The sequence below is a fragment of the Herpailurus yagouaroundi genome, unplaced genomic scaffold (assembly GCF_014898765.1).
Source record: "Herpailurus yagouaroundi ecotype Mexico unplaced genomic scaffold, PumYag 28, whole genome shotgun sequence".
NCBI classification, from domain to species: Eukaryota; Metazoa; Chordata; class Mammalia; order Carnivora; family Felidae; genus Herpailurus; species Herpailurus yagouaroundi.
In genome coordinates this window covers 108,740,744-108,812,832 of record NW_024412376.1, presented here as the reverse complement: position 1 = coordinate 108,812,832, position 72,089 = coordinate 108,740,744, and the positions used below count along the sequence as shown (strand labels likewise).

At 38.6% G+C, this 72,089-nt stretch overlaps 3 protein-coding genes across 11 annotated transcripts in view; all 3 read left to right on the top strand.

The window, feature by feature from the left end:
• The window catches only part of AFP (alpha-fetoprotein), a 20,341-nt gene extending 17,470 nt beyond the window's left edge, over nt 1-2,871 (top strand). The window contains exons 13-15 of the mRNA XM_040481413.1: nt 649-781; nt 2,321-2,375; nt 2,724-2,871. Of these exons, the coding sequence (XP_040337347.1) occupies nt 649-781; nt 2,321-2,365 (178 nt within the window). The 3' untranslated portion in view covers nt 2,366-2,375; nt 2,724-2,871. The remainder of the gene's footprint in view (nt 1-648; nt 782-2,320; nt 2,376-2,723) is intronic.
• A 9,953-nt stretch (nt 2,872-12,824) lies between these two features.
• AFM (afamin) lies at nt 12,825-35,933 on the top strand. The gene is made up of 15 exons (XM_040481401.1): nt 12,825-12,958; nt 16,310-16,358; nt 16,884-17,016; nt 17,718-17,929; nt 18,729-18,861; nt 19,466-19,563; nt 20,334-20,463; nt 23,044-23,258; nt 26,936-27,068; nt 30,017-30,114; nt 31,367-31,499; nt 32,277-32,500; nt 33,347-33,479; nt 34,635-34,696; nt 35,766-35,933. Exons 1-14 carry the CDS (start codon nt 12,871-12,873, stop codon nt 34,659-34,661), a joined length of 1,806 nt encoding a protein of 601 aa, XP_040337335.1. The 5' UTR covers nt 12,825-12,870; the 3' UTR covers nt 34,662-34,696; nt 35,766-35,933.
• Nucleotides 35,934-44,452: 8,519 nt separating this feature from the next.
• LOC121034498 (alpha-fetoprotein-like) overlaps nt 44,453-72,089 on the top strand; it is a 53,267-nt gene continuing 25,630 nt past the window's right edge. For 7 of the 9 annotated variants that reach the window (XR_005792477.1, XR_005792472.1, XR_005792475.1 and 4 more), the window contains exons 1-9: nt 44,453-44,554; nt 45,695-45,746; nt 45,887-46,028; nt 47,364-47,575; nt 57,796-57,928; nt 61,410-61,507; nt 63,005-63,134; nt 69,900-70,114; nt 71,645-71,777. Coding sequence is in view for 6 of the 9 variants with exons in the window: in XM_040481391.1 (XP_040337325.1) it covers nt 44,470-44,554; nt 45,695-45,746; nt 45,887-46,028; nt 47,364-47,575; nt 57,796-57,928; nt 61,410-61,507; nt 63,005-63,134; nt 69,900-70,114; nt 71,645-71,777 (1,200 nt within the window). In the remaining 3 variants the exon portion in view is untranslated. The remainder of the gene's footprint in view (nt 44,555-45,694; nt 45,747-45,886; nt 46,029-47,363; nt 47,576-57,795; nt 57,929-61,409; nt 61,508-63,004; nt 63,135-69,899; nt 70,115-71,644; nt 71,778-72,089) is intronic. The other 2 variants (XM_040481369.1, XM_040481380.1) reach the window with 2 other exon arrangements.

Sequence of the window (72,089 nt, the reverse complement as noted above, 5' to 3'; positions counted from 1 at the left end):
CTGAGCCAGAATGAAGAGTGGGTTGCTTAATCAACCGAGCCACCCAGGTGCTCCTACTCACTTGCTTTGTAAATTGTCTTCCTGAATTTTGGGAAACCTGTCCTTCCCTTTTTTGCTGTCACAATCTGTGTCATGCTTCAAAGTACAGTAAGAATGCTGCCTCCTCTGGCAAGTCTTCCCTAGTCCCCGGTCAACATTGGTTCCAACATGAAAGTGCTGCTAAATGAGTAGTGCAGGTGATTGGTGGGACCGATGCTCAGGTATGGGTGTGGTAATTATGAATGGCAGGAGCTTGGAACTCTGGGTCTTTGAGTATTGATAGGATATACGTTAGACTGCAGAACTGGAAGCATATTCCAGGCAAGTAAGAAAAAGACTGTATCTTACTACATATCAGTATGGTGGCACTATAAAATCATGTTTCATCAATCATCTGCACAAATCCAGACTAGTGGGATATCTACCCATTTCTAGCCTCAGTATTTCTGATGAAGGCGTTAGACAGAGTGCATGTTGTAAATCTGGTGATGGGTTGATGGAGTGAGGATTTAGGGGGAGGGTTGCTAGGACTCTCAAGACTCTGCTAGGAAGTCTTTAGAAAAATACCTTTGCATAACAGATTTCTCTTTTATTTTGTTTAAATTATAGATTTCTCATTAACCTTGTGAAGCAAAAGCCTCAAATAACAGAAGAACAACTTGAGGCTGTCATTGCAGATTTCTCTGGTCTACTGGAAAAGTGCTGCCAAGGCCAAGAGCAGGAAGCCTGCTTTGCAGAAGAGGTATGTGAAGCTCATTTTCACACTCAAAATACTTGGGATGGAGTTTTCTGTAATGAAAAACAGAAAGAATATTCCACTCATCTAAAACTTTAAAATAATGCCAGAGAGATTTAAATGTATTTAGAAATAGGTTGAAGGAATTTATGACATTTAAGAAATAATCAGTTTTCTCACTAGTATTAGAATGAAGCATAATTTTAGAATATGTTAAGAAAATTAGTAAATTCAACTTATTTCCTGATAGAGGGAACTATAAACTGAATATATAATTAATTGATGATAATTTAGACAGTTTCTGGCCTAGAACTGATCGCTTCAGCTAAATGGAGTAAAAGGACTTAACAGCAAGTTAATTGTGCAAACAAGATATAGGGGGAAATTTCTTTTTTTTTTAATATATGAAATTTATTGTTAAATTGGTTTCCATACGACACCCAGTGCTCATCCCAAAAGGTGCCCTCCTCAATACCCATCCCCCACCCTCCCCTCCCTCCCACCCGCCATCAACCCTCATGGGGGAATATTTCTTTTTTTTTTGTTAAAAAACAATTTTTTTTTCCAACGTTTATTTATTTATTTGGGACAGAGAGAGACAGAGCATGAACGGGGGAGGGGCAGAGAGAGAGGGAGACACAGAATCGGAAACAGGCTCCAGGCTCCGAGCCATCAGCCCAGAGCCTGACGCAGGGCTCGAACTCCCGGACCACGAGATCGTGACCTGGCTGAAGTCGGACGCTTAACCGACTGCGCCACCCAGGCACCCCGGGGGAATATTTCTAAAAAATATTTTTGAACTCATTTAGGATCATGCCTTTGTATATCAACAGACTAGTAATTAGGAATTATCTTAAACTTATTATTTAATAATTTTAAATGGGTTTGTAATTGCCTACATTTTATAGGCCTTTAGTTTAGGTTACTAAATATATTTGAATATAGCATCATTATAATTTTGAAAGATATTTTATAATTCAGCCTTTTTGCCAGGTGTACACTTATCAATATGTGTCTGTGCTTTTAGTAGAGAGGGTGGAACACAGATAACCAAATCAGATAAAACAAAACTGATAAAATAGTTTTGATGTAAACCTTTTCTGATGAACATGATACAAAAAGATAAATGTCGCTTGATATGGGAAGACATTCATTTAGATGTAGAGAACATTAACACGTAGCAGCTATACTTTCTCTGCAGACCTTCCAATTTCTATGACTGATTTGTGGAGGAAGGTGAGGGGTGTGGTGGGGCTTGGTAACAATTTGGAGATTGGTGTAGGAGAACAAGCTATGTCTACTATTGGTACAAGTGGATTTTTGTGTTCTCTGGCTTCCATGGTCCCAGCTTGCTAGCATCAGAGGTGTACTTGAAATTTGAAAACAAGTAAGCGTGCAAGTCAATCTTGGCTCAGGTTATGATCTCACGGTTCATGAGTTTGAGCCCCATGTGAGTTCACCCCTAGATGGTGGAGAGTTAATGGCAATAATGGCAGAGCCATCCATCTCTTCATCTGATGATTCTTATTTGCTTTTAATTTTCAGGGTCCAAAACTGATTTCAAAAACCCGTGCTGCCTTGGGAGTTTAAATTACTGCAGGTAACAGAAAATTCAGACAAGGATAAATCTAATGGTCATTCTCCCAAAATATTGATCCATAGCAAAATACATCCTGAGACCTACCATTAAAATGCTTTTTTTTAAAAAAATAAATGCAATTTAATACAGAGTTTATTTTAGAAATGCTGGAACAAAATTGTGTCCACAATGTTTAATCAGTGACTCAACAAACTCAAAATTCTCTTAGGTTTTTTCTAAGGTTTCAGAGAATGCCATCAGAAGATCTTCCCATCTATTTAGTTCTTCCCTGATGCAAAATAATAGAACCAGTTACCTGCTGCACCATTCACTTAATTAGTACTTAACATATTTTTGTTTGTATTACAGGGGGAAGAAGAAGACAAAATAAGTCTTCATGGTTTGGTGTGCATCTTTTCCTTTAATTCTAACTGAGATAGTGCTTTTTGTGAATTAATGAAATAACGACTTTATTATGAGATTTCTCTGTCATATAAATAAAATATCTTCAAATGTTTCCTTTTTCCTAGCCTGCTTATTTATGAAAGTTTATAAATGATTTTAAAAAACAATTATGTATACCACTGTCTGAAGCAGATTCTGATAAAAAAGCGGTGAGTCTTGGTTGTTGTAGGAGATTGAAACAACTCAAGGGTGGATTTACAACACTGAAGGCTATGGGGTGCCTGGGTGGCTCAGTCAGTTAAGCATCCGACTCTTGATCTTGGCTCAGGTCATGATCTCATGGGTTCGTGGGTTTGTGCTCTAGGTTGTTAGCACTCCCCATCCTCCCTCTCTCTCTGCCCACACTCCCTCCCTCCCTCCCTCTCTCTCTCTCTCTCTTTCTCTCTCTCTCAAAATAAATAAATAAATGAACATTAAAAAAAATGAAGGCTAGATTACTTGGTGCCCTAAAAAGTGTTCAAGTTAAGCCCTGTGTTGCTGCCAGGAACTATTGTTCATTAAATGAACACTTAAGTATTCTAACAGATACACTGGAAATGAAAAAAGAAATTCTTATGTTTTTAGGGGACCCATCCAGGATGATGCTACTCAAAATTTAACATCTACTTTTTTCTCCCAATGCTGTTCAGTTCTCTATTCATAGACATTTAAAAATGCAAGTGTTTATTGTAGTTATTTTGATTGAATATAATTAATATTTTTAACAGTTGATTTTTCCTTATTTCACAAGTATTTATTGAGCACTCACTAGGTACCAGGTCCCGTTCTGGGTGCAGTCACTGTCCTCCAGTAGAGAAGGACACAACTAATAGCAATGCAACAAGATTATGGACACTATAGAGGTGGCAACAAATTATGGAGTGAGTCAATGGGTAGATGAAGCCTATTCTGACTGGGGGAAAGGTTCACCCTGAAAGAGGCAGACATTAAAGAAGAGCCTGAGGGGCGCCTGGGTGGCGCAGTCGGTTAGGCGTCCGACTTCAGCCAGGTCACGATCTCGCGGTCCGTGAGTTCGAGCCCCGCGTCGGGCTCTGGGCTGATGGCTCAGAGCCTGGAGCCTGTTTCCGATTCTGTGTCTCCCTCTCTCTCTGCCCCTCCCCCGTTCATGCTCTGTCTCTCTCTGTCCCAAAAATAAATAAAAAAACGTTGAAAAAAAAATTAAAAAAAAAAAAAGAGCCTGAGAAGATGAGTGGACATTCATTAGTTCAAGTAAAGAAATCCAATTCATTAAAGAGGAAAACATAGCCTATGACAAAACATGATGAATGGCTTGGGGGTGTACAGGGTGAGTAGGGAGGGTATAGATACAGAAGATGAAGCCAGATATAAAAACTATGAAGAATTGAGCAGGTTCTCATGAGTTTTATTCCAAAGGGTGTGGACAATATCTTATAACAGAATACCAAAGTGAGATCTGAGCAGAGAAGAGTCATCATGGTTAGTTTTTAGGAGGATAACTCATGAGATAAGGAGTATGGGAGTGTGCTCAGGGGAAAGCAGAGGGGCAAGATCAGCAAGTGATGCAAAAAGATCAGCCCACCAGTAGGGGGCCTGTTTATCATATTAGCTTTGAATAGAAATCTAAAAATTACATTCATGCTTTGCCCTCTGCTCCAGGGCAAAACAATTGCTCCAGAGCAATAAAATGAGCTTTCAGGTCTAACTCAGTTGTTTTGCACTTTACATTTTTTTCTTCAATTCTGTTGTAACATCTGGGGACCTTGTCTGATTTTGGTGTAATTCTAAAAGGTAACACAGAGATCACAATAAGATAAAATAGAATTCAGTATAAAAGCATTAAATGGTAAAAAACATTTTTTATTATTAAGAGGAAAGTTTAATGAAGATGAAACTATTAGTAAAATCTATGAGTCAAATGACATTTCCCTGATATATATAAAGAACAAAAATGATCGGAAACACAAGGACAGAGTATCACAAATATAATAGTACATTGGAAATGTTAGAGCATTTCTACTTTGAAAAAACAAGTTAGGCAAACATTAAAGTGGAAGCTTCTCTAGTCCAGTTTATGGATGACTTCCATACTGAAATCCAGTGGTCAATTCTCAGTCCTTAGCTTACCTGGATTCTCTCAGCACAGTTGACACAATCGATCACTCCTTTCTCATTGAAACATTTTCCCATTTGGCATTTACATTTTCCTCCAACGTTACTGGCTGTATCTCCTTGGTCTTCACTGCATTTTCCGCAACTCTTTAACCTCTAAATGTTGGAGTGTCTCAGAGCAGCTTTACCTGAATCTAAATTCGCTCTCCAGGGGATCTCATCTGGACTTAGCTCACTGATACCATTTAGGAGTTGACAACACATATTTATATCCCCACCCTGGATTTCTCCCTTAAGCTCCAGGCTCCCATGTCAGTTTCTCTCTGACATATTCACGTTGATAATGCAGACACAATTCAAACATAGCACTTCCAAACTGAACTCTGTGCTGCCCCAACTTGTGTCTCCCTCTGTCTTGTCCATCCTTCTTGTTGCTCAAACCAGAAGACTTAGAGCCATCTATGGCTTCTCTCTTCCATATCACCCCTACATTCAACCAATGAGCAAAGCCTGTTGGTTCTATTTCAGAGGATACCCAGAAGACGACTCTTTCTCCATACCCTTAGTACAGGTCGCAATAATACCACACATGGATTATTGCATTATCTTCCTAATTGGTCTCCTTCAAGTACCCTTGCCCCATCCCCAGCTCTGGTTTCAACCTAGTAATTGAAATCATCCTTTACATCTAAGTACATTACACCACTTTTCCACTTAAAACCTCTAATGGCTTCCCATCTTGCTCAGAGTAAAAATCAGTCTGTGCAATGACCCTACATGATGATACCTTTCTGTCCTCTTCTCTTGCCTCTTTTCCATTGGATTTTTTTCCATAGGCACAATGGCCTCTTTGCTATTCTTCAAATTACCAATTAATTTCTTGCCCAGAGTTTTGCCCTTGTGATTCTTCTTGCTTGGAAAACTGCCCTCAGATATGTGGGGCTCACTCAATCACCCCCTTATGCTTCTATTCATTATCATCTGCTTGATGGTGTCTTCCTTGACTGACCTATTTTATTTTTATTTATTTCTTTTTTTAATATGAAATTTATTGCCAAATTGGTTTCCATACAACACCCAGTGCTCATCCCAACAGGTACCCTCCTCAATACCTATCACTCACCCTCCCCTCCCTCCCACCCCCCCATCAACCCTCAATTTGTTCTCAGTTTTTAAGAGTCTCTTGTGTTTTGGCTCCCTCCCTCTCTAACCTTTTTTTTTTCTTTCCCCTCCCCCATGGTTTTCTGTTAAGTTTCTCAGGATCCACATAGGAGTGAAAACATATAGTATCTGTCTTTCTCTGTATGAGTTATTTCACTTAGCATGACGCTCTCCAGTTCCATCCATGTTGCTACAAAGGGCCATATTTCATTCTTTCTCATTGCCACGTAGTATTCCATTGTGTATATAAACCACAATTTCTTTTTCCATTCATCAGTTGATGGACATTTAGGCTCTTTCTATAATTTGGCTTTTGTTGAAAGTGCTTCTATAAACATTGGGGTACAAGTGCCCCTATGCATCAGCAGTCCTGTATCCCTTGGGTAAATTCCTAGCAGTACTATTGCTGGGTCATAGGGTAGATCTATTTTAAATTTTTTGAGGAACCTCCACACTGTTTCAGAGCGGCTGCACCAGTTTGCACTCCCACCAACAGTGCAAGAGGGTTCCCGTTTCTCCACATCCTCGCCAGCATCTATAGTCTCCTGATTTGTTCATTTTAGCTACTCTGACTGGCGTGAGGTGGTGTCTGAGTATGGTTTTGACCCCGAATAGCCAAAGTAATTTTGAAGAAGAAGACCAAAGCAGGAGGCATCACAATCCCAGACTTTAGCCTCTACTAAAAAGCTGTCATCATCAAGACAGCACGGTATTGGCACAAAAACAGACACATAGACCAATGGAATAGAATAGAAACCCCAGAATTAGACCCACAAAAGTATGGCCAACTAATCTTTGACAAAGCAGGATGGAACATCCAATGGAAAAAAGACAGACTCTTTAACAAATGGTGCTGGGAGAACTGGACAGCAACATGCAGAAGGTTGAAACTAGACCACTTTCTCACACCATTCACAAAAATAAACTCAAAATGGATAAAGGACCTGAATGTGAGACAGGAAACCATCAAAACCCTAGAGAAGAAAGCAGGAAAAAACCTCTCTGACCTTAGCCGCAGCAATTTCTTACTTGACACATCCCCAAAGGCAAGGGAATTAAAAGCAAAAATGAACTATTGGGACCTCATGAAGATAAAAAGCTTCTGCACAGCAAAGGAAACAATCAACAAAACTAAAAGGCAACCAACAGAATGGGAAAAGATATTTGCAAATGGCATATCGGACAAAGAGCTAGTATCCAAAATCTACAAAGAACTCCCCAAACTCCACACCCGAAAAACAAATAATCCAGTGAAGAAATGGGCAGAAAACACGAATAGACACTTCTCTAAAGAAGACATCCGGATGGCCAACAGGCACATGAAAAGATGCTCAACATCACTCCTCATCAGGGAAATACAAATCAAAACCACACTCAGACTTACCTATTTTAAATTGTATCCCTTTACCCATGTTCCACACCACTTATCACCATCTGATATACACTAGATTTTACTTGTTTATTTTCTGTCTATCCCCCTCTTGTAAGCCCCTGAGGAGAGGGATTTTTGTCTGTTTTGTTCACTTCTGTTATCCTCAGTATACAGAACGGTGCCTAGAAAATAATAAGCATTCTATAAATATTCCTTGGATATGTGGGTGAATCTCACATGTCACAGGCTATATTTTTATTATAAGGTGGTGAACAAGAGAGGTTGCTAGCTTCATCTTCTCCAAGTCACATCAGAAAGAGGGAGAAACATAGATCTTTACATAAAAATTTACATAAAAATATGAGAAACCTCTGAGGAAGTTAAAGACTCTTAAGATCTGGTGTGTGGGGGAGCACCTGGGTGGTTCAGTCAGTTGAGCATCTGACTCTTGATTTTGGCTCAGGTCATGATCTCATGGTCGTGGGATTGAGCCTTGTGTTGGGCTCCATGCTGGGCATGGAGCCTGGTTAGGATTCTCTCCCTCCCTCATGGGCACACTTTCTTTCCCTCTCTCTCTCAAAACAAACAAAAACAAACAAACAAACAACAAGAACAACAACAAAAACAAAAAAAAGAAAAGAAAAGAAGAAAAAAGATATGGTGTGAGTGGTAGTCCAAGGTAGCTATCTTTCATGAGAGTTTATAGGTATTGGGAGGGATAGATTGTATTTATTTATTTATTCTTCATATTTTTATTTAAATTCCAGTTAGTTCACATACAGTGTAATATTAGTTTCAGGTGTAGAATTCAGTGATTCAACACTTACATACAACACCTGGTACTCATCACAGCAAGTGCACTCCTTAATTCCCATCACCTATTTAACTCATCCCCCATCCACCTCCCCTCTGGTAGCCATCAGTTTGTTCTTTATAGTTAAGAATCTGTTTCTTGGTTTGCCTCTCTTTCTTTCCCCTTTGTTCATTTGTTTTGTTTCGTAAATTCCACTTATGAGTGAAATCATAAGGTATTAATCTTTCTCTGATGGACTTATTTTGCTTAGCAGAATACTCTTTAGTTCCATCTATGTTATTGCAAATGGAAGGATTTCATTCTTTTTTATGATGAGTAATATATATATTGGATATTTATATGTATAAATATGTATTTATAATACATAATAGGTACATATAAATATTTATATGTATAAAAATATATACATCTTCTTTATCCATTCATCAGACAAGGACATTTGGGCTCTTCCCATATTTTGGTTATTGTTGATAATGCTGCTATAAACTTCAGGGTGCATGTGTTTTTTTGAATTAGTATTTTTGTATCCTTCGGGTAAATACCTGGTAGTGCAATTGCTGGATCATAGGGTAGTTCTATTTTTAACTTTTTGAGGAATCTCTATACTGTTTTCCAGGGTTGCTGCACCAGTTTGCATTCCCACCAAGAGTGTAAGAAGGTTCAGGGAGGATAGATTTTAACTCGTGCTTTTGTCTGTACACTAAATTGCAAAGAAGTCTCGCTTGCCTCATCGCCATAGATCAGAAGCAGTAACCCAGACTGCCTGTTGTCCATAGCAGAATATCAAGATAGGCCTAAATTCCTGTTGGGATGACAAACTGTTGAAAGCAGGTGAGCATAGGCCAGTCTGAATTAGAGATAAGGGAGATTCCAGAAAATTGCTTGATAGTATGGAATTATATTGGTAATGGATAATAATAAGATCTCTGGAAATACCAAAATGCTCATGAGCTAAATAATATACTTCTAAAGAACTCATGAATAAAAGAAGGAACTAAAAGGGAATTTAAAAATATTTTGAGGGGCCATCTTGGTGGCTCAGTTGGTTGAATGTCCAACTCTTGATTTTGGCTCAGGTCATGATCCCAGAGTTGTGGAACTGAGTCCTATTTTAGGCTCTGTGCTGAGTGTGGAGCCTGCTTAAGATTCTCGCTTTCTCTTTCTCTCTCTCTTCTGCTCCTCTCCCTGCTAGTGACTCTTTCTCACTCTCTGAAAATAATAATTAAAAAAATATTTTGAACTGAGTGAAAATACACAGCATATCAGAATTTGTGGGATGCCAGTAAAACAGTGCTTAAAGGAAATTTATAGCATGAAAGGTACTCTGTTTTATAATTTGTAGCACTCTGTTATCTTCAGGTAACATATATTAGAAAAAAGGAAGATCTCAAACAGTGAACCCAGCTTCCACCTTCAGAAACTTAAAAAAAAAAAAAAAGAGCAAATTAAAACAAAGTAGGTTGAAGAAAGGAAATAATAGAGATCAAAGCAGAAATCAACAAAATAGAAAACAGAAAAAAAAAAACAATAGATAAAAATAAATGAAACCTCATGTTGGTTCTTTGAGGAGACCAATAATATTGATAAACTTCCCACCTGACTTATCAGGGAAAAAAAAGAGAAAAGACAAATTACCAGTATCAGGAATGAGAGAGGAGAGAGACATCACCTTAGCTACTGAAATGCTAAGGGGCTAGTTTGAAAAATATTTTGCCAATAAATTAAATAACTTAAAGGAAATGGGAAAATACCTTGAAAGAATAGATAATCTGATTATTGTTTATCTATGAAAGCAATGGAAATATAGTTAAGGTCATTCCCACAAAGAAAACTTCAGGCTGATGTTCATTGAAGTCTACTAAACATTTAAGGAAGAAATAATACTTATTTTACACAAACTGCTCCGGAAAATTAGAGAAAGAGATTATTTTCCAGTTTAGCCCATGAAGCCAGCATCACCCTGATACCTTCTTTCTGCCATATGAGATCTCATACCAGCAGAAAACAGAAGTCTGTGGCCCACAAGTGACTGCTTTCACCAGAACCCGACCCCACTGGTACCTTGTCATAGACCCCAGCCTCCTGAACTGTGAGAAATAAAATGCTGTTGTTTATGACCCACCCAGTTTATGGTATTTTGTTATAATAGTCCAAACTGACTAGACATTATTCTTTCTACTCTAGTCTCCCCTTTTCCCTTTCTCCTATAAATAATAGCTTTTCTTACTTCTCAGTTTAATCATTCTGTTCTTTATTTTTAATATCTCAGCAAATATGTATATAAATATATTCCTATTATACCACTCTATCTTTATTCCATAAGAGGTTACCCATTCCATATACTGTTCTCTACCTTGCCTTTTTCACTTGAAAACATAGTCTTGGCAATCACTCCATATTACGCATATTTTTTCCTCAATGTTTTTAAATAATTTCATAGAATGTCTTTGTGTGGATATGCTATAGTTTATTAACCGACCTTCTATTGGTGGCCATTTGAATCCTTTCCAATCTTTTGCTATTACAAATAGTGCCACAATGAATAGCCCAGTGCTTCAGTCACTTAGAAATATTGGCCGTGTATTTTTAGGGTAAGTACCTATTAGAAAATTTGTTGGCTCAGGGGACAAATGCGTATGTTTTTAGATATTGCCAAATTCTCTTCCATAAATATTGTGCCACCAATCTGCGTTCCCACCAGCCATGGATGACAAGAACTATTTCCCCCACAGTTTTACCCTCACAGTGAGCTGTCAGACTTACAGATTTTTGCCAATCATATAGGTGAGAAATGCTGCTGTGGTCTTTAGATGTGCATTTCTCTTATTAGGAGAACCTCTTTTTTTATGTTTAGAACCCATTAGTTTTTTTTTCTCCTTGTGTACTCTTTGCTTAGATCACTTTATTATGTTTTTATTAGATTTTGGTCTTTTTTTTCCTCCTCAAATTTCCAGAGCTCTTTGTATGATATAGATTGCAGCTATCTTTTATCAGGTTTTCCTCTGTGTTTTTGACTTTGCCTAGAGTATTTTTCCATGAGAAGTCTTTAACATCTCTTTATGTAGTTGATTTTATAACTGTTTCTGGATTTTGTACTGTAGTTAGAAAAAATGTTCCCACTTTACTTGTGTTTCTTCGAGTACTTTTATGTTTGTTTTTCCTTTTTGCATTTGGATGTCTGCCCTATTTGGAATTCTCCTAGTGTATGGATAGCTATTTGAATCTGATGTATGTTTATCTCTCTTGATTGTCCATAACACACTCCTCCTTCTCTCTTTCTCCCTCTGTCTCTCCGTCTCTTTCTGTCTCTCTCTCCTCTCTTCCTCCCAGTCTTTTTTTCTCTTTCTCTCTCTCCCTTTCTTTTGGTTTAATAGGTCTGTTCACGTTAGCACTTTCTACACATAACATAAACAATTTTAGATTCTACTCTTTCTCCAAGTATTTTGTAGTAAATATTTCCCGTTATTATATATTCCTTATATTCATTAGTTATAAAGGCCAAGGGTAACCTGCAGAGTGATTAGCTCACCATTTAGTGTTACTATGGTGTTACAAACAGTGATGCTTTGCTGCCAACTACATTTATTAGTTGGCATTCTTTTGTAGAGAAGAGCTTTTCCTTTCCTTACTTTTGTTTTAATTTTGTATTGGTAGAGATCCATAAATTCTTATTAAAGAATGTGATGGGTGATAATGCATTGCTGTCATCATTTATGTTGTCAAATTGTCTCATTGTCTTCTACCTTTTTTGCACTTGATCCCGTCTATTTTTGAGCACTTCCTCAGTTGCTGGCACCATGTTCTCAGCTCATCTTATGCTTTTCATGTCCCAGCCCTGAAACTATTCATTTCTCTAAGAAGCCCAGGATCCTTGTAGTAGAAAAGAGTGTTTAGAACCCCCAAATGTGGGCACTAAATGCCTTTGCTACTTGGTTGCTGGCCCTTTTAGTGGACATAAAAAAAATAGATTTCCTGTTTATCATATACTTACAAATATTTCCATATTTAAGGGCCATGCTTTCAGTATAGATTCCCAGAATTTGGGTGATTGGCTCAAATAGTATGAATATTTTTAAGACTATTGATCCTTATTATACACTCATTTTCCAAAAGCCTTGATTATATGAAACTTTTTTTTTACTATATGTTTACCTGAATTAGACATCTTAATTGTTTTTTTCTAATTATGTCAGGAGTATAAAAATATACTTTAAAAAATTTAACTTCCTCTGATTTCCAGTGAAACTTAGCATCTTTCTAGTTGTGCTTTTTCTTTAGTAAATTATTTATTCTAGTCCTTTTTCCTTTAGCATTTGCAATGTTTCAAGACTTTTTTTTTTTTTTTCCTTTGGTTGTCTATTTGATTAGGTATTGTGCATACTTAACCTGTGGACTTTTTTTTCTAACTCAATAGATTTTTCCAGTAAAACACAGAGATAATTTTTCCTAGTTAATAATTAGCAAAAAAATCTGCAGTGTGATCAAATAAAAATCAAACGTGAGGTATATGAGAAATAGGTTAAACAGGTTACTTTTTTACCAATAGTGTCAAAGAATAATATAAAAACTTGATCTTCCTCAGTTACATTACTTTCTTTTGTGAATGTGATTTCTAAAAAAAAAAAAAAAAGAAAATGAAACAGTTAAAACTTACAGGTTTTGTTATTTTCTTGTTCTTTTTGACTGAATCCCTAACCCTGTCCACAAAGCCTCAAGATGTAGGTAAGAAATTTACTTGTATCTTAGCTAAGGAATAACTAGTTGGGATAATTTCTTATTTTCTTACCTTGTTTCATTTCCATTTAATTAATTTTTCACCCTTCCGGCCCGCCGCCCCCCGCCATGAGTTTATATGTACTGGTCAGATATCCTGAACTAACTTTCCCAGATTTTGTATTTTTGTGGCCATATTACCCAATTTTTAGACAGAGATGGTAGTTATCACACTCGGGAAATGGACACCAGCTTTATGGCAGTATAGAAAGTGTTGCTGAAATATGTAATTTGGATTTGAAAATATTAGTATTGCTTGAAAACGTATATCATGTATGGTAAGAGTGGAACATCAAGTATGAATTGGGATTTTTCAATAATCTTTGGGTGTCCAACATATCTCCCAACTAGGTGATAAACACCTTTAGGGCATGCAGAACACAGCTTCTTCCAACTAACTGTACAGTTTATAAATATCCTCAAGTCTGTACATACCCATAAACCTGGCCAACACAGTGTCAGTTTGCAGGGAAGGGTGACATACTTTTTCTCCCCAAAGGGGAAACATTTTGAACTTCATTTCTTGAGAAAATGTGTCTTTTTAAATCCCTGGGGCAAGGAGAAAGGACTTTTTTGTAACTTGCACAAGGGTGCCAGAAGCATTGCATTGGCCCTGAAAAATGTGGATTGTGTCTTACTTTCATCCCCCCTACATACTGTAGGGGGGGACGAGACCAGTCACAGGATTGAAGAATGGTCATTCCTGAGTTTGTCTCCTTTGCTCTTTTTAAAGACTTCTTCAAAAATCCTGTTGATTTCTGTCTCTTCAATATCTTCTTCAATATCTTTTGCATCGACGTTCTCTTTTGCATTTCTATTACTCTTAACAAAATTCATGTCTTGGTAATTTCTCAACAGAACAATTAAAAAAGTTTTTAATGGGCTCGTGGGTCTTGCTTTTTGTGTGTTGTATCCATTCATTCTTCCATCCATCTAATTTACAAATAGTTCTTGTCACTTTCTATTTGTCAGGTACCGTGTCTATTTCTAATTCCCTGAACATTATATATACTACTACATGGCTGGTATGTCTTAACATATAGAAATGATCATATTAAGCGATACTTCATTGTGGTTTTGATTTGCATTTCCCTGATGATTAGTGATGTTGAACTTCTTTTTGTATGTCTGTTGGCCACTTCTATGTCTTCTTTCCAAAAATGTCTATTCAGATCCTCTTCCCCTTTTTTTTTTACTTGGATTGAGTTTTGTTTGTTTGTTTGTTTGCTTTTTGGTATTGAGTTGTTTAAGTTCTTTATATATTTTGGATAGTAACTCCTTACTGAATATAATATTTGCAAATATTTTCTCCCGTTCAGTAAGTTGCTGTTTATCTTATTGATGGTTTGTGTCTCTGTGGGTCTTTGGTGGTTGCATATAAATTAGACAAAAAATAACAAGTGTTGGTGAGGATGTGGAGAAAAATGAACACTTGTGCACTGTTGGTGGGAATATAAAATGGTGCAGCCACTGTGGAAAACAGTATGGGGGTTCCTCAAAAAATTAAAACTAGAAGTGCCATGAACCAGTAATGCCTCTACTGGGTATTTACCCAATGAAAATGACAACACTTATTTGAAGGATATGTACCCCTATGTTTATTGCAGCATTATTTGCAATAGCCAACATATAAAAGCAATCCAAGTGTCCATCAATAAATGAATGTATAAAGAAGATGTGGTATAAATACATACAACAGAATGTTACTCAGCCATAAAAAAAATTAATAAGATCTCGCCGTTTGTGACAGCATGGATGGACCTAGAGGGTATTATGCTTTGTGAAATTAGTCAGACTGAGAAAGACAAATACCATATGATTTCACTTATATGTAGAATCTAAAATAGAAAACAAACAAACAAGCAGAAAACCCAGACCCTAAATACAGAAAACAAACTGGTGGTTGTCAAAGGGAAGGTGGGTGAAATAAATAAATGGGATTAAGAAGTGCAAACTTCCAGTTATAAAGTAAATAAATACGTCATGGAGATGACAAGCACAACATAAGGAATACAGTCACTAATATTGCAATAATGTTTTATGGGTGACAGATGGTGACTACATTTATTGTGGTAAACGTTGAGTAGTATATAGAATTGTCTAATCAGTATGCTGTACAACTGAAACGAATACAGCACTGTATGTTAATTATACCTCAATTTAAAAAAAGAATAATCACATTACTATTCTATATAAACATTTTTAACGGATCTTCATAGCTTCTAATTGAAGCCCAAACTCCTAGGCTTTATATGCAAGACCTCCAAAATATGGATCCAAGTCCTTTCTATCGTAGTTTTTGTTCTTGATGACCCACTCTTTCATGAAAGTAAATTAATTTACTTTCCCCACATATATCTCAAAATCTCTTATCTTTGTAATTTTACTCATCATTTTCTCCACACAGAGAGAAGAGCGTCCTCATTTCACTGCTATGTGCATTTTTTCAGACTCAACTCACATGCCACTCTTCCTATAATCCTTTTCTGGTGCATTTCTGGTGCATTTTTTCAGACTCAACTCATATGCCACTCTTCCTATAATCCTTTCCTGGTTTCTCACCCAGGGATCATAAAGCATTCTTGTCATATACTTACCCACATTACTTTAGAATATCATGTACATTCTAAACTGGATTATAGTCATGTTCGTAAGTCACGTGCACAGTGAGTACTTAGAAACCTGAGGTCCAGGGGAGATGTCTTAATTATTACTGATTGCCTCATAGTGTCCAGCACAATACCTTGCAAAAGTAAGGCCTCTATAAAAATAGGCTATGTGGACAAATATAAGTGTGTTCCTTGGGAGGGAATCGATGATTTTAGATTGGTTCAGAGATGATCTAAATATCTGTGTCTTGCTAGCATTATAAACTATATTAACTACTAGCACACTATGATATCTTTTGTTAGGCCCTGTGGAAGCATTACATCACATATCATTTAACCTTCATATGACTCTTCTAGTCATACATGATAGACACTTAGCATGGACATGGTGCTTGGATTTGGCATTTGTGGCTGAGGAGCCGTCAATGGCAAATCCGAAGTCTGGACCCAGATTTGAAATTATGTCAAGTCAATTCAACTTAATGGATATGTCTGGAGTACGTAGTAAGCTGTGATAAAGATCTCATATTTGGTTCATATGACTTTTCTCCTTCTTGTGAAGTATGCCAAATTATTTTCTACAATGAGTTTTCCCTTTTATACTTTATAAATTTAGATATCATGCAGTTTTTTGGTGGGAAAATGTTTAAATACCAGGATACATAATAACCTAAATATTGTTGCTTTTCAGATGATGTCAGTATTACTCAGAAATTTATAGAGGAGAATGTTGGATATATGTGAGTTTCTCTAAACTATTTTTTTAAATTTTATTTATTTATTTTTGAGAGAGACAGAGGGTGGGAGGGTGAGGAGGGACAGACAGAGAGGGAGACAGAGAATCCCAAGGAGGCTCTGAGTTGTCAGCACAGAACCTGATGTGGGGCTCGAACTTTCAAGTTTTGAAATCATGACCTGAGCTGAAACCAAGAGTCAAACACTTAACCGACTGAACCACCCAGGTGCCCCTCTCTAAATTATTTTTGATGATGATGGTGTTTATCATGATCTTATCTGATATATTTCAGAAATGTCAATGCTTTTCAAAAGTAATTCAAAGCAATAGAAAGCCATATTTAAAAAGTAAATACAGTATTACAAAATTCAGATGAGGCTATTGAATTGTCAAAAATTATAAAATTTATGGCCCTCAGACATTGATAATGTCCTGAGACTATTCAGCAAGTTAATGTTTCTACAAGTTTTTGTTGGACAGAAGTGGAGATCCTTCGGGTGATCATTGTGTACCCTGTGGACTGTTACAGCACCATCATCATATTTGCTCAATATATTCAGGAGGCCTCCTTCGAAGAAGTGGAGATGTTGGTAAAAACCATGACAGAATATAGAGATAAATGCTTGGCTGACATGACACTCCCAGAGTGTTCCGAATTAGCTGTAAGTAAATTGTCCGTATTTCTTAAACAAATAAGCCTATTTTTCAAACAGAATTTTTGGCTTGAAATATAAAAAAAGAGATGCTCTATGCCCCATTATATTTTTAGTTTGCCTGACTTTGGAATTTAGGATAAGGTGTTTTCCTCGCAGAGATGCAATTCTGCATTATGATACACTTGGCTATGAGATTGCAGCCATGCCATATGTATGTAGGCAAGGGGGGCAACCAATAGTCTGACAAAGTGCACAGAAGTACGGAGGTACCCTCCTTAGCTGCCTCTTTCAACGTATGCTTTACCATCACACCCCCTTTTTCTTAGCCTCTGCCAAATAGAGTCACCATCTGCATTTCTGGAAGACTATTACTAACAACTACTGCTAATACTTTACCGATACATTCACTCTCCGGCCTTTTCACCTTAAGAGTAAAGGGAAAAAAAAGCTGTTATATAAGGGAAATGTAGGCAGCAAAGAAGGAGTAAGAGATTAAAGGGCCCCAGGATAAGACAGAGAAAGTTTCCCCAAGTGTGGGATGGCTGTCAAAGGTGTGGGTAAGAATGCTTTGCTAGTAATTTTGGGAAAATTGGACTTTTCCTTCGCAAAGGGTGACACTCATTAGTCACTGTATTTATTGTGTCATCTCAGAAAGCTGAAAAACTTTACAATGAATAAAAGATGCCCTTTACTTTTTTGTTGTCTAGAATGATGTTTTACTGGAAAATATATGTGCTTTGGAGGGACTTCCACAAAAGCATAATTTTTCACACTGCTGCAGTAAGGTCGACTTGGAAAAAAAACTTTGTTTCTTCCATCATAAGAAAGCTGATGTAGGATTTCTGCCCCCTCTTCCTACCTTGGATCCTGAAGAGAAATGCCAGACTTATAAAAATAACAGAGAATCTTTTCTGAACAAGTAAGTTTACTTTTAGTAGAAGAATTATCTAATTGAAGAACTATTCTCAGGCAAAGTCCAATACCTCTTCCAAAGGAACATAGCTTGTTTCATTGAGGGATGAAACCATTCAACATGTGTTGTGTGTCAGATTCTGTGTCCAGTGTTCACGGTATAAATATGAACAAGATATGCAACCTACTTTCAAGATTCTTTCAGTAATGATATACATTTTTCAGTGTGGCAAGTCCTAGGACAGAGTGTGTGCGTGGTGCCAATCTGCTACTGGAGGGAATAATCTGGTTTTCTTAAATGGAAGGTGCAGCTTTTACTGAGGGTAAATATTAAATCAGTGGATATCTACCAACAATGGGTTTTCAATAGTACAGTAATTGCAGAAGCAGAGGACTTTTTTTTCCTGGAAAGCTGGTGTGCTCATCAAAACTTAAATTATAAGTTTATTTGAACATAAGTAAATAAAATCCCCAAATCTCAGAGTATACACAAGTAATTGCCCTTTGAATGTGGAAGGAAGAGCCGCTGACCATCTGGCAGCCGCAGGAAGGAAGGAAGGACAGCAGCCTTAGTTCAGTGTTCAGGATGAAAACTAACCATCACTCTGATTTTTGAAGTTTGAAACTTAATTGATAAAACTTTTATTGGAGACTAGATAATGTTGCTTTACATTGAAGGCTTACCTTCAGTTTTACAACTTGATATTCTTGTCTTTCCCTATCTTTCGATCCCTCATCTACCTTTTTTTTTTCATTTTTATTCTGTGTTTTTCCCTTTTCCTTTCCTTCTCTTTTTTCTTTTATAGTTATATATATGAAGTTTCCAGAAGGAACCCCTTTGTTTTTGCCCCTACCCTTCTAACTGTGGCTGCTCGTTTTGAGGAGATGACTAAAACATGTTGTGAAGAACAAGACAAAGCTAACTGCTTTCGAACAAAAGTGAGCATTGCATTTATGTCATTACAATGGTAAGGGGTGACCCCAAACTGCAGGTCCTCACTTAAAGGTAAATCATAGCAAAGGGTTGTTTATCATTTATCAGTCATTTCCTTGCCACTTCCACTGGTTTTTCAACCCTTTGGCCACTGGCTGCTGATTTAAATTTCTTACTACTTGAGACCTTGAAAGACAATTGCCTATTTCCGGGGTCTTTCTTCTGGCATTGTCTTCCATGTAAATTGGAAGAAAGCCCTAGTGAGTGAATATCTAGGGTAAAGGTGTCATTTTATCATCTATCCTGGGCATGTCCTCTTTTGACTACCTATAAAATTTAATCATCCCAATAGAGGTGGACAAGCTCACAGCACACTGCACCGCTTACCTTCCCATCAAGTGTAATTCAGTCGTCAGGAAGACTGGCCTAACTTTTATAATGTGCCACAAATGCGTATTTCTTTTGATATATAAACTTATCAGGATAAAAATCCCATTGATTTTCTGTTTCTGAGCAAATTTTGGAAAATGTGATTGACATGTAGTTAAGAAATAAGAGATTGGTGGGATTTTGCTTTTGCTTCAATAGAATCTTCTCTTTTTCCTTCAGGCAGAACCTGTCATACAATATTTAAAAGCATCATCTTCTTTTCAAAAAAATGTCTGTGGGGCACTTATAAAATTTGGATTGCAAGTCCTAGAATCTATGTGAGTTTTACAATATGTATCTTGTCTTATATTTTCTCCTCTGTGTCCCATTTTTGTGAAGTTGTTGATGGCTTTTGATTTTTACTCCTCTCCAGGAGTGTTGAGGTGGGTCTCAGTCCACATGGATAGCTCAGAACCAGGACATTAGGTCAGAATGCAAGAAGACCTGGGAGGTGGGACGACCCCAGAGAGAAAGAAGGTTACTTCTGAGATATTCTTTGGTTAGTTGGAAATCTGAATTGGTCTGGGAGTTCCCAATCAGGGTTTTAAAGCCTCCAAGTGCTTTAGATGTGATGCGTCCATCCATCTTTGACTCTAATGACTAGGAGGCAGACTTATAAGGATAAATTTTATCTCAAGTGCTCATCCTCACTAATTAGTAATGGTGCTGTTGCATATCTTTAGAAAAATTCTGAGATCTCAAATAGATCAGCAGGAAAGTGTTCTGTGACGGGCTATGCCTGCCATGAGCTCGCCACAGGAAGCGGTGGTCTTTACAAAATGTGTTTTGCTATAAAAATATGGAAGGGGGAATATCTCACAGAACTTTTTATTCCAGTCCTGGTCCGGGACTCGAAATATCAGCCTAGGAGTTTCCAAGTGATCATGCAGGCTGTACAACATATAAACAGCTATTTGGTAAAGATATCCGTGAAAAAACAAGGGTACTAATTCTTACTGCAGCTATTTATACTGTATCAGCAAAGAATTCTCTCTTATTTTACTTGATGTTCAAGTTGTTTCCGTGGTTCCTCATTTTTTTTTCCCAGAAATGTTGCTATACTTAGTCAAAAATTTCCCAAGATTGAATTTAAGGAACTTACCTCCCTTCTAGAAGATGTTTCTTCCAAGTACGATGGATGCTGTGAAGGGGATGCTGTGCAGTGCATCCGTGGCAGGGTAAATATTTTCTAAAACCAAGTAAAAATAATGATTGTGGGCAGCCATTTTTAAATTCTGAAGTTGTCCTAGGTTTGTTGTGGCTACTTTACCACAACAAAATCAGAATGTTAATAAATTGTTAAATAATAACAAAATAAATAAAACAGAAAATGATATATCAACAAATAAGGTCAAGTAATTTTTTTTTTAATACATGGGATTGATTGTAGTTAGATTACTCAGCAGATTCTATTTATATGGCTAAACATCCTTGACATAAACTTTAGGAATTTAGAATTTGTGAACATTCACTCAAGGCAGACTGAAGTGTTCTTTAATATTGTGACTCTTCTACTCTTAAATACAGAAAACAAACTAAGAGTTGATGCGGGGGGTGGGGGGGGGAAGAGAGGAAAATGGATGATGGGCTTTGAGGAGGGCACTTGTTGGGATAAGCCCTGGGTGTTGTATGTAAGCGATGAACCACGGGAATCTACCCCAAAAAACCAGAGCACATTTTTCACACTGTATGTTAGCCAATTTGACAACAAATTATATATATTAAAAAAATACTTTTCAAAAAAAATATTGCAACTCTTCTTTTAGAGATATTAGAAATTAAATAGTAAAACTCAGAGAATGGAAATACCATTGTATTTTTAAGAATGGCTTCCTCTGAGTTTCCTCCAGCTATTTAGGAGAAGTATTTTCAAATAAGCGGATATGTTAATTTGAAATAACTATTACACTATTCTTCAAAGTGATTTTCTAAAAGTCTGGATTTTTAGAATATATTTACTGGTAAACATATTGACTTAGTTTAAGTTGTTCAGTAAAAGTTTAAGTGCACATAAAAGTAACACAATTTTATTAAAAATAATCCTGCCTTCTTAGTTGAAATGAGACTTTTTCTCAGTGACTTTTAATTAGTTTTACTGTTTTAAACTCACAGTGAAACTGTATGTTAATTAATTAACTTGAATTTTAAAATATAAAGATATATACACTTTATTTCAAGCAGGGACAACAGATGTCCCAAAGAATTATTTTGTTCTTAATCAGACTCCAATTAAAAGCAATCTCACTCACTACTTAGTTTTGTATTGTTTGTTTATGGAAGTATGGGTTTTATAATATTAAATATTATATACTAAATTAGAGTATAATTTAAGAGTTTTCTGTGAAGTATGAAGCTGAAATGAAGAGATCATATTATGTCCTTAATATCCCTTTTTAAAATGCCTTCATGGAGAAATAAGAGGAATTAAACTGCAGTTTATTCAAGACAGAAGTGAATTCCAGACATTAAGAGATGTGCTGTCCAGAACTGTGATGGCTTTCAGTGAGATGTGTAGATATTTGCAAAGATTGGCTTCCTGGTTCTGTATGGTTTGTTGGGGACATGGTACCAACAACCCCCATTCCATATTTCAATTCAACCCAGAGCTTCATCCCATTCCTCATCCTCAATGTTTGCCAGAAGAAGATCCTGGGCAGAAGGAACAGCTTGAGTAAAGTCAGAGAGACCTGGAATGGCCTGGCATTTTATGGAACTCAGCATAGTACATGTGAAGCTGGAACAGAGAGGAGGAAGAATGTGCAGGCTCACATTGGAGAGTCTGGAGAAGGGATCAGGGACCAGATCAGTTTTAAAAAACTATCCAACTTGGCAGAGCCTGGGTGGCTCAACTCTTGATTTTGGCTTAGGTCATGATCCCAGGGTCTTGGGATTGAGCCCCATGCCCGGCTCTGTGCAAAGCATGGAACCTCCTTAAGAGTCTGTCTCTCTTTCTTTTCCTCTGCCTCTCTTCCCTGCTTATGCACTCTCTTTCTCTCAAATTAAAAAATAAAAAGCGATTACCCAACTAATGTGTAAATAAGAAAACTTCACCTTCTCTCTTAGTCTCACAATTTCATGTAGGCGTCATAATCGGGATAAAGAGGAGAGACAGTAAGGTTTTCTGTTTTGTACACTATTTGATAATTTGAACAGTTTCCAATTAGTAATAACCATAGGAAAATGATAACAATGAGTAGGAAAGCTTCTTATGTTTGAGAAGTCTTTATCTGGTAGTTGCTACAGTAGTTCATTTACTTGCCATTTTTTCATTCGCCTTTTAAATATTTATTGAGTTTCTACTTTATGTTGGCAATATAGTTTCAGGCCACGAGGGAAGAAAGACATCTAGTATTATAGATATTATAGTCGCATGTCTTTGGTGGCCTTCATTGAAACACCGGTGAAATCTTATGGGAAAGAAACAACATTTAGAATTTAAAATGCCAATATATCACACGAATAAGAGTAAAGTATTTTAAAGATTAATATTTAACAATAAAATGTAAATGTATAACGGAGTCTATTTTCATAATTATCATTTAAAATCTTGAGAAGTAAAACTTGCATTCATATGAAAGCTTCATGTGCGCTAAATGAATACAAAATTTAAGTAAATATTATTATCAAATTATCTGATGGAACAACTCCAGATGTCATGCTCATGGTTGGTTTTGCATGCAACCGTTTCATTGTGAAGGAAAATCCGGCCCTGAAGAAATTAGTAAAATAAATTAATTTTTCACTCTTATTTTGTACAGAGCAAAGTTATGAGCCATATTTGCTTAAAACAAGATTCCATCTCCAGCAAAATCAAAGAGTGCTGTGAAAAGAAAATACCAGAGCGTGGCGAGTGCATAATTTCCTCAAATAAAGATGACAGACCAAAGGACTTATCTCTAAGAGAAGCAAAATTTACTGAAAGCGAAAATGTGTGTGAAGAACGAGATGCTAATCAAACGAGCTTCATGGCTGAGTAACATAAGTCTATACTGAAATTTATAAGGCAAACAGAAACTTATGATTTGACCTATTTCAGCTAATTTGGGTGGGAGGAATGAGAACCATTGAAATCATTGGGCATCACATAATTTTTAAAAATCCTGGCTACAGATTACAGTATTTTCACATGATTTTAAAAAGATGCAACTGTGTTATTACAGGGATGGCTAACATTTATTGAGTGCTTGATACGTGCCAGACAATGGGCTACTTTATGTAGAGTATCTATTTTAATTCTCGTAGCAGTCATGTAAAACCAACACGATTACCCCCGTTTTTTTCAGACAAGTAAACTGAGGTACAGAGCAGTGAAATAACTTATTGAAGATTCATAGCTAAAAGCTGGCAGAGTAAGGATTTGACCTGAGGAGATCTGGTCTTAGAAGTTCCAGGCTGAACTGCCATGCTATACCTTTCCATAGCCGTCAAAGGGAAACTAGTGGACATGGAACCAAAGGGACTAGATTTGAGTCCTGTTGAATCACTAGAACAAGTTAACTTCTTTGTGTTTTACAACATCATATATAAAGTTCATGTAAAGACATTCATTCATTCATTCTAAGTTTATTGGTAATGAAATATAATTCAGGGACTATAGTAGGTTAGACAGGACTTTTATCCTCGGTAAGCTTTCATCAATAGGGGATGTGATGGGGGAAGAGACAGACTTATAAATAAATGAGTGCAAGACATGCTTTTATTTTCAGTAGCACCATGTAATATGTAATGTGGGCACAGAGGAGGAAGTGGTCGATTGTACCTAAGAAACCTGGGAAGGCTCAGTAGGGAGGAAATACTTAAAGAAAATTTGGTAATCTAGACAGAAGGGGTAGATCATGGATAAAAGTCTAAAATCACTTGGTGCATTTGTGGCTTTGTGTAGGGTATTTGTGGTGAGAGTCGAGGGTAGCGAGAAGTATACGGGGTCAGATCACACAGGCATGCTAAGTAACAAGATGCCACTAAAGGGCTTTCACTGAAGAATAAGGAAGGACAAAATCACTTTTGTTTTTTAGAAACTTCATCTGGAATGAATCCCAGTTTGGGGCTTAGGTGGTTGGGTAAGTAGTTTTCAGATTCAATGAGATGGGAAGTATGGGTTGAAGGTTCTGTGGGAAAGAGAATATGTTTGGATCTGACCGCACTGACTTTGAGCTATCTGTAGAGTAATTAATTAGGAAGGTCACAAGACAATTTTTTTTTAGCATAGTTAACACACAACTTCTCATTAATTTCAAATGTACAGCATAGTGATTTGACAAGTTTATACATTATGCTAGCTTCATCACCAAGTGCAGTTACCATCTGACCCCATATGTCACTGTTACAAGACCAGTGACTATATTCCCTATGCTGAGTCTTTTTTTTTTTTTCAACGTTTATTTATTTTTGGGACAGAGAGAGACAGAGCATGAACGGGGGAGGGTCAGAGAGAGAGGGAGACACAGAATCGGAAACAGGCTCCAGGCTCTGAGCCATCAGCCCAGAGCCTGACGCGGGGCTCGAACTCACGGACCGCGAGTGACCTGGCTGAAGTCGGACGCTTAACCGACTGCACCACCCAGGCGCCCCTATGCTGAGTCTTTTATTCCCATGACTTATTTATCCCATAACTGGAACTCTGCATCTCCCACTTCCCTTTACTTATCTTGCCCATCACCCCCCCCCCCCCCCAGCAGCCATCAGTTTGTTCTGTGTATTTATAGGTCTGATTCTGCTGTTTTTGTTTATTCACTTGTTTTTAGTTTTGCTTTATTTTTTTTTCCACTCATATATATTTGTCTTTTGCAGTCTCACTACTTTAGCATAATACCTTCCAGGCCCATCCATATTATCTCAAATATCATGAGACAATTTTATATATGAACCCAGAGCTCTGGAAGATACAGATTATGGAAAACTTACCAAATTTTAAGTGCTTCTCATCTACTAACCAATTTAATTTTCAGAACAACCCTTTATGGTTAGAACACTTTTACCATCCTCATCTTACAGGTAAGGAGACTGAAGCACAGAAGTGAAGTAACTTGCTCCCAAGTCACACAGATATTACGGGGTGGAGCCAGGACTCAAAGGCGAGCCGTCTGGCTCCAGACTCCTTTTCTTATAAGCACTGTGCTCTATTGCTTCTCATGAGTGTATTAACTCAAATTAAACTTAACAAAATGATAGAGGTAGTTTCACTTGTCCTGACACATGTGCTCACCAAGTGGAAGCAAGTTTTGCATCATCATCATCATCATCATCCAACATAGTGTTTGAGGAGAAATCACAGAGCAACAGTGAGCACGCTGAGCCAGAAACAGAGTTGTAAGGAGTAGTCTTTCTGGATGTAAATATTTGGCACAAGACCTCAATGGATCTGCCTCAAGGGTAGGCTTCTAGGAGTTTTTGTTTGCAGCATTTTGGTTGGGTGTTTTTTTAGGTGTGTTTTTATTCCTGGAGAAGGGTCCTGGCTTACATCAGATATTAAAAGGAAGGAGTCCTCGATTCTCTGAAGGTTAAACACTGTTGCTTTAGGGTCTGGGAATATATTCCACAAATAAGGTTGAGAAGGTGGATGGAGAAGCAGGAGAGACGATGTCAGAAAGACCAAGATTAATCAAGGAAATCAAAGGCTGTGAAACAGAAAGAGATATAAGGAGTTGCCTGGAATTGAGAAACTTTTGTGAGGTGTTGCTCTCACAAAGCATAGAAAGCCATTTTAACTTACTCTGAATGAACAGATAAGATTTTTTTTATGACGAAGATTGTAAATAGCACAGGTGAGGTGCTTAGAGAAGGTACCCCTCTCCTGCAAAGAGAGTCAACTTGGTTTGGAAAAAGAATGAAGTGGGCATCCTATGAAACATAGGTTCAAATGTTGCACTTCCATTAATAGCAAGGTACTTACCCCATCTGAGACTTTTCCTCAGTTATAAAATAGTACTTATCTTGAGGACTTAGTGAAGTTAAACGAGAAAAGTGTTTCCAGCAGCTAGGAAGCGTTTCTTTATCTCTTATGCCCAGAGCTTGAGCCAGTGCTAGCACCTACTAAGGGCTTAATAAGTGTTAGCCTCTTTCCTCTCGCTTTCCCATTTCTCCCCAAATCACACTGCCTATCCCCTCGGAGCCTCTCATTGGGGTCACGGAAACCATTGCCAACGACTTAGCGCTAGAGGGGTGTTTACTCCCATATTTGACAAGTGACAGGATGAAGTAATGGGCAAAGCTGTTTCCCAGTCTCTCACCGAGGTGGCCCTGGAGTGGGGAGCAAGCCATATTTCCACCATCTCAAGTTGGAGGTCTGAATGTATTTTCCAACAGAATTCTACCCCACATGTATTTTCTAAAGTATTGGTGGCATGATACACTATTTCTGATGTTTTATGGATTAAATCATTTTATAATTAACTCTGAATAACTCTAATCCTTCTATTCTCTCAAGTGAAAACAGTTAGTGGAGAACATGCTACAGAAGAGAATTTTGCAAAATAGATCTCCCATAGTCAAAATACCCTCTTAAATCACTGCCTGAGCAAACCTGAGGAAGAAGTTAGCATCTGAGAGCAGACTCAGTATTACGAGATCTGACTAGCTTAAAAGATGGCAGGATTTGGTATTTTGTTTTTTCTCTAAGTTCTAATGTTCAAATTATTTTACACATCCCAGGTTTCTCTATGAATACTCAAGGAGACATCCGGAACTGTCTACACCAGAGCTTTTAAGAATCACTGGCGTGTACGAGGATCTTCTGAAAGAGTGTTGTCACACAGAAAACCCTCCAGACTGTTACCGCCACGCGGTAGGTTCTACTGTTCTGGGCTCACAGAACTAAACAAAACAAAGCCAAACAACAAACACTTCAAAACTGAATCAAAGTTTTACTCTAGTTTAGGGGGTAGAAATGTGCTTGACCAATCTGAGTCTACTTTAATTTTTTTTTTTAATGTTTATTTTTTTTTGAGAGACAGAAACAGAGCACAAGCAGGGGGATGGGCAGAGAGAGGGAGACACAGAATCCAAAGCAGGCTCCAGGCTCTGAGCTGTCAGCAGAGAGCCTGTCGCAGGGCTTGAACTCATGACCTGTGAGATTATGAGCTGAGTCGAAGTCAGACACTTAACCGACTGAGCCACCCAGGCACCCCATCTGAGTCTACTTTAAACTCAGTGAAGGACGATCATTGGGAAGATTGACATCATGTTAGGTTTCTGCACAACGCTTTGAACTACTAATTCTGGGTATTAATGCAAAAAAGATCTTCCCATTAAATATTTTACACTTATATCTTTATTTATGTATTCTGCATTTTATTAAGCCATATTGGATTTTTTTTATGATTGTAAAAGTAATAAATAATTATTGATGATTATTAGGAAAATCCCCAAAGTTACAAAGACAAAATATAAAAACTGTGATACTGTCACTGAGAAATATCTATAATTAGCATTTTCTTTCATCTTTTCTATGCAAACATGCATATATGTGTGTGCACGTTTAAAAATAAGATTGGAGGGGCGCCTGGGTGGCTCAGTCAGTTAAGCGTCCGACTCCCGCTCAGGTCATGATCTCGCGGTCTGTGGGTTTGAACCCCGCGTTGGGCTCTGTGCTGACCACTCAGAGCCTGGAGCCTGTTTCGGATTCTGTGTCTCCCTTTCTCTCTGCCCCTCCCCTGTTCACGCTGTCTCTTTCTGTCTCAAAAATAAACAAACGCTAAAAAAAAAAAAAAAAAAAAAGATTGGAATAGTACTTTCTTAAGAAATGTTTGCATCTAGGGCGCCTGGGTAGCTCAGTCGTTTGAGCGTCCAACTTCAGCTCAGGTCATGATCTTGGGGTTCATGAGTTCAAGCCCCACATGGGGCTCCCTGCTGTCAGCCTGTCAGAACAGAGCCTACTTCGGATCCTCTGTCCTGCTCTCTCTGTCCCTCCCCCACTTGTGCTCTCCCAAAAAAATAAATACATTTTTTAAAAAAGAAAAATATTTGTGTCTATTTTTTAGTTACTATCACAGCAAATTTGTTAGGTCATTAAACAGACTTCAAAATATACTTTATTTTAAATGATGGAATTTCATCATAGTAATTTATTCAACTGATCTCCTACCGTGTAGTGGATGTTTTAAACATTTGACTAGGTTTTAAATTTTGTAAGTGCCCCTGAAGTATCTCATTTCATTCATCTTTATTAATATTTATGACTCTTGTCCTAAGTTAGATTATCGGAAGGGAAATTATTAGGTCAAAATATATAGACTTAAAAAAAAACACATTTGATCCAAACGGTCAAGTTACTTTCTAGAAAGTTTTATCAGCATACAGTCCTACAACAGTGCTTGACAATACTCACTTCACCCCCTCCCCGCCAATCTCCCAAACCCTCATTGTCACCATCACTGCACATGGAAATTAACTTTGCTAGATTTAAAAAAAATAGTGACTGTGTTTTAAGCATTTATTTGATTTTTAAATGAAATTAGGTCTTTCCCATCTGATTTTAGCTATTGCAGTTATAAATTTCTTTTGAACAAGTTATTCATGCCCATTATCCATTTTCCTGTTGAAATTAGTGTGTTTTAGTATCAATTCATAGTCATCCCTTATGTATTACAGAAATTAATTATTTGACATTTCGAATTCGTTTCTCATTCATTTGATACGTGCTGCTTTTTTGCCTTATTTAAAAAATTGCTTCCACCTGCCATAAAAGCCACCTTACATCCATTCATATTTGAGCCCATTCATATTACACCCATTCATATTTGAGCCATGAAACAAGAAGGCTTGACTTCCAGTCTAGCTTTGTCCCTAACGAGAAAGTCTGTTCCTGACCTTCGAATGAATGAATCACAGTGCTAGAAAATTCTGGGGTTTTTTTCATATGGAGGCACAATTTGTCCCACAGCATCCATCCACTGGTGTGTAGTTTTCTGTCTGGCCACTCAGTAGATATCCAATTTTATGCTGCACGAGATAGAGTTTGTCAAATATTGAAGACAATTATTGGAGTTTTAAAGTTCCAATTCTAGGGGCGCCTGGGTGGCGCAGTCGGTTAAGCGTCCGACTTCAGCCAGGTCACGATCTCGCGGTCCGTGAGTTCGAGCACCGCGTCAGGCTCTGGGCTGATGGCTCAGAGCCTGGAGCCTGTTTCCGATTCTGTGTCTCCCTCTCTCTCTGCCCCTCCCCCGTTCATGCTCTGTCTCTCTCTGTCCCAAAAATAAATAAACGTTGAAAAAAAAAATTAAAAACAAAAAAAATAAAGTTCCAATTCTAAATGATGGAAAGGAGGGTATAAAATAAAGATAAATGTGATGTAAAATGTTCTGTAGCCACACTCACTAGCTGGGTCATTCTAAGGCAAGTCATTTGACTTCATAAGAGGCTAATTTCCTTTATGTAAAAATGAGAGCTTGCTCTGGCCAGTTAAAAGTGATAATCAGTTATGCTCATTGTCAACATAAGATTTGAATTATACTTTGTAAACTGGGAAGCTCTAAAAACAGTACATGATGACGAAAAATTTGCAGATTTCAAATTTTAGCGTAAACCCTATCTGTGTTTATAGCTGAGAAGATTTCAGTACTGACACACATGGATTAAAAAAAAAAAAAACCACTCTCAATTTAGTGAGCAATGAGTGGTAATGATAGTTTGAAAATACTATGCAAATAAAAAAAGCTATTTGTCAAGTTGACACGAAGCTTGTGTTTACATTTTAGATAAAATGTTCCTGAATATGATTGTTCTTATTTTTAGGAACACAAATTCAACGAGACAACTGAGAAAAGCCTCAAGATAGTACAACGAGAGTGTGAACGTTCCCAGAATTTGGGGAAAGAGGACTTGAAATACTAGTAAGTTGCTTGCTTACAAGTAGGTTGGCACTTGTGACCAGGATAAAATAAAGAGTGCCACAAAGTTTCAAAAATTCAACTCAGTCTTTCAGTTATAGCAAGTTCATAAACTGGGAAAGAATAAAAACACAAAAGTCAAGAATGCATATTCAGCTGTCATAGTAAGCCTTTACCAGGAATGACGCTAGAAGTTAAAGAAATACAGGATTCTATGGGGCGCCTGGGTGGCTCAGTCCATCAAGTGTCCAACTTTTGGCTCAGGTCATGATCTCGCAGTTCGCAGGTGTAAGTCCAGGGTTGGGCTCTGTGCTGACAGCTCAGAGCCTAGAGCCTGCTTGGGATTCTGTGTCTCCCTCTCTCTCTCTCTCTGTCTCCCCTGCTCACACTCTGTTTCTCTCTCTCTCTCTCTCTCAAAAATAAATAAATATTACAAAAAATTTTTTAAAAAAATACAGGATTTTAGAAAATTGATCCTATAATACTTTAGTTTTTGCTTGGTCTTGCTTTTCTCAATCCCAAAATAGAATCTCTGGATTCTGACCTATTTGGGAGGGCAGGAGAGACAGCGAACTTCAGATTGTTACAATTTCCCAGGCAAAGATGGTTTGCCCAGAATTTGAGCCCACCTTACCAAGTTTACAGAAATAATTCTGGTTTTGCTTAACATTTTAATATTTATTTTTTTAGTGTCCTTGTTAGTATTTGTGAGCAATACACAGTTTATTCTGGATTTTCTGAATTAATTACCAGACTAATATAGTGTGCATTTAAACCAAGCATCTTCAAATCAAAACAGTTTAAAAAATATGATTTCACTGTCGCTTCAGTGAAGAGAAGTCAAACTCAGCCCATTAAAGATATTAGTTTCCTTCATCTCTGATTACCCTTTCCAACATATATCTATTAAATTCTCCCTTTAAAATATTTACTAATCATGCAGATTTCAAGCAGTATTTTACACACTAGCCAAAGTATTTGCTTTCAGGGAGCTCCTATACCCACAGGTAAGACAGGATGGGCAAATCTGAGACTTTCTGAGAATACCATGAAATTATAAGGAAGCCAAAAATACAGAGTGTGGGAAAAGAGGGAGTAAAGAGACAGTTATCTATCATTTTATGGGAGAGCTGTGGTTCACATTGCCCTTACATTGGTTGTCCCTAGACTTGAAGAGTTAGGGTTTCAAGTAGCTAGACAAGGGAAAACGGGTATTCGGTTTTGTTTAGAACCAATTAGACAACTGTTCTTTCAGCTACCTTATCAAACTCACAAAGATAGCCCCCCAGCTCTCCACTGAAGAACTGACCTTTCTTGGCAAGGAAATGGTGACAGCTTTGACCACCTGCTGCACACTGAGTGAAGAGTTTGCCTGCGTTGATAATTTGGTAAGCGTGGCGCGTGTACCTAATTATTCCTAAAAAAGAAAAACAAAAGGAAGAAAAGAAATCTGCTGCACTAATTGATTTATAACCATTAGGCTGTTATCTACCTTTCTTCATTGTTTCAACATTGTTAAGCAAGGAATGTCAAAGTTCTTTGGGGAGGCTCACTGCATCACAATCCTAAGAAGCAAGAGAATGTTTTAAATATTTTCTTGGGGTTCTCCAAATCATCTCTCTTACTTCTTCTTATTACTAATTTCTTATGTGTAATTTGTTAGGGCAAAAGGCAGGAATAATGACATTGCTTCAGAACAATATAAGAAGCTTTATAATTTTAAGTAAAGTTACAAATTCAGTCTTGCCCCACAGTGTCGGTAAGAGACTTGATGCTTCCTGCCCAATCACAACTTGGGTGTATCTCTTTAGGGTTGGGATGGAGACTACTCTGGGAAACATCTGAGGAAGAGAATAAATCTAAGGGCCACAGTGTTTGGCTGTCATTTTCAGTTGGCTGTTTTGCAGCTCTTTGTTCACAATTACAGATGTGTATATATGCTAACAAGAAATTAACCTATAGGCATTTGAATTACAATGGCTTGAAACTTTATCATAATGCAAGCTTCTACTTTGCTTCGCATGTGGTGTTATGTTTATAAGTGCATGGGTTTTTCTGAGTACAGTTAATAACCACCTTAGGACAATCTAACGATTTATCTAACCGTATTTCAAAAGTATTCAAGTTTTAAAGTTATATTTGAATTCCATCATTCGTTGGCACAGATGGATTTAGTTCTTGGAGAGTTATGTGGAATAAATGAAAATCGGAACATCAACCCCGATGTGGACCACTGTTGCAAAACCAACTTTGCCTTCAGAAGGTCCTGCTTTGAAGGCTTGGAAGCTGATAAAGCATATGTGCCTCCATCTACCTTTCAAGGTTTATTTACCTTTCACACAGACTTATGTCAGGCTCATAAGGAGGAGCTCCAGAGAAAGAAAGACAGGTATAAGCATTCTCTTCCATTCATCTTTTCTTCAGCCTGAAGGCACATAATGTATTAATGGGAAGGTGTACTATTAATGCATATGTGATTTTGGTGTTATAATCCTATCCCTTGCCTCAAATTGTCCAATCTCTCCCATTCAGAAAAACACTGGAGCATATTTATTGCCATTGCTTATAAGTCAAAACCTAGCTAATGTTTTCTTTTGCTAGACTTGGAGTGTCTAATACACTACGATTTGCAAAGGTGAGTTAGGGCAGCCAGCATAAAAGCTCATGAGCAAGTTCATAATGAACTGGACTTTCTTGAGGGAATGGCATAGATGTTTGCCTCGAGAATCTTGCTTAATGTTTGAAAAAAGGAGAGGCCCAAAAGGGACAAGAGTGTTAGTTTTGTTTTCTCGCACAATGTTATAAATGCTAAAGAATAAGGTTTTTTCGGGGAGGGGGAAGGAATTAGGTAGTGTCTCTATCAAGTTGAGTGGAAACAGCATTCAGCTACTGAGAAAGAGGGAATAGAGGTTGTTTTGAGAATGGATTTTCTAGAAAGATCAAAAGTAATCACGTAATCTACAATTCTGTGCATAATGAAGACCTAATATATGTTTACATTTGATATAATTTTGTTTATAATTACATAACCTTCCAAAGAATGTTACCATGAAATCCATCCCATAAGTTGAGCGGGAAAGTTTCAGAAAATCCCTTCAAAGTGGAATATCTTAACTTCTTATATTCATCCAAATCAAGACCCCCAAGACATGTGATACTGTGACAAGCATTTAGGAGAAGGAGAGCTTAAGAAAGAAATCTTTAATGAATTCTATTTGACATCTTTGGGTCACAGGTTTCTTGTCAATGTAGTGAAGCTAAAGCCTGGGCTTCCAGATGCAGAGCTGCGGTCATTGCTTACAGATTTCACTAATGTGGTGGTCAAGTGTTGCCAAGCAGAGGGGCCTGAAGCCTGCTTTAACGAAGAGGTAGTCCTATTTCTTTTTCATTGAAATTCAGCTGGTATTCGTGGTCAAATAAAATAAAATGGAACTCCCAATGGGACCTTGCTTCCTCTGTCTCTGAGGCCTGAGGGCACAGTTCCCGCAAGGCTAACATGCGGATGTGTCTGTGGAAGGACTTTGGCACTGTCTCCTTGGTGACAACATGGTGTAAGAAAAGATGTCAGGAGAACCTGGGTTCTAATTCCAGTAGTCCTGGTCATGTAACTTAAACCAAACCGTAGTTCATCAACTATAAATGAGGATGGTAATAATCATCCTTGAATTTATACCATTGGCCCTTACTCTTCTGTTTTCCATCATGCATCAGCTAAACAAGACAGATAGCCAAACTGACTTGCAAAGGAAATCATCATCAGCTCTGAAGGGAGGGGAGCAGTAAGGGTATTAGTATGTGAATTCTCTCAGGGGGTGGCTGTCTCACCTTCCTGGGACCCCTTATCCCAGGAACCCCTCCACTGGCAATACATGTGTGTGAAGTGAGGAGCTGGGGGGTGAATGTAGTGAGGGGGAAGAGAGTAGAAGTGCTCCTTGCTCGTCCTCCCTCTAGTGACTGGAGTCTCTCACCAACTTGCTGTGTTCCAGGATTCTCAGGTACCTGTGAATACCAGCCCCAATGGATGGCTGCTTAGAAGTGTCTCTTCACAGATTTCCAACTTCCTTTCTCACTATTTCTTTCCCGGCAATTCCCACTTCACCCTAGACTCACAATTCACGCGCGCACACACAACTGGCACCACTTGTGCCCTTCCTGCATCCTCACAGACACGGACTCACACGCAGCTTTCGACAGCCCTCTACTTTGTCCAAATGGGTGCTTAGTCTGTGGGAATGTTGTGTGTGTGCGTGGTGCAAATCGTTAGCTTAAAAAATACATTTAACGTAATCAGAGGTTCTTAACAGCTGGCATTTACTTGAGTGAGTGTGTACATTGAGGCCATGGAAAGGGAGGGATGAATTCACTGGCAGTTCATAAAAGGCACTTGAGGAAACGGTGTTCGTTGTCTCCCTGTATAGCTTTCGTTTTTCTTTTCAAAATTCAAGGGGACATGCTTCTCCAAATTTAAATAATAATGTCCTAAATTTTTCTATGTGTTTTTGTTTCTTTTTCCCACCTCTCAGGGCCCCAAAGTGGCAGCCAAATGCTAGGCTGCTTGAGAAATACAAAGTAAAACCCGCCAAAGGTAATACCTGCTTATTTCAGTCAAATGCCAAATGTATTTGTAGCCGGTTTGGTCCACCGGGGCTTCTCCCTTCTCATGCTTCAGTGTCTATTTCTGGTTCGTCCCATGTGCCTTGGACCTCAAACCCCACCTTCATCCTCTAACGTCTCTCTGGGTGTGTTTGTGGTAGCACCTTCTCTCACTGTTCAAGCTCTCTGAGTAGCCTTTCTTCTTTCTCTTCCGCCTTTTTCCCGCCGCAATCTGCTGTCTGGACCAGAACAGAGAGGCAATTGAAAGTCTGAATATTGACAAGAGGAGGGGTTAGGATGGGCAGACAAGGCTGAGAGAGAGAGAGAGAGAGAGAGAGAGAAAGTGGGGGACGGGCAGAGAGAGAGAGGATCCCAAGCAGGCTCCACACTGTCAGTGCAGGGCCTGACATGGGGCTCAAACTCACAAACCGTGAGATCATGACCTGAGCTGAAATCAGGAGTCCGAGGCTTACCTGACTGAGCCACCCAGATGCCCCCTCAGTAAACCCGTTCTATGAGTCTTACTGCAACAGCATGTACATAAATGCAAAGCGATATATTTGTGATTTCACAAAGATATGTAAAGGATGCCCTCTCCTCCGCAGTTTATGTAAGACTCATACACAAACTTCAGGAACAAAATGATGTTCAAGTGTTGGGGAAGAGAGACCTGGACAGAAAGTAGGTTTGTATTTACAAGAAGCACAACATAGTTACCACGCACAGTTTATTTATTTATTTATTTATTTATTTATTTATTTTAAAAAATTGTTAATGTGTGTTTATTTTTGGGAGACAGAGAGTCAGACAGAGCACAAGCGGGGGAGGGTCAGAGAGAGAGGAAGACACAGAAACCGAAGCAGGCCCCAGGCTCTAAGCTGTCAGCACAGAGCCCGACGCGGGGCTCGAACTCACAGACTGCGAGATCATGACCTGAGTTGAAGGTGGATGCTTAACTGCCTGAGCCACCTGGGTGCTCTACTGCGCACAGGACTTCCCATCACCCAAGTTCCACTATTTCACATTCTTGTGCCGCATCAGATGCTATTTTTTCTTCCCAGGTTGTGGGGAAAAGAGGAACACCGACTTGACCTGCTTCCTCTCTGTCCTGTGGTGGATTTTACTTTCCGAGAAGAACACAATGAAACGATTCTTCTGTAACCTTTACCTGAAATCGTGTTATTGTAGCAAGCAATAAACAACAAAATCACCAAGTTATTTCTCAAAGACTGATGTCATGTGTCAACTTGATAACAAAATTGAACAATCCAGATTCACTCATTCCATCAGAATCTTTGGCTCAATGGTACACAGCTCCAAGGGACATGGGGCTCCAAGACAGCAATGGTGTGGACAGAATCCTCACAGATGGTGTTCTTGCTGCTACTGGGAGAGAAATGGGGAGCTGAGGGCAGGAAGCATTGCTGTTGCTGTCGCCCATACTACCAGCTGGCACTGAATGTTTTCAGTGTAGCCAACATTGTCCTGAGTACTTTTCATGCATTATCTCATTTAATCCTGACAATTCTATGCAGGAGATATCATTTGAATTCCCACTGTACAAATAGGCAACTTGAGTCTCGGGGGGATAAACGAATCTGTTCAATGTCATACAACTGGTAACTGGCAGAACCAAGGTTTGAATCTGAGTCCTCTAATCCCAGAACTATATTTTGTACACAGTACCTCCTAGGTGTGGCCATGTTGAATGACAAACAAAATCTGTTATTCGTAGAGAGGGAGGAGCACCCACGATCCTTGACAATGGCTCTTTTCTCCCGCTATTCCAAGACATAATTGCTGTGAATGCTGGAGATGTAAGTGCTTGTCAGTCATGTCTCAGGAGAGCCTGGTGGGAACAGAGAGGAGACGAAGGTTGGTCATGGGCTCAGGGCCTGACTGTTCTCTAAACTGTTAATGTTCTTAGTGTTTCAGTGTCTGAAATTGAAGATGATGACCATTTAGTAGGTAATACATGAGAACAGTCGCAGAATTTTTTTGGCATAGCGTTTGCAATGAAGTCTTGGGATTTTGATTTATTTCACCAACAAATAGTTATTAGTCTCCCACTGTGGATACAAATGTGAGCCAATTAGAGATGGTTTCCCATGGCAGGGGAGACGGATAGTAAATAAGCAATCACATATGATGTCATAGAGATAGAAAAAGTCCTCTGCTGTGGGAGCACATTGCACAGGCACTCAATCTAAGTGAGAAGGGGTGGGAACATCAAATGCCTTCTGCCATTAACTTGCTGTATGGCCTCAGATAAGTTCCCTACATTCCAAGACCTCCACTTCTTTGTGTCATGTGGGAGAATATTCTCCACATCACAAAGGCTTTAGAGAAATGTATTAAATTACTGTATAAAGTACCCAACACGATGGCCAGCAGATAATAGATGTTTATTTTACAACGTTATTTTGTCCTTTGGCCATTTTCCAAACACTTCCATTCACTAATGAGGAGAGCGGGAAGAAAGTTTTACTCAGATAATGGATAATAAGTTTAGCAAACAGAAGCGAATCACAGTTAGCTAATTCAATTTTTGTACCTAACAGTGGATTCCGCTATGTGTCCAATACTGTGCTAAACACGGCAGATATGAAACCAGAGATCCAGGAACTTGCTGCCATCACAAGACTCTATGGTCACAGAGAGTATTGTCAAAGAACTCTCTACTGATACGCCAGAGAACACACTAGTAAAAAGCAGGTAAACAGTGTGATGTGAGGCAAGGAGGGAAAGGAAAGAGGATGGTTTCTTCAAAAGATATATTTTACCTAGAGAGGAGAGGATGTGGACTGAGGGCAACTCACACTTACTCTGTATTGCTCAGACAGAACTCACACCAGTGAATAGAACATACCAGCACTCAGCACATGAAGAATTTACTAGTACTAGAGATGTTCCTCAGTGGGATAAGACTCACGACACAACAATTAGTGCCAAGATTGCATGTGCATGAGCAACCCCCACCCAGGTTTCAGGTGGGATCCAGGGATCCAGTCCTGGTCTTTCTAAGTTTTCTTCAAACTCTCTTTCTATGACTCAGATAAGAATTAGGTTTGTTATGGGGCACCTGGGTCGCTCCGTCTGTTGAGTACTAACTCTTGATTTTGGCTCAGGTCATGATCTCATGGTCATGAGGTTGAGCCCCCCATTGGGCTCTGCACCTGGTGCGGAGCCTGCTTAAGATTCTCTCTCTCTTGGGATGCCTGGTTGGCTCAGTCAGTTAAGCGTCTGACTTCAGCTCAGGTCATGATCTCGCCATCCATGAGTTCGAGTCCCCCGTCGGGCTCTGTGCTGACAGCTCAGAGCCTGGAGCCTGCTTCAGATTCTGTGTCTCCCTCTCTCTCTGCCCCTTCCCCACTCATGGCCTGTCTCTCTCTCTCTCAAAAATAAATAAACATTAAAAAAATTTTAAAAAGGATTGTTATATCTTCAAAAAAAAAGAGATTCTTTTCCTCTCTCTCTCTCTCTCTCTGTCTCCCTCTATCCCTCCTCCACTTGCATGCATGCACACCCTCTCTCTCTCTAAGAAAAAATAGAATTAGTTTTGTTGTGAAATAGTATTTATTAAAAATCATCACTGTGTCTTGTACTTGTATACCTTCCATTTTTTATCTGAAAAGTCAGTGTGAAGATCTCATTCTTTCAGAGAACAAATTCTGTGCTGTCTTTTGAGTATTATCACAAAACTCATCCCCTTGCCTTTGTTTATTTTTTTATTTTTTATTTTTTCAACGTTTTTTATTTATTTTTGGGACAGAGAGAGACAGAGCATGAACGGGGGAGGGGCAGAGAGAGAGGGAGACACAGAATCGGAAACAGGCTCCAGGCTCTGAGCCATCAGCCTGGAGCCCGACAAGGGCTCGAACCCACTGACCGGACCGCGAGATAGTGACCTGGCTGAAGTCGGACGCTTAACCGCCTGCGCCACCCAGGCGCCCCGCCTTGCCTTTGTTTAAATAATCCCCACTACTTGTTTTTCCTCTGGTCTGAAATTCCATCATTAGTCACTGACAAAGAACTTCGCATCTTTTTATGTTTTCAAGAATCTCTTGTTCTGAGAAGAAAGTTCCAATAGGATGTTAGTTTTCTCCAGTTTTTTAAAAAGAAGAATTAGTTTAGCACACATATAGTGTTTTGTTGTGTTTTTTGTTTTTTTCATCAGCTCCAATCAGTTGATAGTGTCTCTCTTGTGGCATTGTGCAGTGAATAATCCTAAGGCTGAGCCAAGGTTCAAAGAGAAAGAGTGCAGTGATCAGTTAGTAACGTCTGCAGTGGGTGACAGTCTGTCAGAACTCATACAAAGGATTTGTCACTCCTGAGTAATAAGTCCGTTTCTGATTGTTCCAGGAGGTTCAGAGTAAGGTCTCAAGGGCATGGCTCTAAGAATGTACAACAGAAGAGATGCTGGGCATTAGAACTGTCTAGAGGACCCTGAAGATTATAAAAACCTGCCAAAGATAATTTTTCCTTTGTTGACCCTAGTTTTCCATCACACATCATCCATATTCTTTATCATTGGCCAATGTGTCCCAAACCTAAATAATAACAGAACTGTCATTAGTTTTCAGGTAAATATATCTTTCTTACTTGTAGTATATTTTTTGCCTAGGAATCCAGAATTGAGAATATATGGGTAGTAGAATTAAGCAATGGACTGACAGTCTTAGATCTTATCTGGTCCAAATCCTCCATATATAAATGAGGAAACTAAGGACAGGAATTGTTAGAGTAGTAACCAGTGATCTCCCATTTACAAAACTTTTGGACTTTACATTTATCTTAGACTTTTTATTTAATCAGTAATTACCTGTTTCTTTAGATCCCCAAACTGGATGTTAGGTAAAGGGGACAATAGCTGAGGAATGTTGACATCTCAGTTTTCAATACTAGCTCTTGGGTGGTGTGGGCTCCAGAACCAGACAGACCTGAATTTCTACTTGTGAATCCATGAGTAAATTATATGAGCCTGATTCTGTTGTTGCTACTGATCATTTTTTTAAATTAAGTTTTTAATTTTAATTCCAGTATAGTTAAGATACAATGTTATATTAGTTTCAGGTATACAGTATAGTGACTCAACAATTCTATACATTACTCTGTGCCCATCATGATAAGTGTACTCTTAATCTGCATCACCTATTTCACCCACGCCCCCTCCCACCTCCCCTCTGGTAACTGTCTTTGTTCTCTAGAGTCTGTTTCTTGGTTTGTCTCGCTCTCTTTTTTTTTTCCTTTGCTAGTTTTGTTTCTTAAATTCCACATGAGTGAAATCATATGGTATTTGTTTTACTCTGATGCATTTTGCTTCTCATTATACTCTCTAGCTCCATCCATGCTGTAGTAAATGGCAAGATTTTATTCTTTTTTATGGCTGAGTGATATTCCATTACAAATATATATATATATGTATATATATATATACGTATATATACATGTATATATGTATATATACATATATATGTATATATGTATATGTAATACATATGTGTAATATATACACACACACACACACACATATATACATATATATACACACACACATACCGTTTCTTCTTTATTCATTCATCTATTGATGGACACTTGGGCTGCTTCCATAATCTGGCTATTGTAAATGATGCTGCCATAAACATAAAGATGCGTGTATCCCTTTGAATTCGTGTTTTTGTATTTTTTGGCTAAATACCCAGTTGTGCCATTGCTGGATCCCAGGGTAGTTCTATTTTTAACTTTTTGAGGAACCTTCATACTGTTGTCCACAGTGGTTCCCCAGTTTGCATTCCCACCAACAGTCTATCAAAGTTTGTTTTTCTCCACATCCTCATCAACACCTGTTGTTTCTTGTGTTTTTGATGTGAGCCATTCTGACAGGTGCAAGAGAACATCTCATTGTAGTTTTGATTTGCATTTCCCTAATGATGAGTGATATTGAGTGTCTTTCCGTGTGTCTGCTGGCCATCTGGATGGCTTCTTTGGAGAAATGTCTGTTCATGTCTTCTGCCCATTTTTTAATTGGACTATTTGTTTTTTGGTTGTTGAGTTGTATTGTTTCTTTATATATTTCGGATACTAACCCTTTATCAGATATGTCATTTGTACATGTCTTCTCCCCATCCAATAGGTTGCTATTTAGTTTTGTTGATTGTTTTCTTCACTGTGCAGAAACTTTTAATTTTGATGTAGTCCTAATAGTTTAGTTTTGCTTTTATTTCCCTCAGGAGACATTATCCAGAAAAATGTTGCTATGGCCTATGTCAGAGAAATTTTTGCCTGTGTTTTCTTCCTGGATTTTTATGGTTTCATGTCTCATGTTTAGGTCTTTAACCCATTTTGAGTTTATTTTTGTGTATGGTGTAAGCAAGTGGTTTCATTCTTTTGGATGTAGTGGTCCAGTTTTCCCAGCACCATTTGTTGAAGAGACTGTCTTTTTCCCATTGCATATTCTTTCCTCCTTTGTAGAAGATTAATTGACCGCATAATTGTGGGTTTATTCCTGGGTTTTCTATTCTGTGCCATTCATCTGGCTGTCTACATTTTTTAAATTTATTCATTTATTTTAAGAGAAAGAGAGAGAGAGAGAGAGAGCAAGTGGGGGAGGGGCAGAGAGAGAGGGAGAGAGAGAATACCAGGCAGGCCCTGCACTGTCAGTGCAGAGTCTGATGTGGGGCTTGAACTCATGAACCATTAGATCATGATCTGAGCTGAAGTCAGATGCTCAACCAACTGAGCCACCCAATCTGTGTGTCTTTGTTTGTGTGTGTGCCAGCACCATACTGTTTGGTTACTACACTTTTGTAATATAACTTGAAGTCCAGAAGTGTGATACTTCCAGTTTTGTTTTTCTTTTTCAAGATTGTCCTTTTGGGTTTTTTTTTTGTTTTTGTTTTTTTGTTTTTTTTTTGTGGTGCCACACAGATTTTAGGATTGTTTGTTCTCGTGCCATGAAAAATGCTGTTTGACAGAGATTGCATTAAATGTGTAGATTGCTTTGGGTAGTATAGACATTATAACAATATTTGCCCTTCCAATCAATCCATGGGCATGGAATGTCTTTCCGTTTCTTCGTATTGTCTTCAAGTTGTTTCATCAGTGTTTTATAGTTTTCAGAGTACAGGTCTTTTTCCTCTTTGATTAAGTTTACTCTAGGTATTTTATTATTTTTGGTGCCATTGTAAATGGGATCATTTTCTTAATTTCTCTTTCTGCTGCTTCATTATTAGTGTATAGAAATGCAGTAGATTTCTGTGCATTGATTTTGTGTCCTGTGACTACTGAATTCATTTTTTCAGTTTTAGTAGTTTTTTGGTGGAGTCCTTAGGGTTTTCTATATTTAGTATCATGTCATCTACTAATAGTGACAGTTTTACCTCTTCCTTACCAATTTGGATACCTTTTATTTCTTTTTGTTTTCTGATTACTGTGGCTAGGACTTCCAGTACTATATTGAATAATGATGGCAAGAGTGGATATCCTTGTCCAGTTCCTGACCTTGGGGGAAAAGCTCTCAGTTTTTCCCCATTGAATATGGTGTTCACTGTGGGTGTCTCATAGATTTATTATGTTGAGGTATGTTCCCTGAAAACCTACTTTGCTGAGGGATTTTATTATGAATGGATGTTGTACTTTGTCAAATGCTTTGTCAAATGCTTTTTCTGCATCTATTGAAATGATCATATGGTTTTTTTCCTTTTTCTTATTGATGCGATGTATCACACTGATTGATTTGTGAATATTGAACCACCCTTGCATCCTGGGAAAAAATCCCACTTGATTGTGGTGTATGCTTTTTTTTAATGTATTGTTGGATTTGGCTGGCTAGTATTTTGTTGAGGATTTTGTCATCTATAGTCATTAGAGATATTGGCCTGTAGTTCTCTTTTTTAGTGACATCTTTATCCGGTTTTGGTATCAGGGTAATGCTGGCCTCATAGAATGAATTTGGAAGTTTTCCTTTCTCTTCTATTTTTTTGAAGTGGTTTGAAGAGGGTAGGTATTAATTCTTCTTTATGTTTATTTAGTTTTGAGACAGAGAGAAACAGAGCATGAGTGGGGGAGGGGCAGAGAGAATGGGAAACACAGGATACGAAGCAGGCTCCAGGCTCTGAGCTGTCAGCACAGAGCCTGATGCGGGGCTTGAACTCATGAACGGTGAGATCATGACCTGAGCCAAAGTCGGACGCCCAACCAACTGGGCCACCCAGGAGCCCCAAATCTTCTTTAAATGTTTGGTAGAATTTGCCTGTGAAGCCATCTGGCTCTGGGCTTTTGTTTGTTGGGAGATTTTGGTTATTGATTCAATTTCATTCCTGATAATTTGTCTGTTCAAATTTTCTATTTCTTCCTGCTTCCAACATGGCAGGGAAATCCAAGTCCTCTAAGTCTGCCTGTTTTCTGAAGTCCCAGGCGTCTGTAATAAACCAGATTTCTGGTGTCTCTTATTGAGGATACCATGGTTAGCATGCTGGAGTCAGTTCTTGCAAGGCTTCCAGATTTGTCTGCTCTGCCAGTAATCAGGGCTCCCAAGTATCTCTTAGTGAAGGATATTCCTGCAGTCTGCCAAGCCGTGTCCTTGAAAACCAGTCCAGACTCCTCCACCTGTACCTTATAGATAGGCTGCATGATGTGTTCCTAGTCTTCTCCAGGACTCAAGGCTCCCAGGTGCTGCTTTTGGCTGGCTTCCCAATCCCATGAGCAAACCCCAATTTGTCAGGGAAATCTAAGTCCTCTGTGTCTGCCTCAGATATAAGCCGCAAGAGCAGCATACACTAGAAAGTGATTTCTGGTTGCCTGTCCTAGGTCATCAAAAAAATTAATTCCTTGAATTGATGGAAGAAAAGGCCCAATTTCATTGCCAACTCCCATTTCTCATAGTGCATTTTAGCACAAGGATGCACTTCATCTGCACATTTGCATCCTGATGGCTTCATTGGTCCAGCAGCTCCACGTAGTACTTGAGTTTCAAGATACCTTGAGTTTCGTGATGCTCTCAATCTCATACAGCCACTGGGCCAAGAGCCTGTCCATGTTGTTGTCTTGGTTCACCCTCATCAGTGCTGTCAGCAGCTTCATGGTCTTTAGACAGACTGCACAATGTGTTGCTGGCCTTCTCCAGAACTTGAGGCTCCCAGGTGCCACTTTTAGCTGGCTACCAAGTATGGTGGGCAGGCCCGTATGATCCTCAGTCTTAATGTCTTCTTCAAGACACAAGAAAAGTGTTATCTAAATACAGTCATATAAAGCACCAGATTCACAATAAGCACTCAGTAAATTAGGTCCCATTTCCTTGGGTTTGCTTCCGAGGCCTATGTTTCCCACTCTCACCAGGGACTTGAAAATGTGCCCAGCACTGGAATCAGGGCTTTAGCCATTTATTTGAATCTGTTGTAGTTCATGTTTACTTTCCTCCTGCCACTTCAGAACTTTGTACATGTCAACAAGCATTTCCAGGAAATGAGATATTTACCAAAGGCGCATATTGATTATTACAAGGCCTACATGGTATAATCTTGAAAAAACAAGTAGATTCACATGACTGATTTTAAAATCCAGTATTCATTAATGAATGCCATCTATTAACAATATTTCTTCATTGTCATGAGATTCTTAAATTTTATCAGGGTCGTACTGGCCTGGAAAAAAATATTCACCAGGAAAAGGTTAATTATTAATAGTAATTACTTGAAAAGAGTATAAAAGGATTCTTCATTTTTTTTCAGGTGATAGAGCACCCTCTTTAAAGTTTCATCTAAAATAATGAAGAATCTTAGACCCATATGTTTTCTTGTTTTCTTCAGCTACGTTCAATGCCAAACTCTACAGAGAAGTTTACTAGCTGCAGGTAGGGATCCTATTTACATTCTATATATCCCATGTGCCAGGAAGTAAAGGCATAGCAACTACTTAAATATGTATGGAAAGGTTTATCTTTCTCAGTGCTCATCATTGTCAATAGAGTCACTGGAAATGGCTAGAAATTAATTTGTGGAACGGATGCAGAAAGAGAACTAACATATTGAGGCAACACACACAGGAAGATCTCGTTTTAGTCTTACTTCCATTCTTGGTGATGGAATGATCCATTTCAAACTTGTATTTGAAATCGGATAAATGATTTTGGATAAAGTAATTGTATTTATAGTAGCAGGAATAATATTACGATCTATCTTCTTCAGTACCTATTCTGTGGCAGGCACTGTACTTGGTGCGTCACACATGTTTCCATTTAATCCTAACAAACATCCAATGCGGTAGAGTTTATTTACATTTTGTAGATGGAGAAGCAGCAACTTTGAGAGCTTAAGTAATTTTTCCAAGGCCACAGTCAGTATTAGAGCTAGAAGTTGAACTCAGAGTAACTGACTCCAGAATGTTTCTCTATATTAACAGGGCAAGTAAATAATGATTTCTTTATTTAACATGTAGCTGCTAAGCTCTTTAGGAGCTATTAGTATAAGCAGAAGGTATTGTTTTCAATAGAGAACGTGTGTGTGTGTGTGTGTGTGTGTGTGGTGAGTGGAGGTGATAAGAAAGATAAAGTTGATGAGTAAATCCAAAATGGGTGAGAGAATGTCTTTGCCAGATGAATCTTGTTGAAGTGCTAATGTTTGTATGTTTGTTACCAATGTTAAACCTTAATTTTCTTAGCATTCCTTGGATGTTCTAGTAACTTCTAATATAAAGAGTTAAATAACCAAATCACATTAATTAATTCAAGTGTGTCAACACAAGTACATGCAACTTAATGGGAGGCCAATGACAGATTTCAAGTACACAATATATTTGAACAGAAATAAGTTATTCACAGAATGCAGTTTAAACACAAGTGAATATAAATTCTGGTAACTTGTTTTAATTTTTGAGGGCAAATGGAATTGACCTGGAAATTTATAAGTGAAAAAATATACATTTCAGAATTATACAGGGAGATTTCAATTTTGAAAATATCCTCTTGTGCAAATAAAATTTCATTTTTCTTCAGCCTTGAACCACACTAATAGCCAGAATTATCTGCAAGAGAACTTAAGAGACATGTGAGTTGTATTATCGATATTCTTTTGTCTGAAATTTGAAATCATACTTATTCTGGAGGGGGGAGGGGGCAGTGATCTCACAACGATGGGGGAAGAGTTTTGATTCTATCTTTAGCACTCTCACAAGTGTTATGTTTCAGCACTAGCATTATGGTTGCTCAGTTTCTTCAGAAATCAACTTATCAAGAAGTACAAACCATAGTTGAAGAGTTGGTAGATCGCGCAGAGAAGTGCAAGGTCCTCAAGCCACAGGAATCACCGTCCGAATGCTCTCACCAGTTGGTAGGTGAATCATGTTCTGTCTTTCTCTCTCCCTTTTTTTTTTTAAACCGAAATTCCACCCAGAAGGTGTTGTTATGAGGTGGGGTGCTGAACAATTAGGTAGGGGATTTTAAGGCAGCGATGTGTATGTGAATCACACTCAAAATGTAAATTTTATAGGTTTATAAACCTACAGTTTTTCATTTCATTGCTGGGAGGTCAGACTCAGAGAACAAAACACTCAAGCGACTATTATAACCTAAAATGCCAATTTGTTCATTTAAGTTGGTTGCTCTTCTCTGCCTCTAGAATACTATTGTCTAATATCCTTATATAAAGGTAACTGGGAAATCAAAGTACTAATTTAAAAAAGTTTCTAAGAGAATATGAAAAAGAAGAAAGAGGTGAATATTATTATAGGCTCCTTTTACCAGTTAGTAGGAAATCTTGGGGACTACTACTATCTCATAAAGTATGTCTGTCTTGTAATTAGTGAGTTCTTGATAAACACTAACAACATATTTGTACAATCTACAGATTTTATGGATCACTTACCTCATGCCAAACACTTTAAACTACAAGTCAGTGGTTTTCTTATTTCTTGGGAGGTTTTTATTTTCAAGTCCATCTTCTTGGAGCTAAAACTCACCTATCTTTTACTAGACTCTAAGTAGACAGGAAAATTATCAGTCTTATGAGAAACACATTTTAAACGAAATGCTTCTGCCAATGACTAGTCTCACTTACTTTATAGTGATTACTTCTTATTTCTACTTCAAAAGATGGCCTTTTTTTTTTTTGGCCCTTTCCCCCCAAATCTAGAAATATATGTCTTTTGAGGTTTACAGCATCCCACACATTTACTGCCACTCAAAGGTATTTGAAAACTAACTAAATTATCACATTTTCATTTGAATATTTGACATTGAATACACACTGCGTCAGAGTTGCATTCTTAAAATAACTTCCCATGGAAACCAAACTGAAAACCATTTGGAAGCAAGGAAAGCAAATTACCATCTATTTCTTGGTGGATAGTTCTCATAAAAAAATACCTGAACTTCGTTAGGCTCTGTAATTTTGGCTTGTGTTTAATACCTCTTAACAACTTTATGAAAATGAACCAATTACATAGGAAAGGAGAGAGTGATGAATTCCTTTTGGCCCATGTCAGTATGTGGGAGTCTAGACTTCAAAACCTAAAAAGCTTTTGCTCTAAAGAGCTATGTCCAGGGACTGTTAAATACAAGTTGTACACTCAGTGGTCTTTTCCTGAAATAGTTCTTTAACTTTCCTATGGTTAGGGATGTAGATCATACATTTTTCACCTTTAAATTGTTATTATTCCTCCTACAGATGACTACCTTCCTAGAGCATGTTTGTAACAACCAAGGAATGGCTGACAAACAGGAGTTTTCTGACTGTTGCAATATAAATAACAAAGCAAGACTCAAGTGCTTCCTATTATACAAAAAAGATGACACAGAATATAGCGATGTATTCCAAATTCCAAATCTCGAGCAGATCTGCGAGGTAGACAAAGAGAATCAAGCATCAGTGAAGGAGAGGTAAGTCATTTCTCCTTGCCATACTCTCTGAAGAAGAGTGTTTTCCATTTTGAAGACAGATTTTTTTTTTTTTTAATATATGGGCTCTGAGAACACACTGCTTTATTACATGGAATTGAAGTAAAGGTTTGAGCTACAATATATATTTTTCTCCCTCAGAATGACAATTACAGTCTTAGTGAATATACAGGTCTGTGTATAGAGGCATTAAAAGTGACTAGGATGAAAAAAATGTTTAAATAAATTTTAAAAATGACTAGGGCAATGTAAAGAACCCACCTCCTTATTGGTTAGATTAGTCAGACCAGTAGCAAATGATGTTACAAGGTATAGCAATCAGGCCAAGCATAATAAACAGAGAGTACTGGGGACAGAGAGCAGGTAACAGCTCTGGCAAGAGGCTGGCATTTGGGAGATTCATCAAGGGATAGTAGAGAGGGTACCTGATAGGCATGGAGAGAGCCTTTCATATGGAACCTAGGAATAAGTGACAATTGCAGATTAGACAGAGATGCTTTTCTATTCATAAAGTCTGATTCTATAATTCCCACCTGGAGTGAATAGCAGTATAGCAAATGGGTAGGCAAGGTCATTTTTTCTTCTCATGAGCACAGAGGTCTATGTATGTGTGGTGTGAGCAAGTGACTGGGGTTTAGAGGCAGGTAACCAATGCCTAGAGAGAGAGAAATGACAAGAGAAACACAAAGCTTCAGTTCTCAAGGAATGAAGTTTTGGCCATCTTATCAAGATAGGTTCAGACAATGGGAATAAGGCAAAGGTCTGATTGCTGATTCTAGACTGCAAGGAGCATAGTAGTGATTTTATTTCAGATTTTAGACATAAAATTTTAGACCACAGATAAACGAGCAGACAGGATGATTTGATGCTGAATAATACAAGCTCCTTTAACTCACCCATATAAGGGCAGAATTGCCCCCAGAGATTACTGAGCCTTCAAAAGGAAATTAATTGGCCCCAGCTACTTAGGTAGAAAGGACTAAGGAACAAGGGGTTGGGCAGGTTGCAACTCATCTGACTTCAGGGGAAACCAAATGGGAACCAAAATAGGACCCAGCTACCTATTTATTTGTAGTTCTTCCACTCTAAGGAGAAGTCTAAAATCAGGTTTGAGTTGAACATTCAGAGATTACGGAGTCTGACCAATACTCAGGCAGTGAATCTAGTCTCTTCTTGAGAATTTACAATGAAATCAATGTTGAGTTATGTTATATGTTAATCTTTTTTTTTTTTGCAAGTTTTTATTCAATTCTAGTTAACATGCAATGTAATATTGGTTTCAGGAGTAGTATTTAGTGATTCATCATTTACATATAACATCCAGAGTTCATCACAAAAAATGCCTCCTTAATATCCATCACCCATTTAGCCCATTCCCCTGCCCCCCTCCCCTCTAGCAACCCTCAGTTTGTTCTGTATATTTAAGAGTCTCTTATGGTTTGCTTTCCTCTCCTTTCCCCCACCTACTCCTTATTCATGTGTTTTCTTTCTTGAATTCCACATATGAGTGAAATCAGATGGTATTTGTCTTTCTCTGACTGACTTATTTTGCTTAGCATAATGAACTCTAGCGCCATCCACATTGTTGCAAATGGCAAGATTTCATTTTTTATGGCTGAGTAATCTTCATATATATATATATATATATATATATATATACCACATCTTCTTTATCTATTCACCAGTTGATGGGTATTTGGGCTCTTTTTATAGTTTAGCTATTGTTGATAATGTTATTTTAAACATCAGGGTACATGTGGTCCTTTTAATCACTATTTTGTATATGTTGAATAAATACCTATTAGGGCAATTGCTAGATTGTAGGGTAGTTCGAGTTTTAACTTTTTGAGTGACATCCATACTGTTTCCAGAGTGGCTGTACCAATTTGCAGTCCCACCAACAGTGTAAGAAGTTCCCCTTTCCCTGCATCCTCCCAACATCTGTTGTTTCCTGTGTTGTTAATTTTAGCCATTCTCACAGGTATGAGGTGGTATCTCTCATGGTTTGGATTTGTATTTCCCTGAAGATGAGCGATGTTGAGCATCTTTTTCAGGTGTCCGTTAGCCATCTGTATGTATTCTTTGGAAAAATGTCTATACATGTTCTGCTCATTTTTTAATTGGATTATTTGTTTTTTGGGTATTGAGTTTGATAAGTTCTTTACAAATTTTGGATACTAACCAATTTATCAGATATGTCATTTGAAAATATCTTCTCCTATTCTGTAGGCTGCCTTTTAGTTTTGTTGTTTCTTTTGCTATGCAGAAGCTTTTTATCTTAAGGAGATCCCAAGAGTTTATTGTTGCTTTTGTTCCCTTTCCTCCAGAGATATTTGCTTCCATGTGTTTTTTATTTCTTCTTTGATTTCCTGGTTAACTCATTCATTCTTCAGTAGTAGGTTCTTTAACCTCCATTATTTGTGGTCTTTCCAAATTTTTCTTGTGGTTGACTTCAAGTTTCATAGCATTGTGGTCTGAAAATATGCATGGTATGACCTCAATCTTTTAGTTGTTATTGAAGCCTGATTTGTGACCCAGTATGTGATCTATTCAGGAGAATGTTCCATGTGCACTTGAACAGAATGTGTATTCTGGGGCACCAGGGTGGCTCAGTCAGTCGAGTGTTTGAATCTTGATTTCAGCTCTGGTCATGATCTCACAGTTGTGCACATCAGTGCAGAATCTGCTTTGGATTCTCTCTCTTCCTTTTGCTTTGCCCCTCCCACCCTCACTCATGTGTTGCACTCTCTCTCTCTCTCAAAACAAGTAGATAAACTTAAAAAAGGAGAAAAGAATGTGTATCCTGTTGCTTTAGGATGAAATATTCTGAATGTATCTATTATATCTATCTGGTCCACTGTGTCATTCAAAGCCATTGTTTCTTTGTTGATTTTCCGCTTAGATGTTCTGTTGTTGTTGTAAGTGGGGTATTAAAGACCCCTACTATTATTGTATTATTATCAATGAGTTTCTTCATGTTTGTTATTAACTGATTTATATATTTGGTGTTATCAAGTTGGGGACATAAATATTTACACTTTTTAGATCTTCTTGTTGGATAGACCCCTTAATTATGTTATAGTGCCCTTCTTTACCTCTTGCTGTAGTCTTTGGCTTGAGATCTAGTTTGTTTGGGGGCACCTAGGGGGCTTGGTTTAAGCACCCAACTCTTGATTTTGGCTCAGGTCATGATTTTACAGTGATGAGATTGAGCCCCGTGTCAGGCTCTGCGCTGAGTTTGGCACCTGCTTAGGGTCCTCTCTCCCTCTCTCTCTGCCCCTCCCCCCTCTCAAAGCAAGCAAACTTGAAAAATATTTAAAAAAATAAAATCTAGTTTGCCTGATATAGCTACGGCTACTCTGGCTTTGTTTTGACATCCATTAGCATAATAAATGGTTCTCCATACTCTCGTTTTCAATATGCAAGTGTCTTTAGGTCTAAAATGAGTGTTTTATAGGCAACATACAGATGGGTATTATTATTTTTATCCATTCTAATAACCTATGTCTTATGATTGGAACATTTAGTTCATTTACATTCAGAGTGATTATTGATAGATATTAATTTAGTGCCATTGTATTATCTGTAAAGCCAGTGTTTCTGGAGATTTTCTTGGTTTCTTTCTAGTCTTTTGGTCTTTCTTTCCTACTCAGAGTCCCCTTTACATTTTTTGCAGGGCTGGTGTAGTGATCACAAACTCCTTTAGTTTTTGTTCGTCTGGGAAACTCTTTATCTCTCCTTCCATTCTGAATGACAGCCTTGTTGGATAAAATATTCTTGGCTACATTTTTTTCCCATTGAATGTATCATGCCACTCCCTTTTGGTCTGCCAAGCTTCTGTGGAGAGATCTGATGCAAACCTTATTTGTCTTGCCTTGTAGGCTAAGAATTTGTTTTTCCCTTGCTGCTTTCAGGATTCCTATCTCTGCATTTTGCAAATTTCACTATGATATGTCTTGGTGTTGGACAGCTTTTGTTGATTTTGATGGGAGTTCTCTCCTGGATTTGGATGTCTGTTTCCTTCCCCAGATTAAGGAAGTTTTCAGCTATAATTTCCTCAAACAAACCTTCTGCCCACTTCCCCCTCTCTTCTTCTTCTGGGACTCCTGTGACAAGAATGTTATTATACTTTATGGAGTCACTAAGTTCCCTAAGTCTACTTTCATGATCTAATGTTTTTCTTTCCTTCTTCTTTTCAGCTTCACTATTTTCCATAATCTTATCTTCTATACTATTAATTAGTAACATAATCAGTAGTCTGATTCTTCCATCCTTGTTGTCAATACATTCAGTAGGTTTTTCATCTCAGTTATGGCATTTTTTTTATTTCAGGCTGAGTAGTTTTTAGGTGTTTTTTTTTTTAAATTTTTTTTTAACGTTTACTTACTTTTGAGACAGAGAGAGATAGAGCATGAACGGGGGAGGGTCAGAGAGAGAGGGAGACACAGAATCTGAAATAAGCTCCAGGCTCTGAGCTGTCAGCACAGAGCCCGACGTGGGGCTCGAACCCACGAACTGCGAGATCGTGACCTGAGCTGAAGTCAGACGCTCAGCCGACTGAGCCACCCAGGCGCCCCAGTGTTTTTTTTTTTTTTAAATCTCTGCAGTAAGGGACTCCATAGTGTCTTCTATGCTTTTCTCAAGCCCAGCTAGTATCCTTATGAGTGTTGTTTTAAATTCTGATTCAGGAATATTACTTATATCTGTTTTGATTAGATTCCTGGCCGTGACCTCTTCCTGTTCTTTCTTTTGGGATGAATTTCTCTGTCTTGGCATTTTGCTAGACTCTGTCTTCTGTGTGTTAGGAAATACTGTTGCATCTCCTGCTCCTGAGGGTAATGGCTATGTTAAGACGAGGTCATATACTGTATAGGCCTTGGTACTTCAGGAAGATTTTTTTGGCGTATGCCTGTGCACTTTGCTGTTATGTTTTGGCTGCTCTTTCCCTCAGATCAGTTCTCTGCAGAGTTTCTCCTTGCCTGCAATGGGAAGCGTTTGAACCTTGTCCAGTGTGTGGTGAGTTTTAACTAGGTGTGTTTTGATGTGCTTGTTATAAATGGCTGGATTCTATTTTCCCTAGAGCTGAAGTTTGTAGCACTCTGTGATCAATAGACTTGGTGCATGTGGGAGGTTTGTGCTAGTCTTCTGGGGGAGAGTCTTGTTGCACTGGTTCTCAGGCACTCCTGTCCTAGTAAAGATGCACCTACAGGGCTCAGTGGGGTGGGGCTTGGGGTAAGTGGCTCCAGCCTCCACTGGGGGTGCTGTGCTGCTTATGGAAATCCGTCTGTGCTGATGGGCTGGGGGGAAAAATGGCATCAGCTAGTTCTCTCATCCTGGACTGGGGAGTTTGCACCTGCCGCTGTTTGGGAAGCCCTCAAGAGAGGAGCGAAAAATCTCTGTTGTGTTTCAGGCTTCCGTCAGATCTTTGCATTCACCCTGTCTGCGTCTGAGCCAACTGCCTGCCTTGTGGCATAGTACTCTTGTGTTTTATCTCGGGCACGGGCCTGGGTTTCAAAATTCCAAATTTTAGGGACCAGGCATGACACAGACCCATGCTAATCCTCTGGGGGAGCGTCTTGTGCTGTGGCTGCTGTCAATTTGTCCCAAAAGGGCAGTTTCATGAACACACAGGGGCTCAGAGTTTATGGTGAAGCAATGCCAAAAGCTGACTTCCGTGTTAGCTGCCCTCAGCAGGTGTCTCTGCTGCTATGCTGATTAATGGGGCTGCTCGATGGTGCCCACCATGTCTTTTGTCCCCTGAGAGGCAGTGCCACCTCTCCCAAATGCACTCCAAGAAAGGGAACTCTCTCTCCCAGTGTGGCCCAGAGGATCTTCAGAGCACCCTGTCCACTCCAGGGCCTCTGCCCTCCTCCACATGAACACTGGAAAGCTTATCAGCCTTTACCCGGTGATGGCCCAGACTTCTAAAACTTCAGACATTGAACTCCACTGCTTGCAAAAACTGTGATGATCAGCCTCTCTCTTTTTCCCAGTCAATGATTTTGGGGAAGTGTTTTTCTTGTGTAATCCCATGCATGCTGCTTTCTCTCTTTCTCTCTCTGCTCTCCATGATCAGGGTTCCCTCCCTTCCACGGCACCCACAACTCTTTTGTCCCCCAAATCAACTCTCCGTAGCTTCTACCTTCCACAATGTGGCCATTTCTCTCTCTTCAGATGTGTAGTTTGTTCTCTTAGTTCTCAGACCGATTTCCTGGGTGTTCAGAATGATATGATATTTATCTAGCTGTGTTTGAGGGACAAGGCAAGCATAGGGTCCCCCCCACCCCACTACTCTGTCGTCTTAACTCTCTTCCTATGATAATCTTTACTTATGTGCAGACAACTATGAATATTCAGGGGAAAAATAATTTTCTAACTACTTTTCTCCTAATTATAAGGCAATAACTTTGCTTAATTCTCAACCAAGGAAACAGTAACGTATATATCAAAGCTGGAGTGAAAAGTCAGCTCTTTCAGACTTTTCAAAAGGTACATATAGTATACAGATACACAAAACCATAGTTACTGTACCTTTGGATTATCTAAGAAAATTTCAATAACAGTTTTAATTATTGTAAGCTTCCATTGTATGTCTGACTATAGAACCCAACTTCCGACCAAGCATGACCCTATGTTATCTTACAACAGGGACATTCCATTGTGTAAATGGCTGTAATTATTAGAAACCTTTTCCTTATACTAAATTAAACTTTGCCTTTGGAGATTTGAAATTAGATTGGCTCATATTGAATATCTTCCAAGGGAACTAAGTTACTGTAGTACAGTAATGAACTCTTAATTTATAATTTTTTTTTTCAACGTTTATTTATTTTTGGGACAGAGAGAGACAGAGCATGAACGGGGGAGGGGCAGAGAGAGAGGGAAACACAGAATCGGAAACAGGCTCCAGGCTCTGAGCCATCAGCCCAGAGCCCGACGCGGGGCTCGAACTCACCGACCGCGAGATCGTGACCTGAGCTGAAGTCGGACGCTTAACCGACTGCACCACCCAGGCGCCCCATGAACTCTTAATTTAGCATGCACAGTAGAGAGCAGAGGTATTGAATGGCTTTGGTGAAATTTCATTTTGATCAAGAATTTTGCCTTATGTTGGGAGGCCCGGTATATGTTGATAATATCAGTTCTGCTCTTCTGTTTCTACAAGTTGGGCCTGAGAAACTCTGCTGATAGAAATCTATTGACTAAACTTCCAAGGGCTTGAGAGCCCCTTGGTGAGAATGAAGAGCATTTGCTTGTTTGTTTGTTTGTTTTCTGTTTTTGTTTTTGTTTTGCCAAGCACGCACCTACTTTTCTAAGTCTTGCTAATGAATCATGTTCAGTTCTATTATTTGGCCTATTTCTCCCCTTCCATGGTTTGTAGATGATATTTTCCATTATAGGTTTTTAAAGAGCAAAAGGATAGGCTAAATTTAGTGTGGTAGCAAATAAGCAAACAATCTCTAATTTTCAGCAGCTTAATATGACTTTTTTTTTCTTCACTCATGCTATCTGTCCAATGTAGATTGGTAGGAGGCCTGATTATCATAGTCACTTAGAGACCTAGGTTGAGAAAGACCCAACACTTGCTTCTTTGATTCCTATGTCAAGGGAAGGGGATGATAGTAAATCATGCACTGTTTCTTAAGCTTGTTTAGAAGAAATACTCATCATTTCTACTCAGACATCACTAACCAGCAAGTCACATTGTCATACCTCACTTCAGAGGGGTTGGGTATGTACAGTCCTACCACTTGCCTGAAAGGAGGGGAACTGGAAATATTTAGTAAACAACTCTAATGGCCACCATCTTGGTCCTCCACCAACAAGAAAAGATTTTGTACTTTTAACCAAAAGCAAATGTTACCACAGGATTGCTAAACACATCCGTTGTAAATAAGGTCTGTTTGGCTGGTGCTTCAGGTCTCCTGCAAAATCTCTCATCTTTCATTATGGTGCCATGATTCTCAATCTGGCCCTAAACTTCAGAAAGCAGCAAGAAATACTCTTCTAATGCAGTCACATGTGGATATAGTTCCTGACTCCAGAAACTCTAGCCACTTTCTTGGGTGTGATTTTGTTTTCTAGACCCGGTAACATGTGGGGATTTCTCTTCAAATATTTTAAGCATTTCCTTGGCCATTTGTCATGAAATCTAGTTGTTTTTTTCGATCATTTCAGGGAAGGCAACAATACCAACTTGTTGTTTGACTTCAATGGCTGCAGCAGCTGTGTCCTTAGCTGGTATCCCAAAAGAAATTGGAGTTAGAGAAGTTGCAGGAATAAAGATTTATGTGTTATCCAAGGAACTGGGGGCAGGAGGAAATTAAAACATGAACCAAGTCCCTGTTCTATCTATCATCTCCTCCATTATCCTTTTAATGTTAAAAACCTGGTTTTCTGGTGTCACCATTTTTCTGGTGACATATGCCTACTTTATAGACATTACATCTTAAACTTTTATTAAGTTTTATAATAATCAGGATGGACTAAGCTATTCTGTGGTCACAAGTAAATCTTATGTTTAGAAATAAATCCTAAAATCCTAAATATTGACTTAATAAAGATTTATTTCTTGTTCATATCACAGTCTAAATCGGGTAGTTCTCTTTGGTGACTCTTGAAGAGTCTGGCTCCTGGCTGAATGCTGAGCATGATTTTTTTCAGGCCTGGCAATTACAGATGACATTCCTCATGGGGTAAAGCTGTCATTCCCATTCCAGATTGGAGCAAAACACATTTCAGCCACTGAAGGAGTCGCAGTCAAGGACTCAGTCCCTTCCTCCCTCCAAACTGGCCATACTTTTGTGCCTAGCTTCATTCCTAGCCCAGGTGCCTCTATTGAGACTTTCTAATGGGGAGGGGGGGGAGATGAAGGGAGAAACTTGGAGAGAATTTTGTGCATGTTAGCTCAGCATTCAGAGTTTTCCAACTCTCAGACCTTTCCCTTCCCCTTCCCCCCTGCCCCAGTGTCCTTAAAACCACAGGGGCCTTTTGTTTGGGACTCCTTCAGGAGTAAGCCATCCTCACATCTGTGATGATCTACCTGATCCTTGACTGGTGCAGGTCCATGGGGTGGGGGGGAGGCAGGAATGGACAAGGGGACAGGGTGGGGAGTCAGCACTTTCTCCGGTTTAACCTCTTGCTCATACTATCCTCATAAGTGATTAAAGTCTTAAGTGTTACTTTCAATTCGTTTTAACTGGCTACTCTGACACTTTGAAGCTCATCTCTCTCTAACTTGGCTCAGTCCCTGACAATTCGTCTCCAAGCGGTAACTCAAGAATGCAAGACATTTCCATCTCTATATTATCTGGAGCGTGTGTTTCCACGGTTACTGTGAGACAGAAAAGGAGAAAACGGGGAACTGTGCTAAGACATTAACAGCCACACCTGAAAGCGGTGTAGAGCACACTTATTCATATTTCATCATCCAGGACTCAGTTATATGTTCCCAACCTAACTGCAAGGGAGGCTGAAATAAGATTCTCCCTGTACAAACAGGAAAAGAAATGAATTTGTGTGAGCCTCGAGACAGTTTTTGCCTGTAATGTCCTCTTGTCGAGTATATTTGCATGCGTGTCTGTGGGGTATTTGGAACAAACTTTGCCATATAGGAGATATAATTATAAGTGAAAGGCAGACCTGAAGCCCAGGCTCTATGAGTAGGAAGAATGAATAAACCTGAGAGGGAAATAAAAACTGGGGACTTAGTAACAAACCCAAATATTGGGGGGCACATCTTGGAGGGCAGTGACATTAACTTTCCTCGTCTAGAAAGAACTTCTGGATGATCTTGAGAGACTCCTTTACCTCCACCACTAGCTCCTAAATGTAATCCTCCTGCACCAGCTGTGCAATTGTGCATTTACAATTCAGTTTGGACTATTGAACTTTCTACCTTCCACTCCTTATATAAAAGCGACAGGTTTTCATTATTTTTTCTTTCCCCACCAGCCTGGTAGTTACAGTTGGCCACTTCAAGGGCATTCAGGGAATGTCTGACTAACTTCACAGGGATCTGTCCACAGTGATGTGTGTGAACGTGTGATGCATTTATGTATACTGCTACCTCATCTCTTTCACCACGAAATTCTACAAGTTTCAGGTTAACAAAACAAAACGAATCCTAAGTTTTTAAGAGACAGTGTTGGCACATGTTCTTGAATTCTAAATTTCACAACTCCGCGTTTGCCACATTACAGGTACATTTATGAAACATCTAGAAAGCATCCATTCTTGTATGGACCTACTATTCTGACCACGTCTGCTTGCTATGAAACAGCTATTCGGTCATGTTGCCAAGAAGAAAACAAAACTGAGTGCTTCCAGATAAAGGTAAAATATTTGTCAACTGTTATTTAGAACCTTGTTATGCAAAGGGTGGGTGTGAACTGGCATCACACCTACCTTCTGGCAGCTTGTCGGAAATGCAGAACCTGAAGCTCTTCTCCAAACCTACTAAATAAGATTTCATTTTTTTTTTATTTTTTTTTCAACGTTTATTTATTTTTTGGGACAGAGAGAGACAGAGCATGAACGGGGGAGGGGCAAGGAGAGAGGGAGACACAGAATCGGAAACAGGCTCCAGGCTCCGAGCCATCAGCCCAGAGCCCGACGCGGGGATCGAACTCACGGACTGCGAGATCGTGACCTGAGCTGAAGTCGGACGCTTAACCGACTGAGCCACCCAGGCGCTCCTAGTCAATTCTTTTTTTTTTTTTTTTTTAATTTTTTTTTTTAACGTTTTATTTATTTTTGAGACAGAGAGAGACACAGCATGAACGAGGGAGGGGCAGAGAGAGAGGGAGACACAGAATCGGAAACAGGCTCCAGGCTCCGAGCCATCAGCCCAGAGCCCGACGCGGGGCTCGAACTCCCGGACCGCGAGATCGTGACCTGGCTGAAGTCGGACGCTCAACCGACTGCGCCACCCAGGCGCCCCAAATAAGATTTCATTTTAACAAGATATGTAGGCAATTCATATTGTCAATAAAATCTGAAAGCATAATTTAGCGTAGACAGTACTTCATTACAAATATTTAATGTTCTAGTTACTATTGTTGCATAACAAAGCACCCCAACATTTATTGACTCAAGACAGCAACGATCATTTTATTCTCTCTCATGATTTCTGGGGGTCAGTTCGGGAAGGGCTCATCTGGGCTGTTCTGGCTCATCTTTCTTGTGGTTGTAGTCAGACAATGGCTAGATCTAGGACTCCGGGGGACTCTGGGGGTTAGCTCAACACCTTTTTCTTTTCATATAATCTCAGGGCCTCTCCATGTAGTCTCTCTGCCCTGGCTAGCTCGGGATTCCTCACAGCATGGTAGCCTCAGGGCGGCTGGACTGCTTACAAATGGCCCAAATCTTCAAGAATGAGTATTCTAGTGGATAAAGCAGAAGTTGTATGGCCTTTTATGACCTAGCCTCAGAAATAACTTCCGTCATGGTCTATTGGTTGAAACACCTCACCGGTTTGAAGGGGACAGTATATATACTGTACCTCTTGAGGAGCAGATTGTCAAAGACTCATTGTAAGAGGAACACAGACGGAAGATATTGCTGCAGCCGTCTTTGGAAAATACAATCTTACCACTCTTAATTTTAACCATGTGGCCTTTTCTCCTTCATTGACTAGTTCTATGATAAAAGTACTTTGTATGCATGCTCATTACAGGTTCTAAATCTCAACATAAAATAACCATCTTTACTAGAAAAGGCACTACATGGATTTTCCCAAAGGTTGTGTTTAAATGAGTAGTAGTTTGATAATCGTTTGATGAATTCCTCAAGACTAAATGCAGTGCTACTTTGTTCTGTTTCCTTTGATTTTCTCAGTGCAAATTTATCTCATATTCCTCAAACCCCTATTTCTCTATTCCTCTACACCTATTTTTCCTATGGAGCTCCTCATCATTTATCTGGTGTGAGAAATTAAATAATGTATCTAAAGAGTTCTGGCATATGCTAAGTACTCAATAATTATAGCTATTATCATTAAAGCTATTTATATGTATATTTCTTACCTCCTTTTCTATTTGTCCCCTAGTGATGCCTTCAGAAGCCAATTCTGAATTTTTAAGCAGGACAGTCTTTTTTTTTTCTTTTGGTTTTATATTAATTAAAAACAACAAAAAATAAAAGATCGTGCAGTCTTATGTCTCATTACTTTGCATTTCTGAAAAATGAACTTTTTGTGGAGTTTAGTTGTTTTTTTTTTAAGTAACTTATGCTTGCTCTTCTAAGTTACAAAGTTTTTTTTTTTTTAATTTTTAAATGTTTTATTTATTTTTGAAAGAGAGAGACAGAGTGCAACCAGGGGAGGGACAGAGAGGGAGGGAGACACAGAAACTGAAGCAGGCTCCAGGCTCTGAGCTGTGAGCCCAGAGCCCGATGCAAGGCTCAAACTCACAAACCGTGAGATCATGACCTGAACCAAAGTCGGATGCTTAAACCGACTGAGCCACCCAGGTGCCCGTAGTTACAAAGTTTTCTTAATCTTAACCTTTCTCACTGGAGAATTTTCCTTAATGTAAAACATGCCCCTATAAGTTAGCTAAGAGTTCTTCCCTTCTCTCCCCCACTTTATGATCTTTACAGTATTGCTGCTTCCAGGGTGTCTGTTCCCAGTAGTTCTCACTTCTTCCTCAGAGAAAATTCCATAACCAAATGCGTAAAAATTGTGTCTATGATCAAAGAATGTGGTTTATGAGTTAAGTCTTCAGAGACTCTCTCATGAAGAAGTGTATGGGCTTGTTTGTATTAGATTTTAAATGAGTATAATACAACAAAATGACTAAAGTAATAATTATATGTGTAAGTATTATAAAAATATAATTAGCTACATTTAATCATAATTATTACATTAAATTATAATTGTTGTGCCAGTTTTGTGGTTTGAATATTGCCTTTGTATATATTTTCTAACTTGTTCTTAAAAATAGCACTGTAAGGTGCAGTTACCCAAAGTAAAAACAATCTATCGTCATTATAATTTCTTAAGTGAAAATATAGAACTGTTCTGAAATTTTAAAATATTACTAATATGCCCAGCATACAGAGATACCAATTTGGTGTATATCCTTTTATTCATTTTTCCACTCACAGATTTTATTTTGTGCACTGTTGTGATCACACTGAATATATAGCTTCGATTTGAGATTTAAAAATGCGAACTTTTTATTAAGAGTAAACATTTTGTCAAAATTAATATGCCATTATTTACCTTACCGTCACTCTGCTGTTGAGACAGTTTGTCTCTAAATTTTTGCTTTCATAACAAAACATGCATGTTCTCATTTTTGCATAATTATGTTTTTATTTATTTAGACGAATTTTTTTGCGATAGTTTCCAAAGTAAAAATCCTAGGTTGAAAATGGCAAACATACTTGAGGGGTGGGGCGGGGGGACTCCATTAATATATATTGCAAAACTGGAGAGCATGTATTTTAGATTTGCAATAGGAGACATGTGCCAGATGGCAGAGCTAGTAACTTGAATAAAAATAAAACACAACTGTAAGACATTGTTGCAATTTATTCTAGTGCTGTCTGGACTTCTCCTTGCTCACTTTCTTGTCTTTATATTCTAAAGGTTTGAGCTTCTAGACCAGGTGATCTCTGGGAAGTGAGATGCTATTTTATGAAACCAACAACCACGTTGTGCTTTTGGATTTGGTATCTTTTAAACAAAACAATAAGGACTTTCTAATTTTGAGATACACAACTTTTACTTTTCTTTCTTATTTACTAGTGACAAGATTAACTTTTTCTATTACTACCACATGTCTTTGATCCATTGTTTTTCTGATTACAGTTAGAACCCATCAGGAAATACGTGAGAGAAATATCTTTGAGGCATCGCCATTTATGTGAAATTGGGATTAAATTCAACCACAAAGTATCAAAAGCAGTGTAAGTTACTGATTGAGATATGTGAACTTTGTTGCTGTTGGATCACCCCATTTGATCAAACTCATTTGAAAAATCAATTTTCTTTCTTTCTTTCTTTCTTTCTTTCTTTCTTCTTGTTTATTTATTTGAGAGAGAGAGAGAGAGAGAGAGAGAGAGAGAGAGAATGAGCAGGTGAGAGGCAGAGAGAGAAGGAGACCAGAATCTGAAGCAGGCTCCAGGCTCTGGGCTATCAGCACAGAGCCCGAAGTGGGCTCGAATGAAGTGGGCATGAACTGTGAGATCATGACCTGAGCCGAAATTGGACGCTTAACAAACTGAGCCACCCAAGCACCCCATTCTGGTCAAAAAATCATTTTTCTTTCATTTAATAATGTCTTTCAGTACAAACCTGGTTCCTTTCTCCGTACGGATGCTACCTGCCTGTTCAATAGGGCACATAAAGCTGGACTTGAAACCACACTATTCCTCATCTAAACCCACTATTTCCTGCCTCAATTTCTTCTATCTGCTCAGATCCCTAAGCCTCTGCCTTAGTGCGCAAAAGATTCTATACGTTCAGATGCAGGCACTTAGTCGTTCTGCATGATAAAGGCTGGAAGATAAAATGTATTCTTGTCTCTGTGAAGATAAAAAGGATTTTGGCTCCAGTGTCTTGCAGTACAGAAAAATCTAGGGGCTTCTGGGTGGCTCAGTCAGTTAAGTGCTGACTTGGGCTCAGGTCATGATCTCGCAGTTCGTGATTTCAAGCCCCTGTATCGGTATCGGGCTCTGTGCTGACAGCTCAGAGCCTGGAGCCTGCTTCAGATTCTGTGTCTCCCTCTCTCTGCCCCTACCCCACTTGCACTCTGTCTCTCTGTCTCTCAAAAATAAATAAACTTTAAAAAATTGAAAAAAAAAAGAAGAGAAAAATCTAGTGACGTTTTCAGGGTAGGGTTGGAAAGTGTGGGAGAATTTGATGTTACTCCGTGTGCCTCTTTCTTGGCCCAGATGTATCCTTCCTTTTATCACCTTCTTCCCCAATTCGGGACAGACCTGAGCTGCATGGAAGCTTAGTTCTCCTTATAAGGCAGGCCCGTTTTCCCTATTGCCAGGGAAATTTCAGGGATGCTGCTCAGTTGTTCACAAGGACAGGCAAGGGAGACCCAAGACTCTTATAATTATTTTCTTTGTGATGAAGGATTTTACTTAGAAAGTTGGGTCAGAGAAATCTCCAAATTACCCATCTAAGCAACTCAGCTTCTTTAAGCGATAATTTAAATGTTGAAAATGACTATATCTTGCATGATCATGAACCGAATGGTGGTTGTTTTGTGACTGACATCTTTGCGTGGCTCTGAGTGCTATCATTGAAGAAACAGAAAGCATTTAAAACATAGTCTCTTCATCCTACATTTGCAAATGTGTTTCTATTATTTTGGTTACTCAATGAAGTAGAACTAATTTTAGAAAGCATTGAACTCAAAATACGGTTTAAAATGCACTTCTTTTTCTTTTCAGGGAATTGGTTCTGCTGACTAAGAAACAACCGAAAGCTAACTTTTCTGAAATTGTCAAACTGGCCGGGGATGTTAAAAATCTGCATCAGACCTGTTGTGAAGGAGATGTGGTAGCCTGTGTACTTGGCAGGGTGAGAGCCTCCCCTTTCTTAAAACTCACTCAGCCTTTAAAAAACTTGGGCACTTGGGTGGCTCCTTCGTCAGGTGTCTGACTTTGGCTCAGGTCATGATCTCATGGTTCATGAGTTCGAGCCCCGCTTCCTGTCAGCTCCTAGCCTGCTTCAGGTAGAACACGAGCCCCACTTCTGGTGAACCCCGCTTCTCTCTTTCTCTCCCCACCTTTCTGCCCCTCGTGAGATTCTCTCCCTCTCTCTCTCAAAAATAAATATACAAAAAAAAAAATTAAAAACAAACAAACAGAAAGAAACTCTACTCTGCATATTTAGAAGGAGTCCTGGCTTTTCAGGACAGGCTAAGAGAGTGTTATTTGTATGATTAGGTGAACTTGGGGGAAAAGTAAGAGAAATTGGGGGGCTGACAGAATCAATCATAATTAAAATAAAACAAAACAAAATCTCTAATATCCTTTACACAGAAACAATACCTGCGCCAAGCCAGGAACTCCAGAACAGGTGCATTTGTAGTTCTGCACCATGTCAGGAGTGCCAGAACAGTCTTGAATAATTTCATAGCATTGGCTAGTGTTCACAAACAATATAAAATAACTGTGGACTGCTCTGGCGTTCCTGTCTTTGTCCAGACTTTCATGGACAACGTTCAAAGTTACTGGCTTGACAAAGATATTGTTTATGTGTTAAAAGATTTTCATTCCAGGGGCGCCTGGGTGGCGCAGTCGGTTGAGCGTCCGACTTCAGCCAGGTCACGATCTCACGGTCAGTGAGTTCGAGCCCCGCGTCAGGCTCTGGGCTGATGGCTCAGAGCCTGGAGCCTGTTTCCGATTCTGTGTCTCCCTCTCTCTCTGCCCCTCGCCCGTTCATGCTCTGTCTCTCTCTGTCCCAAAAATAAATAAACGTTGAAAAAAAAATTTTTTTTAAAAAGATTTTCATTCCATTTTAGAGATGGTTTTGTTTTTAATTAGGATGGATTCTGAACATTAGTAAGTGTTCTTTTGTCTTCTGGGGATGATCATTTGATTTTCATTTAATTTATTCGTTGAATCATAGTAACAGATTTCTTAATTTTTAACTATCTTTAGATTGCTTAAGTCAATCTCCTTTTACTGTATTTCTGGATTTTATATGGACATAATTTCCAATTTTTTGCATTTGTGTTTACATGTGAGATTGATCTAGAACTTCCGGGTTTTGGTATTCAGTTACGCTAACTTCCAAAAATTGCATTGTTTTTCCTTTTGAAGTCTCTGAAATAATATAATAGTATTGGGTCTTACCTGTTTTGTGAAGGTTTGAAAGAACTTGTCCATGAGACTGAAGCAGAGACTGAGACAAGAAATTGGTGTGACAGCTTTTCCATTTCTTTTGCTATAGATTTCTTTTTAACATTTTTCAGTGGATCCTCATTGTTTATTAATTCTGTACTTGTGAATTACTTATTTGCCAGAATTTATTTGTAACCCCCAAATTAATACTCAGAGCACTTGTGTGGTCATCCACAGACCAGGGCATGCTCAGAACAGTGGAGCATTTGAGTTGCCTGATGCACAGGGTCCCAGCTGGGAGGGAATACGACCAGGCTCACCTTCTTGTTTTAGCTCTCATACTGTAAATAAGCTTCCTTCCTACAGTCTAGTGCCACATTTCCCACATTTTGTGGGTTTTTTTTTTTTGTGGGTGATTTAGCTATTTGAAGTGGCCCCCAAGCCCAGTGCTGAAGTGCTATCTGGTGTTCCTAAACGCAAAAAGTCATGATGTGCTTCTAGAGAAGACAATGTGTTAGATGTATTTCGTTCAACATTAATAAATCAACAATATATATTAAATAAGGTCTTTTATTTAAATAAATTTTTTAAGTTTATTTATTTTGAGGAGAGGAGGGGCAGAGAGAGAGGGAGACAGAGAATCCCAAGCAGGCTCTGTGCTGTCATCACAGAGTCTGATGTGGGGCTCAAATTCATGAACCGTGAGAGCATAACCTGAGCCAAAGTCTGGCACTTAACCAACTGAGCCACTCAGGTGCCCTAATAATGTGTCTTTAAACAGAAACACACACAAAACAAAGTTACGTCTTGATTTGTTGACAATGAAAATGTGACCAGGGGCTTACAGGAACCTGATCCTATATTCCCTTAGGGCTCATTATTCAGTATTCACAAATTCAGTGAATTTCAGACTGTTGTGACTAATGAGAATCAACTGTACCTTTTTGTGGTCAGGTTTTATAATATACATTTTTTTTTCAACGTTTATTTATTTTTGGGACAGAGAGAGACAGAGCATGAACGGGGGAGGGGCAGAGAGAGAGGGAGACACAGAATCGGAAACAGGCTCCAGGCTCTGAGCCATCAGCCCAGAGCCTGACGCGGGGCTCGAACTCCCAGACCGCGAGATCGTGACCTGGCTGAAGTCGGACGCTTAACCGACTGCGCCACCCAGGCGCCCCTATAATATACATTTTTAAAAATGTTTATTTTTGAGAGAGAGAGAGACAGAGTGTGAGCAGGAGAGAGCAGAGAGAGGGATACACAGAATCTGAAACAGGCTCCAGGCTCTGAGCTGTTAGCACCCAGCCCATTGTGGGACTCAAACTCACAAACTGTGAGGTCATGGCCTGAGCCGAAGTCAGACACTTAACCAACAGAGACACCAGGCACCCTATAATATACATTTTTTTTTAAAAAAAAAGTTTCCTTTGTCAGCATTTTCTTATTTACCTATTAAGTTCCACATAATATTATTATTTGATAATTAAAAACATCAAATATGTAATTATACTTCCTTTTCTCCATGTATTTTGTGTTTTCTCCTTTATTTAATTAGCTTTGCAAACCTCCTGTTTCATGTATCAGTGTTCTCCAAGAGAAAGTTCTCGAACTTATTTATTATTTCTACTGCGTTTATGCCTTTAATTTTATTCTCTCAGGTTCGCTTAGGTGTTTTATCTCAGTTGTTGGGTTGACTTCTTAGATTCTTTTGTACTTACTCTTTTTTAATAATTTTGTTAATAAGAATTATTTCAGTTGTACTATCATTTCTTTGATACACTCTATTCCACTAGAGGAAGGAAGGAAGGAAGGAAAGAGGGAGGGAGGGAGGGAAGGAAGGAAGGAAGGAAGGAAGGAAGGAAGGAAGGAAAGAGGGAGGGAAGGAAGGAAGGAAGGGAGGGAGGGAGGGAGGGAGGGAAGGAAGGACAGAAGAAAGGAAGAACTTTAGCTCTCTTTCTCTCCCTTTCTTTCCCTCCCTTCCTCCCCATCTCTCTTTCTTTCTTTCTTTCTTTCTTTCTTTCTTTCTTTCTTTCTTTCTTTTTCTTTCATTCTTTCTTTCTCCGTTGAAAACATTTCAATTCCAGTGTAGTTAACATATAGTGTTATACTAGTTTCAGGTACGCAAAATCGTGAGTCAACAATTCTGTGCATTACTCAGCCCTCACCATGAAAAGGATACCCTTTCTACTGTTTATTTTTTGTCTCGATCTAATTCTCTTTTAATAGAGTATTTCTCCCAATGCTTTCAGGAATGTTGCATGGATTGTACACATTTAAATTGTATGTCCTAGAAAGCTTTTTTGTTTTTATCAATGTTTATTATATCATCCCATGATGCTTCACAACACCACACCAACATAAAAAGCAAATAATCTTTATGCTAGATGTTTTAATACTAAGTGATGTGAGTTAGTAGGGCTTATCAGTCTATTATAATACCCAGTCCATGTAATTCAATTTTACATTGTAAAGTTCTTTCTCTTTCTTTGACTTCAAGGCACTATTAGACTGACATTCTGGGACTGTATAATAATTGCTATAGCACAAACTTTTAAAAAATGATTTCTGTGTGCCAGGCATTAATTTCAAGCATTTCATTGTTACTTAATGAACACTTTTTTTTTTTAGTGCTTAATCTGTTCCAGGCTCCTTTCTTTGTCCCTAATAATTACTAGTCTGTTTACTTCCCACAACCATAAGACGTTAAGTATTATTTTAACCCCACTTTATAGATGAGGAAATTGAGACATGGAGAGGCAAAGTAGCTTGCCTAGGTCACACAGTCAGGAAGTAGCAAAGTCAAGATTAGAACTCAGGAAGTCTGACTTTAGAGCTAAAGCTGTCAACCACGGCAACTGGTTTATTTTTCCAGTCAAATAAATTCTCAGAAGCATTTACTATTTCTGCATAGGGGTGTCTAGAAGGTAAGAAATGGCGGGAGAGGTTTTTCATCTACCTGGAATGCCTGTTTTCTTACAGTTCTTCTCATCAATTTTCTTCCCCTCTTCTACTACGCTTTAGAAATTTTTTTGGCCTTTTCCTTTCTTATTTTACACATCTGGTCCAAGATGGTTGGCCATCTTTCATTCTCCTTTTCCATGACCTAGATGAGTTGCTGAGCCATGAACTACATTTTCTGCCTGTCTCACAACTTGGTGAGGGCAACCTGACTGAGTTCTGGTCAGAAGTGATTTATGCCATTTCTAGGCCTGGCCCATAATAATCTCCTGGCCCAAGCACCCCAATCCGAAGGCAATGTTAGAAACCACAGGTGCAAGATGACATAGCCTCTGTCAGCCTGGAACTACTCCTACCCCCAACGACTGCCTGGAGGCAATATGACTGTCTTCTCACAAGGCATTCTTTCTTTATTAAGAAAGGAACAAACCTACTTCTAGTAAGTCACTGAAAGCCTGCTGGTTACCTAACTAATGCACAGACTCTCCCCTAACAGTCTCAGTGTGACCCTGTTGATATAGCTTCAACTTACTACTTTCATATTTAGACCTTTTGCTCATTTTTCTTCTTTTTTCCCGAGTCCTTAATCTAAAGTCCTAACTGCTTAGAGGAAATCTCCATGCAGATGCCTAATAGATGCCTTAAAACATCTTAACTCTTTGGTGTCCCTTTTCGGCTATTCTCTTAAAATCTGTTAATTTCTCTTGAATATTAACTTCAGTAAATAGTGCTAACCTCGGTGTCCTACACCCTTCTAGATTCTTCATCCTCACCTCACCCCCTGCCTCCAATCTAATTATCGTTTATGAAAATCTTGTCAATTCTATGCGTCAGCTCTTACGTCTGCCCAATCATTCATTTGGTTCAAGCTCCATAATTTCCTTTTTTCTTTCTTTTTCTCTATTATTTTTCTCCATTCCAAGTTTTTATTTAAATTCCTGTTAGTTAACATCCAGTGTAATATTAGTTTCAGGTGTAGAATTTACATACAACACCCAGTGTATTCCTTAATCCCCATCACCCATTTAACACACCTCCCTGCCCACCTCCCCTCCGTTAACTTGTTCTCTATAGTTAAGAGTTTATTTCCTCATTTCCCTCTTTTTTTTCTCCCCTATGTTTTTCTGTTTTGTTTCTTAAATTCCACATATGAGTGAAATTATATGGCATTTGTCTTTCTCGGATTGACTTACTTCGCTTAGCTTAATATGCTCTAGCTCCATCCATGTCTTTACAAATGGCAAGATTTCATTCTTTTTCTTTTGAATTATTTATTTTGGACACAGAGAGAGCGCCGTGGGGGAGGGGCAGAGAGAGAGGGAGAGAGATCTGAAGCAGGCTCTGCACTGACAGCAGAGAGTCAGACATGGGCTTGAACCCACAAACCGCAGGATCTTGACCTGAGCCAAAGTTAGGCACTTAACCAACTGAGCCACCCAGGCTCCTCAAGAGCTCATTCTTTTTTATGGTTGAATAATATTCCATTGTATACTTATACCATGCCATCTTCATTCATCTATTGATGGACAGTTGGGCTGCTTCCAGATCTTGGCTATTGTAAATAGTGCTGCTATAAACATCAGGGATAACGTATCCCTTTGAATCAGTATTTTTGTATCCTTTGGGCAAATACCTAGTAGTGCAACTGCTGGGTCATAGGGTTGTTCTATTTTTAACTTTCTGAGGAACTTCCATACTGTTCTCCATCATTTCTCAACTACATTTTCTCAAAACCCCCCAAATATCCGATATATCATTTCCCCAAATATGTCATATTCTCTCACTTCCAAGATTTTTATATATAAAGATGAATAACTTTAGAATGTTCTTCCTTTTCATTGGTTTCCAACTAAGTTTATTTGTCCATCAAGACTCAAATTGCTTAAGATCTTCACTCTGACTCCATCCAGTCTGGATTGCCAATCTTTTCTCTTCCAAAGCATCACATATGCACTTCTCTTACAACTTCTATTATATTGCATTACGATTGTTGTTTAATTATCTGACTCTCGAATTAGATTGTTTCTTAAGTGTAGAGAGATTAGCTTATTCATACACACACGCACATATTTGCGTGTAAATTTGTAAAATTTAATATTTGTAAATATCATTCACACATAGTATTTGTAAGTAAATATGTTAAATATGTAAACATAATAGTAATATGATAATATATATGGTAAATGACAGAGACAAAATGTTTTCCGAACTGGAATCCTAAAACAATAACCACAATAGCAGGACAATAAAACTCTTCTCTTCATTTGTATTTTGTGGGGCTAACCATGGACACTATTATTGTGTCTGTCTCCCTTTAAGTGCAAGAGATGTTGAAAGAGCTTGTGACACTTGAGGAAGATCAAACAGAGCAGCTCTCCTTATTAGAACAATTCACTATAAATGACCTTTTCAGTCTCTCAATTTGCCAAGAGTAAAGGAGTGCCAAGTTTTTCTCTGGTTTTCTAGCAAGAACAACAAAAATAAATAAGTTCAGAATGAAGTCATCAAAAATAACTACCCTTTTCATGTTTTATAGAGCCAGCTTATGAACGATACCTGTTCTAAACAGTCGGCCCTATCCAGCAAAATCACTCCCTGCTGTGCACTGTCCGTGCCATTCCGAGGGGAATGCATTATCAACTCAGAAAATGATGACAAACCTGATCTTTCATCTCTGCCACTCAGCAGGTTTACAGAAGACCGATTTGTATGCAAGCAATTCATCGACAAGCAAGATGATCTCCTGCCAGAGTAATACATATATACATATGTACATATGTATATATATATATATATGTACATATATGTGTATATATATATATATGTATATTGTAAAATCTTACTAATGGAATACTATACTTATGCATTTTGGGGGGAAAGGTTGTAAACCTGAATGATGACGGAGGCTGGCCCATGACGTAAATGAGTGGCTGCATGGGAACGGTGATCCAGAGGAGATGCTTTGTGGAGTCTAAAAGGTGGCAGTTATTTGCACAGCTCCAGCCACCTGTTAGGATGTGGGAACGCAGGCTTTGGGCTGTTGGGTCCACTGCATTTTGAAAGAAGCTGGAAGTCGCTTGATTTTTTAAATACTGACGACTAATACAGGTATTTTTAAGAACACAATGAGGGTTAAGTGTTTGCAAGTTTTGCTCTAAGGGACTCATCTCTAAGGGCTTCAGATTGGAATACCTGGTCAGTTCTTCTATTCTAATTAATTTAATACCTATTACCAAAGCCATGGTGGGGCATTTAAAGATTAGAGAGATGGGCTATTAACATCTCCGGTGTCCGTTCAGAAATGCATACTAATTTGTGCAAGGCAAACTGATTTCAATATGTAATATTAAAACAATGTTCTGTGTGATTGAAGTATTTCCAAAGTCACTTTGTGAAGCATAATTTGAAGCAACTAAACTCCAACAAAGCGTAAGAATTTGAATTTTCTTCAAAGTTCTTTGTAGAATGACTTTAGCTGTATTTCCAAAATTACATTTGATACGGCTTATAAAAGTAAATGTCACTGCCTGAAACTACTCATTCCTAAACTTGCATTTGGTACTGGAAAAGTCGATAGGCTCACCTTCCTAGTGGAAATCACATTAAACTATGAATTGGGAGACCGGAGTTCCAAGTCTAGTTTTGTCATGCATAAGCTTTGGAATGTAGGTCAAGCCACTTAATTTCCTCAGGTTCTAGTGTTCCAGCTATAAACTGAGGTGGCTGGATAAGATAAGTTTGTCTCCTGTGATTCTGTGATTCCTTTGTAAATATCCTAGAGTCCAAATTTCTCTTTCTTGTAACACAGAAGAATGTGTAGCTTATGCTTGGACTACTCAGGTTTGAATGTTTATCTGGACAAGAGGGGAAGATGGTGATTTAATACCTAGCTGGCACTTTCTTTCAAAAAAAATTCTAATACTTATAAAATCTAGCCTCAAAGATGCCTGAGAAAAATGTACTCTCATTCAAACACTTGGAATTAATTTCTCATAAAAGTTCCTGTGCCAGGAACCCATCAGCCAATCAGATTGTTTTAATTTCAGATTCTGAATCTGACACCCACTCCTGTGTGACTTTGGAAAAATCACATAATTTTACTGACTTGGTTTCCTTCTCTCAAAATGAAGTCAGTAAAACCTCCTTGCCATCCTCTCAAGGTTTCCAAATGCCTAAAATCAGTTACAATATTGAATAAATTTTATAATCATAATTGGCTTTTGAGAGAAAACTCACGACTTCTAAATTTTACTGTTTACTATCTGTTTCATATGGATATAGGTTTCTTTATGAATATTCAAGAAGACATTCAGAATTGGCACTTTCTGTGATTTTAAGAGTGTATACAGTATATCAAAATTTATTGGGAAAATGCTGTAAATTAGAAAATCCTCTGGAATGCTATAGCCATGGGGTAAATTCCTTTTTATTTTTTAACTTGTTACTCACAAGTGATTACAAACATGAGAAAAATTCCAGTGCTGTTAGTAGTGTCCTATTTTGTAAAATGATTGTGCATATTCTTGTTAATTGCGAGCACTGAACAAGGAATGTGATTCTCCTCTAAACCAAAGGCCACATCGTCATACTGTAGCAGTTCTCTATATGAATCCCTGTGTTGTACATTCTGTGCTTCACGAAACCTTCTCTGTGCAATCGCCTCTTTTAATGAGTGTCTCCTGGGCATAGCAGCTAGCAGCATTAAAGCACAGTGTATTAGGGTATG

What these genes read in the sequence shown, in the direction of transcription:
- AFM (XM_040481401.1), top strand. Translation starts at nt 12,871, where the DNA reads ATGAAACAGTTAAAACTTACAGGTTTTGTTATTTTCTTGTTCTTTTTG. An exon ending in CAGAGTGTTCCGAATTAGCT is followed by an intron (nt 17,017 to 17,717) that starts GTAAGTAAATTG and finishes TTTGTTGTCTAG; the next exon opens with AATGATGTTTTACTGGAAAA. An exon ending in TGCAGTGCATCCGTGGCAGG is followed by an intron (nt 20,464 to 23,043) that starts GTAAATATTTTC and finishes TATTTTGTACAG; the next exon opens with AGCAAAGTTATGAGCCATAT.